The 64,969-nt window shown below is 60.5% G+C and overlaps 4 protein-coding genes across 5 annotated transcripts in view; 3 read left to right on the forward strand and 1 right to left on the reverse strand.

Moving 5' to 3' along the window:
* Positions 1-9,054, forward strand: part of PDIK1L (PDLIM1 interacting kinase 1 like) — a 9,503-nt gene extending 449 nt beyond the window's left edge. Inside the window, exons 2-4 of one of the 2 annotated variants that reach the window (XM_075908617.2) lie at positions 686-759; positions 2,199-2,500; positions 5,323-9,054. In XM_075908617.2, coding sequence (XP_075764732.1) covers positions 2,216-2,500; positions 5,323-6,063 — 1,026 coding nt within the window. In that variant the 5' untranslated portion in view covers positions 686-759; positions 2,199-2,215 and the 3' untranslated portion in view covers positions 6,064-9,054. The remainder of the gene's footprint in view (positions 1-685; positions 760-2,198; positions 2,501-5,322) is intronic. The other variant, XM_075908616.2, reaches the window with a different exon arrangement.
* A 15,334-nt stretch (positions 9,055-24,388) lies between these two features.
* Positions 24,389-32,790, forward strand: FAM110D (family with sequence similarity 110 member D). The gene is made up of 3 exons (XM_075908785.2): positions 24,389-24,487; positions 26,214-26,376; positions 30,918-32,790. The coding sequence occupies exon 3, from the start codon at positions 31,271-31,273 to the stop codon at positions 32,201-32,203; it is 933 nt and encodes a 310-aa protein (XP_075764900.2). The 5' UTR covers positions 24,389-24,487; positions 26,214-26,376; positions 30,918-31,270; the 3' UTR covers positions 32,204-32,790.
* A 3,699-nt stretch (positions 32,791-36,489) lies between these two features.
* C26H1orf232 (chromosome 26 C1orf232 homolog) lies at positions 36,490-46,565 on the reverse strand. The gene is made up of 4 exons (XM_089773406.1): positions 45,935-46,565; positions 41,653-41,739; positions 39,114-39,211; positions 36,490-38,642 (listed from the first exon to the last, which is right to left on the reverse strand). The coding sequence occupies exons 1-4, from the start codon at positions 46,070-46,072 to the stop codon at positions 38,369-38,371; spliced, it is 597 nt and encodes a 198-aa protein (XP_089629532.1). The 5' UTR covers positions 46,073-46,565; the 3' UTR covers positions 36,490-38,368.
* Positions 46,566-50,498: 3,933 nt separating this feature from the next.
* ZNF593 (zinc finger protein 593) lies at positions 50,499-52,822 on the forward strand. Its single transcript, XM_075908665.2, has 3 exons — positions 50,499-50,745; positions 51,504-51,566; positions 52,280-52,822. Exons 1-3 carry the CDS (start codon positions 50,549-50,551, stop codon positions 52,407-52,409), a joined length of 390 nt encoding a protein of 129 aa, XP_075764780.1. The 5' UTR covers positions 50,499-50,548; the 3' UTR covers positions 52,410-52,822.
* Positions 52,823-64,969: the final 12,147 nt, after the last annotated feature.

Consider the following 64,969-nt stretch of genomic DNA (forward strand, 5'->3'; position numbering starts at 1 on the left):
GGGATTTTCCTGATGCTCCCCCCTTGTCCCGGAGCTCATGGGGGGGGGGTGCAGTATAACGCGCCACTCTCCCCCCCCCCCCCCCCTATTTTTTCCAGGACTTGATTTAAATGTTGGGGCAGCCCATGGGCTGGAGACACCTCAGTAAAAGTCATTTAAGCCACCAGTCCCTCAGCACCCCCTTCCTTTAGGGGTCTGCTGCTCTGTGCCGAGAGCCCTCCTGGAGGAGCGGGGTAGAAACTGTGAAATGTGCCACTACAAAATATACAGGGGGAGCCTTCTACCCCCCCCAAAGCCAATCAATGTCCAGGCCCTGCTCCTATAGCCTAAAGAACCAGAACCATGGAACGGGCACGTTTTGGGGTTTCCTGTGTGGGTCAGTTTTCACCATCATTTCTGTTAACCTCACCGCTGATGGTTAACTGGGTTACTGCTTATTTAGGAATCTGACAGCGTGGGCTCAAGCGCATGGAAAGCTTATGCCCAAATAAATGGGTTAGTCTTTAAGGTGCGACAGGACTTCCTTGTGTTTGCTGAAACAGACTAACAGTTACCGCTCTTCACAGTCTGTCTTCTGGGATGTGAGGTTTGCTTAGATTAGATTATTGTATAGGCTCTGATGCCTTGTGAGAGGAGGGGCTTGTTGAATTTGGAAATCTCTTCCCCCCCCCCCCCAACTCTTTAGGACAATGGGGAAGGACAGGTGGCAGCCTTTTATTTACCTATAGACCTGCTTCTGTGTAAACTGATGTTTCAAAGGTAAATTGTGCTCCCTACTGTTTGAGCCTGCAATGACCATAGCTTTCTTTCACAACTACACTAATTGTATGTAGTTTTTTGACTATCCATACTTAATGCCTCTTTTGTGTGCGAGTGCCTTTGTTTTTGTATGTTCTTGTTAATTTACCTTAGCATTTAGTCTGCACTGTTCTCCATATGCTTATATCACAATATAGGAGCAGGTTGAATAAATATTACTATCTGAATCTCACGTTGTACTGGCATTTCTGTGGGGAATTTATATTTAAATGCATTCAGAATTGTAAACTCATATAAAAGATGTTGCTGCCACATCTCCATATATCTGCACTAATGGTGTCATGAGACGGATATCCATTATTTCTTTTATGGTGCACGCTTTGTAGGTACTTGAAAGTTGATTGATAGTTTTGCTTCAGCGAAGTAGTGTTTAGTGAATGGTTTCCTGTGGTAAATACAACTTGCCTGCGATACTAACTTCTAAAATCATTTTCATTCTAATACCCTGACTTGCTCGTTTTCTATTTAGTCCTTTGTTTTTTTGCAAGTCATTCCACTTGGCCAGTGATGATAGCCAAAGTTTATTTTCTGTCTATTTAGTGTTCCTTTCTGGCTTGGTTGCATTAGTGAGTAATGTTGTATTTTCTGGTATGTAACCTTGCAAAGAAGATCTTGGGTATGTTCCCATTTTTTAAAATATGAACATACTAGTTTTAGTCCTTCCTCCTTCCTTTCATAATGAAACTAGAATTTGAATGTAAACAATGTAGAATGTTTTTAAATATCTTGCCCAGTTTAAACTGACTGTTCAGATTGTATTTAATTTTTATAAATTAAAAACATTTTTTAAATACTCCTTTACCTTGGTACTAGAAAACCATTTAATAAACTACACCATAAAACATTTACCCATGCTGTCTGTGACTTTCCACTTAATGTAGTTTGAAACAGTGCGTAAGATCCACTAAGTATGTGCTTCTGCTAGTACCTTTACTGGAAAATGCTATAAAATGTGGGGAAAGGAAGCACTGTACTCCACTGATACTGAACAAAATGTTAAAGTAAAAGATGCTGTGAGATGTAACAGTTTTAGCCTGACCTAATGCAAGTGAAAGCTAGAAATGTTGTGGGCTTGAACTGTGAACATGTTATGATAAATGCTGGCTAACATTATATCACTAGCCTAAAGTGTAACACTTGAAAATCCTTCTTGGCGTTAATTGTGGCTTTACTGAACAAGTTTAATGCTTCTTCATATTGGTAACATCTGAAAATAATGGCTCATTACAATCTTATTTAAGTTTATTGAATGGAATCCTGATTTTAAGCACAGTGATTAGCCCAAATGATACTTAATTAACTGATTCAGAGAGGAAAAGCAGATCAGTCATTATTCATAGGATTTTTTGTCATGTGATGTTTTTTTCCCCCCTCCCCAGAACCCTTGGCCTTGAAGATGGTGAGTAGCCAGCCAAAGTACGATCTAATACGGGAGGTTGGACGTGGTAGTTACGGTGTGGTGTATGAAGCACTTGTCAGGAAGACCTCTGCACGGGTTGCAGTGAAAAAAATTCGGTGCCATGCTCCAGAGAATGTGGAACTAGCGTTACGTGAGTTCTGGGCACTTAGTAGTATCAAGAGCCAGCATCCAAATGTTATCCATCTGGAGGAGTGCATCTTGCAGAAAGATGGTATGGTACAGAAGATGTCACATGGTTCTAGTTCTTCCCTCTATTTACAGGTATGCGAAGGAGGATGGGAATAATTTTATGGGATCTGTAGCTGAACAGGAAAAGGGGGAAGATTTGGCCTGCTTCTTTCTTCATACAGTGTAAATGATGGTATGAGGTCTCTAGATGTTTGAATACCATCTGCTAAACAGAATTCCCTGGATTTTCGGATTCATAGACATGCAACTCTAGCAGACTTAATAAAGTCACACCAGTAAAATTATATAACACTGACAATTTAAGGAAATGAAAAATTTACACTGTTGCATGTTCTGGGCAAAAGTCTTTACATTGGCTCTGATCGATTTCTGATGTATTAAGCAGTGAGTAGTCCAAGGCTCCTGAACTCACAGCAGTGGCCAGGAGCTGCAGGAAACTCGTATTGGGGAATTCCCTGTAGCAGCCAGTGCCCCTGGTATTCACAGATTTCGCCATTTGCAGTGGTGCCAGGAATGTATCCACTGTGACTGGTGGGAGTTCTCTCTGTATACATGTCACTCTTTGCTGAGTGACTAGCACATCCAGTGAATACACAGCAAATTATTAGTGTGTGTGTGTGTGTGTGTGTGTGTGTGTGTGTGTCATGTGTTATCACTTTAAAGATCAATTGCTTTTAAAGATCAGAATCTGTATAGAGCTGATCAAATATGTAAAACACCCATTCCTGTTTTTAAATCCAGGACAGGTCCTTTTTATTAAATATTATAGTAGAGCTCAGTAGCGACTTAGGCCCCATCGTGCTCTACAAACGTAAGAAGGCCCTTCACAATTTAACAGTCTTTTTGTTGACCTTGATTCAGTCATTGGACAATGCTAGATATGACTGATGAATAAAATTGTGAAAGTGCTATGCCACTTGGTGCTATGCCAAATGGTGTTGACATTTAAATTAGGTGAGCTAAAGAAACTTTGTTTTGGTTTGATGAAAAAGGATGATCTACAGAGTACTGCTGGAGTTGATTGTCTGTTGCAACTAGACTTTCAAAGAGGCTTGGGTAACTTTATTATAGCATGTACAGTGATAAATGTCAAGATGGGAGCCGTCAGATCTCATGCTCTCTCCCCACCCAAAAAATAGAATACTACGGAATTAGCCAGATGCAGTACACAAATAGTGAAGGAAGCCTGCCTTATTATGAAGCATCAAGGGCAGATACTCTGGTATAAACGGAAGTCAATGAAACGGCCTGTTGAAACTAATTGAGGATCTATCTGTTGGTGTTGTGCCACCGTCAGAGGGAGTATGTTGAAGGACAAATAGTATTTGGCACCTTTGTTCAGACCATGAAGACTCAGTAGGGCTCTCTGGAAGGAAAAAAAAAAGTACTCTTATGACACATTGCTCTAGAAAAATTCCTCACCAATGACAGGGTGCATCACTTTCACTGTCCACAAGAAGTGGGTAAAACATGAAAATGAAGATTGAACAATATTATTTGTATTCCTTGATCAGTCTGATCAACCTTGCAACCTTATGAGCACAGCTATATTAACAATGCTTTCAAGCTGCCGTATGGCTTGCACTCACTTTTTTCAGAAGAACCACCTTGCTGTTAATTCAGAAAGTGTTCCCAGAAAGCTATATTAGAAACTGCTTTGATTTTTTTAAATTCTTTCAAAGTGTTCTTAGTCCAGTATATGGTGTATGTTAGCACAGATGGCTTGAAATACTTAATTTCTAGAATGTGCTGTTGATGGCTACCTCACCTAAGCTGAAGAAGCACATATACAGCTGTGTAACTAGAACAAAGCTGATTAGTTGTTTCATTTAGTTTTCATGTAAAGCAGTAACTGGAAATTGCACTCAAATATATTCCATGCATCTGGAAAAATAGCTAGTTAATGAGGTTACTTTAAGATAATCTCAACAAAAGTAGGGATGTAAGCAACTAATCGACTAGCCAATAAGCCTAGGCTTATCGGATAGTCGAGTCACTACTTGACTAGTTGCTGTTTGTCCCCTTGCTGCCTCTATATCAGATACAGCAAGGTGGGGGGGGAGCAGGAGCTGGTGCTGGGGGGAGCTGGTTTAAAAGCTGGTTTCCTTGAGCACTGTCTCCTTGGGGGGCAGGGGAAACAGAAGCATAGCAGGAGAAATGGTGCAAGTGGGGACTCAAGCAGTCCCTGCTCACGCTAGGTCCTGATTACTGCACCTCTGCCTTTTAAATGTAGTAAGAGCTCCATGGGCAGTTCTTCCTACATTTAAAAGGCAGAGGCGCAGCAGGAATAGCGAGCACCCCACCTGCCTTACCAACTAATCGAGTGGTTGATGGAAATTCCATCGACTATTTGGTTAGCTGATTAATCACAATTTAACATCCCTAAACAAGCAGGAACCCCTTTGTTTTTATTGCTGTTTAGCTATGTGTATTGATTGTTTTTCTGGGTTAATAGATAGTCATGCTAGAATTTATTCATGGTGATGGAGTGAAAAGTAAACATCAGAGTACCATTACATAATCTTTCATCAGCAGAGGACAAATAACTGACACTGCACTACTTGCTGCAACACTGTATTTTCATGAAAATGTAGTGGGTGAATCTAACTCTGTGGTTAGGACACTGCCCAGCTGAAACAGATGGGAAGGTGATGGCCACTTGAGTATCTTTCAAAATACTGTTATTTGCCCCATAGCCCTAAGTTCTTAATTGGCATTTGACCTTTGTCAGGCAGAGAATAAGTAGGATTGTTAACTAAATCAACATTTAAAAATTAATTTTCCTGTAACTTTTCACACTGTTAATTTCTTTTTTCTCTTTCAGTTCATAGTTCTTTGTTTCTATGAATTATGCTTTCTGAACAGGTATGTGAAATCTCTCTTCCTTGTTACAGCTTGTAGAGACCTCATTAAAAGGAGAAATAGCCTTTGATCCCAGAAGCGCCTATTACCTTTGGTTTGTGATGGATTTCTGTGATGGAGGAGATATGAATGAATACCTGCTGTCCCGAAAGCCCAGTCGCAAGACCAACACTAGTTTCATGCTTCAACTCAGCAGTGCCCTGGCTTTCCTTCACAAAAATCAGATTATTCATCGTGATCTCAAACCTGACAACATTCTGATCTCACAAAGCAGAGTGGATGCTAGTGACTTGGAACCCACTCTGAAAGTAGCTGATTTTGGGTTAAGTAAGGTATGTTCAGCTTTGGGACAAAACCCTGAAGAGCCTGTCAATGTAAATAAATGTTTCCTTTCAACAGCTTGTGGGACTGACTTCTACATGGCACCTGAAGTCTGGGAAGGCCATTACACTGCAAAAGCAGACATTTTTGCATTAGGGATTATAATCTGGGCAATGTTGGAAAGGATCACCTTCATAGACACTGAGACGAAGAAAGAACTTTTGGGGAGCTATGTGAAACAAGGCACAGAGATTGTGCCAGTTGGGGAGGCACTTCTAGAAAACCCCAAAATGGAACTTCTCATCCCTGTAAAGAAAAAATCGATGAATGCCCATATGAAGCAGCTGATTAAGGAGATGCTGGCTGCCAACCCACAAGACCGTCCTGATGCTTTTGAACTAGAACTCAGATTAGTCAAAATTGCCTTTAAAGACAGCAACTGGGACACGTGACCTCGAATACTCCTAGACCTCTCAACAGAATTGTTTCTATCTTTTAACAAAGGAGCAGCTTTTGTGTCCACGGAAACAAACCTGAACTGAGAATTTCGGACTTTAATTTCTAACAGCTGGATTTCTTTTGATTTTTCATAAATTAAACTTGAGTTGGCCTTTTTATTACAAATATGTACATTACCAAGGTGTTATACTTGTGTGGATGTAAAGACTGCCATTCTTTACATCTCAATTCATGAGTTGAGATGTTCTTGCTTTCCAGAAATATGTTATGGAGCATTGCAGACATTCCAGTTTCCTATCACGGTATTAGGAACTCACGTAGAAGAGGCTTGCATGCTGGTAATGCAAATCCTTGTGCTTTCTAAAGTAAATCTATGTGTATATATTTATGTATATGTGGGTGACTGAGCATGTGCGTGGGCATTCCGTACAGAGTGAGTGCCGCTTTTTTTGTTTAAATTATTTGGTGTGAATCTGGATGATTGGGATCTGTGAAGAAAACAACTGAAAAACATACTTCCCTCCCCACTCCCAGATTGTTTTTTATGTTTATATCCTGTACACTTAAACAAAAACATCTAAAACGTAGCTTTGTAGGCAAAAATGTAATGCAAAGGGATCAGAGGATTCAAAGGTGCTAAAGTGTTTCTAAGCTGAGCACTCATCTAGTAAGCTTGTAATTGGACTCCCTCAACTATGGATTTATGCAATCATGTGCCAGCTTGTTGGTTAGATCATTAATTATTCAATTTACCATTATTTAGGTAACCAAATATTATCTATTAGGCTACAGTTTCACAATAGCATGCCTGCACTTGTGCATCTATAATCCAGTAGCAGCTAGAGCACTTTCAGGATGGTTATTTTATGAAGTTGGTTTATGAAAACATAGATAACAAAATACTCTAAGACTCTTCTCAAACAATGTGTTTCTCTTGCCCTTTGTTACCCAGATCTGTTTAGTGCTGTGGTAATTAAGGGATGGTTATATTAAATGTTGAGCATTTTCATTTTCAAATGTAGGAGGGAACTCATAAAATCAGTGTGAATGAACTATCACCCCTTCAGTTGAACTTTTATTGTGGGAAAACTTTAACCAATCCTTGGATTGTTTTGCTACATATTAAATTGTTTTTAATTTTTTAAATTGATTTCATCTTTAGTCCTGGATGGTAAATTTCAAAGTTTTGAAATAGTACAAGGCATTTTGAAATAGTACAAGGCGTTTTATCTGTCACCACAAAAATGATTCATATGTTAATGGAGAACTTCACAAAGAGTCCATTCTGAAACAACTTTGCAGTAGTGTTCCGAACACTCTCTACCTCAGGTGCATGATCTTACTTGCTTACCCTTTAAGTTGATCATAACTGGGGGGATGAGACCTGAGACTAAATTTCCTCATACAAATGCCCTGTCTAATGAGTGAGTAAAATCTTAGTTTCATTGGGCTCTTAAACAATGATTTTACAAAACCAAGTTCATAAAACTTTCAAAATGAAAAATGCTTCTTGTTTGGGTTTGAACATTCCCCTGGAGTGTTTGCAATCCAAACACTGCACCCTAGTACTGCTATGGGAACCTCAGAAAGTGAAACTGACCATTCGGTGTTTATTGTCCCTATGAATGAAGAAAGTAAACACTTACCACATAAGAGAAATGTAGTTTGTCCTTCCTAAAACAACTGAACGGACCATATAATAGGGTTATTGGTCACTTTACTAGATTTGTAAGAGCTAACTCTCTTCTGTCCTCTCATGGTGTAGTGGATTAGCAGGCAACAAGGAACCCTGGATTTTATTTTGGACTTGTTTTGTCACCGTATGCAAGTTACTTGAGTTACTATGAGTACATTTCCATGTCTCAAAGGTGTATTGTGTGGCTTATTGATTCTAAAGTATTTGGAAATCCCTGGAGATGCTATAGAAGTGCAAGGTGGCAGTAGATTTCAGGAAAAGATGTACTGTTGTGTTGATGTTGGTGTATCATGTTGCGCCAGAACCTTGGCTGGTTTAAAAAAAAATTGCATACATTTTAAGGGTGCTTTTCTGACTTACACTGGCCGAAAATTGCCCCTGGTCATCTTGATGGTATAGTGATGTCACTGTCTTGCATTTGACTTTGTCTATAAAGATAAAGTTGGAGTTTAAACTATTAATATATGGAACTTATTGAAAGTCATCTGTTCATTTTGTCAATGTTTTGTGAGGTGAATCAGTACACCAAAAGCCCAGCTTGCCTTTGAAGATAAAACTGTGACACCGTACTGTACAAAGTAGTAATAGCATTCCAACTTTGAAAAGCTGATCCATTTTTGATGGTTATGCAAGGCAAAAGATCATTCCCTGCTACAACTACAAACTGAGACTTAAAAAATATCAGCATGCCAATGCAGGGATACTACTCTATCCACTAATATGTACCCTAACATGTTAGTTTGTCTTGGAGTAATATTTAGCACTTACCTTCTTTGTGAATCAAGTTAATACCCTTTGAAAGTCTTCAGAGGACAACAGTCAACCTGCTTCTTAACTTCAGTTGAGAAATTAATTTAAAGCAATAGTTAATAGCTCATATAGTAGAACTGTTGATTTCACAAAGCTTCTTTGCACTGATGGCCACTTTAAAGGCTGGGGGTCCCTATAAGACCCTCATATGGTGCTTAGCCTTGTGGTGGTGGTGAAGCTGTTTCATTGGTTAACACTGAATGATAGTTCTTGAGGTCTGTGATTTTGTTCGTCTGGGTCTTTTTTTTGGCTCTTTGTTGTAAAACCTTTGATAAATTGAACTATTGTAGCAGCTACAAAATAATTCACCAGCATGACACAAAGGTCAAGATATTCATCAGCACTTCAGAAAGAAAAAGCTTTCTAATCTTTCTTTAAAATTGTAAAATATATTTTATGAAGAATTTATAAAGGGAAAAAATTGTGTAATTTATTAAGTTCATGAATGTTTTGAAATAAAATCTGAATTGAAATGAAACTTTTGGAGACTCGAGAGAGTTTCTTCCTGGTCTGTGTTGGGCTATATATTTAATCATCACCGAAACTACTCACTACTTTGCATTTTCAGTCGCTTGCTAGCTGGGAAAGGGCTACTGAATGGTATCTGTTCCTTAGTATATCATTTTCTTAAATGAATTTAGTGCTTATGAAGAGTGCTAGACTGATGTCTTTTGAACCCTGGAGTGTCTTCTGTATTTAGGTTTGCAGAATTCTTTTTTATAGCTAACAGATAATATCAATGTTTAAAACACTTAACATTTTTGGTGGACTTTACGTTTTTCAGAGCTGTGGGAAATTACGGGGAGGTCAGACTATAGACATTGAGATTTAAAAAGCTAAAGCCTTAGAACTGTTAAAACACAAATGGTGGTGATCCTGTGTCAGAGTACTGTACCAAGTAAATAGCCTTCAATCAAAGGCTGGTAACTTCTCAAGCAGCATTTCTTTTTTTGCCTATCTGTTAATTTTTTACTGAAGAAAACGCTTTTTCGTGGGCTTATGTGTATATAATGAAATTGATGTCTACTGACCTGTACAAATTAAAAAGCTAATCCTTCCAACCCATCTCTCTTCTTGGAAGAATATTAGCAGTAGTAACAATACACATTTTCTTTTGGTTCCCCTCAGTGTGCCACAAATCTGGCAGCAGAGATTGAGACTGAAGATCAAGAGCTAATTTTCTTACCAATGGAAATGGGCCATGTCTGTTCAGTCTCTGCTTGAGGCTGTTCATGAAGGTCTGTCAGGACTACTCAACACGCAGCCCACGGGCCACATATGGCCTGCAGCCCATTTGTTCGCAGCCTACGGTATGGTTTGGGTTTACGCGAGGCTCAACACGCAGCCGAAACAAACTAGTCCATAGAATGGTCTTCTGTTGCGATGCATTTTAGTAGTTAAATTCCTGGACTGTCATTGCTCACTAAAAGTGCTGTCCTATTGGTGGAAATTGGGTAAATATGGAATTTTATTAATATCAGTAGAACTGACTTAAATGGGGCCTGCGTGTTGTGTAGTCTTGCCTTAATCTTTGTATTCATGCCTGTCAGTGTGAAAAGCTATTCACATATAGATTTGCATGTGAGTTGCGGCCCTCAGTGAGTGCTGTGAGTATCAGTGTGGCCAAAGTTGAGTAACCCTGGTCTCAGTTAAGGTGGTCTTGTGTACATGTTTTCTTAGCAGTAAGTGACGTGAGCTCACCACTACTGCTGAAGGCTGTAAATGTCAACAATTTTCAGTGCCTGCCACGCTGGGGTGTCTTTTTTGAATCTCTGAAAGACACACGCTCATTACCAATCCTGTTCGGCTTTGGAGCTTGTCCCTTTTGGGTCACTGACATATCTCCTTAAAAGGGGGGTTCTCAAACTGTGGGTCATAATGCCTTGGGGGGCAGTGCAGTTATTGCGTGGGGATTGCAAGTTGTCAGCCTCCACCCTCCAGCCCTGCTTCAGCTCCAGCTTCACAATAGTGTTAAATATGAAAGGGGTCACCAATGTACAAGTAACTTAAATAACGAATGGTCCTCTAGCACCTTAGACTAGCAAAACATGTCGATGGGATCATGAGCTTTTGTGGGCACAGCCCACTTTTCATCTGCCCACAACAGCTCATGATACCATCTACGTGTTTGGTTGGCGTGTGTGGTGCTTCAGGACTACTCGCTCTGAAGTGTTTTCAGTTACAGACCAGCACAGCTGCCCCTCTGACACTTTGAAAATAATATCCAAGTGGTGATTTTTTTTAAACTAAATTCTCATGCCACAAATGAAATACAATGTTAAAATTCCATAAATTCCAAATACATATTACAGGCTAATGTAGTTACAATTGAAATCAATGTGAGAGATGGAACTCTGGCCCAGCACTTAGATGCAAGGAAGGCCGCATTTTCCACAAGTTCACACGACTACTTCATGTGTGTCGGTCTCGTTTGCTCATGCTGTGCGCCTTGTCAGAGCGCTGCCTTTCCGTGCTGCGGTGCTGAGCTTTGCTTGCTTTTGGTTTGGCATTCTGTGTTCATTTAAATAATGCTTTTCTCCGCGTCCCAGCCAATTGGGGCACTTGTCTGAATTGCAGCGTAACGCTGGACGGTTCTCTTGTGGTTTAGATAAAATCCGGGCTGAGGAAACCGCGGAACCCGCCCCTTGGAACATTGCCCTCTTTAAGTGCTGCGCTTCCCCCCCCCCTTAACATTGACTGTTTGTTAGTACAAGGTCTGTTTGAGCTTGTGCAGTTGCCTAATGAGTGTGGGAGACTTGACTTTTGCACTGGGTTTTTTCTTCCCTTCCAAGTGTTGCTGTTCTTGGTTTTTATGCTTTCTACTGAAGAGAAGTAAGAGGGTAATGAACTTCTGCTTGAATCCAAAGAGCACTGCTTCAATGTAAACTAGCCAACACTGTTTAAACACAAACCATTTATTACTAGGGCTCCAAAGCTCGCAGGACAAGCTGCAAGGAGCATGCGGTTTCATTTCCTTTTCAGTCATGGGGTGAGCAGCTGATGCAAAGTGCTGCTGAGTCTGATAAGTACAGTCCCACCTGTAAAGTGGGGTTTCTTGGACTGGATATCACAAAATGCCTCAGTGTGAATATTTGTCGAAGAAATACATTAGAATATTCATACCCACCTCTTCCAAAGTCTCCCGGCCGTAGGTCTCCCAGTGCTTTATGGAGGAGATCAATATCTTTGTCCCCATTTTAGAGATGGGTAAATGGAGGTACAGAGGTGAAGTGACTTGTCCATGGTGGTCCAGCTGGCCAGTGGCAGAGACAGGAGTTAGAACATGGATCTCCAGAGTTGGTGCGTTAGACTGCACTGCCTCTGAATGGCTAGCAAGCGGCTGACTCTGTGTAAGGAAGATTCTCCATGACACTTATTGGTGCCAACCCTAACATTTATCCCGTTCAACTCACAGGTTCTGTTGGCTGTAACTTGGCACTTTCCAATGTCCCACTGAGTGATACGGAGCATGACCACCAGGTGGCACGTTAGCACCATGACTTTTGCCAGAGGCAGCCTGGGTTTGGAATTATCTCTGTTCAGGGCTGGTGCTGGTGATATCCAGCCCCGTTGCACTTTTGTCAGATAACGTCTGTTCCTTAGCTACTCCAAGGGAGGGATTTTTTTAACTGACTTTACAAAGGTGGAGCCTGTGGAGGCTGGCTGAGAACTCTCACGCTTTTGTTTTTGACGGAGAGTCCTGCCAACGGATTCTGTACAGCAGGGCAAGCTTTTCCCTAGGCCACTCCACTCCTGTCCCTCTGTGGCATGGAAAGACCCCTTCTGGGGGGCCAAGCTGGCCCATTCAGCCTCTGCTGTTTCTGCCAGGATGTTCCCCCTGGTGGTGGCTGACGGAAGTCGAAACGCTCGTGAGACCCATCCCAGTGAAGTGCCTGGCTGTGGAGTCCTAGCGGGGATTCTCCCTTGCTGCAGATTCAGCCCATTGCTACTTGAGGCCGTTTCCCTTTCCATGGGTTTTGGTGGCTCCTGGGTGCTTAACTCCCCTTACCCGCCCAGTGAGTGGGAATGCTGCCTCTCTGGCCACGGAGCGGAAACCGGCTGCGGGGGAAGAAGGGAGACGTATGTCAGCAGAAGCGCCACGGGGCCGTGTGTGCACTCACTGCCCAGGCAGCCTTGTCGCTGAAAGCTGGGCAGTGGAGCCTCACCCTTTGCAAGCAGGAAACTCGGCTGCTTTCCTCTATGACTCTCTGCCAGCTATTCCTGGTCCCCCAGTCTCTCTCTCCCACCCCCTTCCTCACCGTGTGGCTGAGAAGCTGTAGGTCACATCCGCGGATTAGAAACCTTGGGTCTCAAACCTGGAGGGCTGCCTGGATTCTTGTTTTCATTGAGAGACCGATCCAGCCCCTGCCCCATCTCTTCCCCCCCCCCCCCCCAATGCTCCAGGTGCATGCTGAGAGTCTTCTACCTAGACTGAACAGCTGAGACACCCCCACACCAGGCATAGAAACCTAGACTGACCCCACGCTGGGGGATCAGCTGATCGCACAGTGAAGGCCCTACTGCCAGCCAAGCTAAAGGGCTTTCACAGATTAAAACCAACAGCAGCAGCGGTGGGTGTTTTAGGTGCGGGAGGGCATTGCCTTCCCGAACTGCCAGCCTGGGGCCCGGAGTGAAGCCCCAGGACTTGGGGCGGCCATAGGACAGGGTTGGGGGATTGCGAGGGCAGGGTCTGTGTTAGGCAAACAAGATAGTTGCTGTGGTCCCCCCAGCGAAGTCGCGTGCGTCAACCCTGAGGCTCACTCGGCGCATGAGGCTCTCGAATGAAAACCAGGCTGAAGCAGCATCCTGGGCCACCAGGGCAGGGGCTCCTTTCCTGTTGGGTTATTTTATAATTCAGTGGCAAAACGAGAGAGTCGGCCCCACTCAGCCCCAGGGCGCTGGGCCACGGTGGTGGCTCTGTGGCCGGTTTTGTAAGCGAGTTTCAGGGGAGGTGAATCCAGTCGGATGAGTCTCGCGCACCCCAGCTGAAAGGAGACCGTCGTCTGGAAAGACTGAGAACCAACGGTGGTGGCACTTTTCTCCTGCTGTTGGACAATTACAGGCCTGCAGTTTGCCACAAGAGATGCAGCCCTGAAAGGTGGCCTCCCCCTGCCCCTTGTAGGAGGCTGCTCTGAACACAAACGACACGCGTGTGCTAGAAGGGTACATGCTGTAAAATGGCCCCGTGTTCCACCCCAATATAAGTGTGTCCTCTCCTGATCTCTAGGGCAAAACCTTCCACGCACTGTAAATGCCAGCTGTCTGGCGGGGCTAGAGACAGAAGGCAGCTTTTACTCCATGTATAAAATGTTAACTAAGACACGGGAAGGAAAGTCGTGTTCGTTTTCATCAATATAGCACCAGAGGACCCATCTGTGGGAACCTGAACAGAACTGGGAAATTGGAAAATTCTGTTGTCAAAGGCTGTTTTCCTGGGGAGCTGGGATGTATGTCCCTTTGGGTACGTCAGCCCTGTTATCTGACATGTGACTACAGCACTCGTCAGCCTACTCACACTGGCTCTTTTCTTCACCACATCCTCTGGCGAGGAGTTCCACAGGTTGACTGTGTGCTGGGTGAAGTAAAACTTCCTTTGGTTTGTTTTAAACCTGCTGCCTATTAACTATCCAGCCACCTGAGAGTCTCACAAGATCACCTGACTCCTAGAGCTGGAACTTTAAGGAAAACCCCAAAATAGCAGAAGCCACAGGATAAAACTGCAGGAGTTGGCAAGACCAAGCATTAGAGGATACTTTGGGATGGACTGTGGAGGTAGCTTGCTGCCCCTAGGTGACCTCTTGGGCAGGTTTTGCAACTGCTTACATGGAAACAGGGATTCCTTCACTCACGAGAGAAGCCAGCTCTGCAAGAAGGGAGGGGTCTGTCCCACAGTGCAAACCCGCAGCGCCTCCCCGCTGCGTAGGACAGGAACTGAAGAGGAACTTGGGATCCAGCTGAAACTGCAGGTGGAATTTGAGCTGAGCCCAGCGGACGTTTCCCAAAGTGCTGCAGGGACGTCAGCCAGAAGCCAGGGGCGTTGGGGCTTCTGAAAATGTTTCCCAGTGGCCTGGCTCCTTTCATTGATGTATCCCAGCTAAGGCCGCTCTCGTCCGTGGAGCGCAGCCGACTTCGCAGCCCCGAGTCTCTGCAGCCAGAGAGATGTGGGGTTGTCACATTACCGAATTGGAGGGAAGCAGCCAGATCGCTGCTGCACCCCTAGGTGGGGGTGCTGGCCCCAGAAATCTGTATGAAAGGGAGCCATGTGGGGTATTGAATGGGAGCTTGTTGTTTTCTGATCCTGTGTACACTGTTTATGTGAGTATATAATGTCTGTGTGTGTAGATCTGTAATCTGTGTGGAAACTGAAGATTTCCCTGCATGTGGTTAAGCATTGGGCAGGGCCAAGCCTGTGGAGCCTGTGGACATGCTAATTACCTGTGGAACAATGGTTCTCAATGGGCCAAAGACACACCCAAAGAATGGGGGCTGTCCTGAGAGCAGCCAGCAGGGAACACAGAGAGGCTGAGGACTAGGTGACCTGCTACATACTAGAAGAGGCCAGGAAGGAGTATAAAGAGGCCATGTGGTCGATGCCATTTTGTTCTCAGCTCAGCACTTCATCCCAGAGGCAGCACTGCAGGGATTGAAGAGCCCGGAAGACCTGTGAACCCATCCTGATCGCAGGATGTGCAATAAGAACTTTTAAACCAGCAGCTGCAACATCTCTGCTAGAGCCTGCATCGAGGACTGGGAGATTCGGTGCATGTAACGTACTGTACTTTAATAACCTCACTCTCATGCTTTTCTTTCTTGTGTTAATAAACCTTTAGATATAGATTCTAAAGGATTGGCCCAGCGTGATTTGTGGGTAAGATCCAGAGGGTAAATTGACCAGGGATCTGTGGCTGGTTTCTTGGAACCGGACAGGACTTGTTCGGGGTAGGTGGGATTGGGTGCTAGGACCCCCCACCTGTGTATGAGGCCCGGGGCCATCTGGGGCACGGATATTGCTGGGGTGTCTGAGGGGTTTTGCTCGGGAGGCTTCAGGCAGGTTGCTGAAGCGCTCTGTGAGACTGGTTTTTGGCCTGTGTGGAGAGGTCGCCAGTCGGGGGCTGTAAGGAGCCCCGGATTTGAGCAATTCGCCCTGAGCGGACGCACTCAGCTGTGCCCAGACACGGCCTGGTCCGTCACAGGGGTGCCAAGTTTTTTGGGGGGAAATTAAGGCCCCGAGCAAGCGGAGGAGGGTGATGGCCAAGCACCATAAGGCAGGCAGTGCTACGCAGGTGACTGCATTGACCCAAGGAATTGCTGGGTTTCTCCCTGGGAACGCCCCCTGCGTTGGTCCCCTCTGAACAGAGGGGGAGGACACATGGAGGCGGAGGTGCCTTTCATGAAGTGTCCCAGCCAAAGACAGCCCCGGCGCATCATGCCTGCGACACCTGAGCCACAGGAAAGCGGGGGGAGGAGAGAGGCGGTGAGCCCGAAACACTGCTTCTTGGGCCCGGGGAAAAGAGCTTCTAGTTCCGTGGGACTCAGCTGAGCTGTGCCGGGAGGCGGCGCTTAGGGGTTTACTTTAGACTCCGGTTCCCAGAGCTGCTCCTTCCTTTCCAGTCTGCCCAGAGAAGCCGAAGCCGGTGGGCCACATGCGCCCTCAGGAGCCTTGGCTGTTGCCCCTGGAGCGGAATGATGGTTCATCCAGCAGCACCCACGTGCTGGCTGCTGGGTTGTGACCGGGGCATGACCCAGCTCTGCTGTGTGCGTGCTGGGAGCCGCTGGGGACTGTGTGCGTGTGTTGTGCCGGGAAGGTGCTGGCTGCCATCAAAGGGCTGGTGAAAGGGCCTTAGCAGGAACAATCCCGCTGCTATTACTCACCTCTGTCTTTACCAGAAGAGCTGCTTGATTCCAGCACCAAGCAACCTGCCCGTAGTAAACATTGACTCATGGGGGGGGGAGCCGTGGCGCTAAAAATAAGCGAGAGGATGTTTTTCAGGCTGGCTGTTCTCGCCCAGCCCAGGAGCCGTGACTGGAGGGTTTGCGGGGGGATTCCTCTCCCGCCCCCCGCTCTGGGTGACTGCCCCCCCCCCCATTCTCCAAGCACCTGTTGGCCGGTGGATGCAAAGCTGAGAAGGACCAAGCGCGCGGGCCTGGCGCTCAGGGGTGAACGGGCTCGCTGGCTCCTCGCGTCTCGGCCCTAGGCACGGCCACGAGTGCTGGGACCAGCAGGGCCTGGCGCTGCCCTGCGCGCCGCCTGGGGGGGGGCACGCTTTGTCCTTGGTAAGCACCCCCCTCCCCCAGTCTGGAGGCCTATACACACACACGCTATACACACACACAGCCGCGCACACACTCAGCTGTGGACACACACACACGTGGGCCAGCTGAGACTCCCCGCAGTGGGGGTGGGGTGGGGGTAAATACCACACCTGAAGCCCAGAGCATTCAGCAGCCTGATCATTTTCCGAGGAGCCCTCGGCTCCTACCGCAGCCACGAGGAGCGTGGGGGCCCCACCCCTTTGACACTCCGCCCGCGTGGGGCTCCCGCGAGCCAGGCGCAGGGCCTGTGTGGCAGAGCAGAAGGAACAGGCCTGCGGCCTCCTGGCTCCTGCCTCCTGGGTTTGGCTCCTCCACGCAGGTGTCTGGGGCTGGAGACCCACTCATGTCAGGGGCTAGTATTAGCTTGGTCCACTCATGGCAGCACAGTCTAGCGGTTAGATCGGGGGGAGGGGGCTGAAAATCACAGCCACTCCTGCCACTGATTTCCCGATGGCCCTGGGCCAGGGCTGCTCCCCCAGGGGCCGGGTTCGGCTCCGTTCCTGCTGGTTTCCAATGCGACGTACCCCTTTGCTGAAAGGCACCAAGGCAGGGCAGTCGCCCTTGGTCTCCCGTTGCTGCCTGAGCAATTAGCAGGACCGTGCCTGCTGCATTTTCACAGCCCAGAAGGCGCCCGCCATCCTCACGGGTGGCGGCGATGGCAGGACAGGCAATGGCGCAGCTCAGCCGCTGCTGGTCACTGTCCACCCCGGGGCCCGGATCTCTGCCCCTCCCTGCGAGCTGCGGGGCTGCGGCCGTGCGGGCAGCAGCCTCGGTCGCTTCCCTGGCCGGGCTGCAAATGGATTTTCCCCCCCATTGCTACTCTCGTAGCTCAGGGGGGTCGCTGGGCTCGCGCAGTCTGGGGCAGCCGGCGTGAAACGTGTCCCCTTAGCATGCTAGGGCCCCGATTCAGCCTGGCTCCAGAGCATGTGGCATTCAGCAGCAGTGGGGCTAACCCTGTCCTTAAAGCCAGGCTCGTCTCTGGCTGAATCGGGGCCCGGTACGCCAGCAGGACCGTGTCGGGGTTGCCTGTGGCCGTGGGAGGGTGTCTGATCCCTGGCGCCGAGCGTTTGAACCATCTCCAGGCCTGTTAACGCCTTGTGCGGGTTGAGAACAAAGTGAGCATCGCTCTGCGGATGTACGAGCAGGGCTGGAACGAGCCGAGTTCTAGCACCTTCCCTCGGGCAGCTGCGCGCCAGGTGAGGACGGTCTCAGAAGATCCCCCTGCCCTCCCTCGCCAGACCGAGCTCTGCTCGCACCCCCGGCCTGGATTGGCAGGAAGGTCCCGCCAGCCCTAGCTCCGTTCTGCTGGCGTGGGGAGGGTTGGAGGCAGCCTGGCAAGGAAGCCTGAGCTAGCGGACGTGGGTCATAAGAACAAAAGAGCAGCCAGACGGGGTCAGAGCAAAGGTTTATCCAGCCCGGTGTCCTGTCTGCCCACGGCGGCCAGTGCCAGAGGGAGGGAACACAACAGGGAATCCTCACGGGATCCCTCCCGTCACCCATTTCTAGACAAACAGAGGCTCGGGACACCATGCCTGCCCAGCCCGGCTCAAGCCATCGATGGACCTAACCTGCAGGTATTTATCTAGATCTTTTTTGAACCCTGTTAAAGTTCTAGTCTTCACCACATCCTCTGGCGAGGAGTTCCACAGGTTGACAGTGCGCCGAGTGACAAACTTCCTTTTGTTTGTTTTAAACCTGCTGCCTGCTAATTTCATTTGGCGAGTTTTAGTTCTTGTGTTATGGGAACCAGTAAATAACTTTCCCTTATTCACTTGCTCCACCTCAGCCATGAATTTAAACCAAACCATGGGGCAGTGAGAGCGGAGCGCGAGGGTGATACGATGTGCCAGGGCGGGTCGTGGAAGTGACCAGGGAGCCTGAAACGCATGGCCGGTGCCGTGGCTGCTGGCGATTTGCACCGGAATGGCCCTGGGCCCTGGGCAGCCCCCGCTGATCTCACGCTCCCCGTCTGCGTCTGCACTGCAGCTACGCGCCTTGCCGGCATCGCCCTACGCGGGGGGGCAGCAAGCGAGCGTGTGTCACTGTCGGGACCCCCCTCCCAGCAGGGCGTTAGCTGTGTGGAGGGAGCCCTCTTCTGGCCCGCCTGCACGGGCAGTGGGGCGGAGTGGGCACAGCTCTGTCTCCGGGGCAGGTTTCTCACTCCTGTGCCCCCCGGAGCGGTGCCGCCGGGACGTGCAGCAAGGGGGAGCTCATGGTAACAGGCCGATGCGAGGGCCCTGGGCCCTCCCGGTGTTGCCTCCAGTCAGGCGGCAGCTGGGGCATGGGCTGGCCCTCGTTGCTGGCATGGGCTCCCTCCGGCAGTGTGGGCTGCTGCTGAGGCAGGAAGGAACTGACGCTGCCGGAGAAAGTTGTTTGCCGAGCTCCAGACTCCGGTTCTCCTGGGGCATAAACAAGCCAGGCTGGGCTGCAGCCCCGGCTGGATTTCCCTTCCCACCCTCCGTCGAGTCGCCTTTCCTCTTGGCGGCAGCATGTCCGTCGCTCGGCTGGCGTCACGCCCCGCCTGCCGGAGCCTGCTCTGCGCTGCGCTCCTAGGGGCACGGGGGTGGGGTAGGGAAACCCGCTCACGACTTTGGTTGGAGACCAGCCCTGGATGTCAGTGCAGCCCGACGGGGAGCTGAGCGTGCGGGCGGGTGGGCGTGGGGCACGGCGGGGGGACGCCGGCCTGCGGTGCCTCGAGGCTGGGTCTCGCTGGCGTCGGTAGGACTGGAGTGTGACAAGCAGCTGCGCCTGGGAGGGCGGGCGAGCTGGGGGGGGGGGTCTCTGTCCTTGGCCTCAGTGTCCAGTCGACTCAGAGGGGTCGTCCTGTTAGTCTGTAACTCAGAGAACAGCGAGGGGCCCTGCAGCGCCTGGGGGGCCTGTCTACACTAGCCCCTAGTTCGAACGAGGGAGGCTAATGGAGGCATTTAAATATCCCGGGCTTCATTTGCATCTTCCCGTCCGGGCGCCATTTTGAAATTTCACTAGTACACGCGGCAGGGTCCCGGTAGTTCGAATGAAAGCCCCTAATTGGAACTGCCTTAAAGGAGGAATAACAGCTCGTTCGAACTGGGGGCTAGTGTAGACGTGCCCTCCGCGACCAACCCGCGGTCAGAGGGGATCCTGCGCGTTCGTGGGCAAACCCACTTCCTCAGATGAATGGAGAAACGTCGGGTTAGTTCAGGGAGGGCAAAAGGGCCAGATCCCGCCCACCAAGCGGCTTGATCCCGCCCACAGGGGGCCTGCCGCTCCCCCCACCCCCAGGCCAATCAGAGCGCCGTGCCCTTGGCAGGGCGGGAGGAGACTTTGCATGCTTCCTCCCGCCCCCAAGCCCTGATTGGCCTGGGGGTGGGGGGTGGGAGGAGCACACAAAGTCTCCTCCCACTGCCAGGGGCAGGAGTACCTAGGGGGAACCACCAGCGGTTCTGAACAGCTGGCAGTACTCTCTCAGAGGGGTGGGGGCAAAGACGTCGCCCCCCCAGACCAATCAGGGTCTGTGGGTGGGGAAGCACAGAAGTGTCCAGGCCCGCCCCTTCGGCCAAGGCCCCGCCCCTTCCAGGAAACCCGGGGCCACTTTAGAAATGTCGGAAGTGGGGAGGGTGGCCAGGTGTCCGGTTTGAACTGGACAGTCAAGTATTTGAGCTTTCTGTCTGGGAAACAAATAGAGAAAATACCGGACATAGAAATCTTGGGTATTTTCTAATTAACTTAGTTTTAGTATCATGAGTATCAGGACGTAGTTGCTACTGCCTGGCCCGTCGACAGGCTCACGCTGTGAGAGTCGCACTGCGTGAGAGGAGGGAAGGGGTTAAGGCGCGGGGCAGGGTGGGCGGGAGGGGAGGGGTTAAGGCACGGGGCAGGGTGGGCGGGAGGGGAGGGGTTAAGGCGCGGGGCTGGGTGGGTGGGAGGGGAGGGGTTAAGGCGCGGGGCAGGGTGGGCGGGAGGGGAGGGGTTAAGGCGCGGGGCAGGGTGGGCGGGAGGGGAGGGGTTAAGGCGCGGGGCGGGCTGGGCGGGAGGGAAGGGAGTTGGGGTGGGCAGGAGGGAAGGGGTTAAGGCGCGGGGCGGGCTGGCCGGGAGGGAAGGGAGTTGGGGTGGGCAGGAGGGGAGGGGTTAAGGCGCGGAGCGGGCTGGGCGGGAGGGAAGGGAGTTGGGGTGGGCAGGAGGGAAGGGGTTAAGGCACAGGGCAGGGTGGGCAGGAGGGGAGGGGTTAAGGCGCGGGGCGGGCTGGGCGGGAGGGAAGGGAGTTGGGGTGGGCAGGAGGGAAGGGGTTAAGGCGCGGGGCAGGGTGGGCAGGAGGGGAGGGGTTAAGGCGCGGGGCGGGCTGGGCGGGAGGGAAGGGCTTAAGGCACGGGGCGGGCTGGGCGGGAGGGAAGGGAGTTGGGGTGGGCAGGAGGGAAGGGGTTAAGGCGCGGTGGGGGGTGGGTGGGAGGGAAGGGGTTAAGAGGTGGGGTGGGGTGGGCGGGAGAGAAGGGAGTTAGGGTGGGCGGGAGGGAAGGGGTTAAGGGGAGGGGTGGGGTGGGCGGGAGAGAAGGGAGTTGGGGTGGGCGGGAGGGAAGGGGTTAAGGCGCGGGGTGGGGTGGGCGGGAGGGAAGGGAGTTGGGGTAGGCGGGAGGGAAGGAGTTAAGGGGCGGGGTGGGGTGGCCGGGAGGGAAGGGGTTAAGGCATGGGATGGGGCGGGCTGGGTGGGAGGGAAGGGGTTAAGGGGAGGGCTGGGTGGGAGGGAAGGGAGTTGGGCTGGGCGGGAGGGAAGGGGTTAAGGGGCGGGTTGGGGTGGCCGGGAGGGAAGGGGTTAAGGGGCGGGTTGGAGTGGCCGGGAGGGAAGGGGTTAAGGTGCGGGACGGGGCGGACTGGGTGGGAGGGAAGGGAGTTGGGGTGGGCGGGAGGGAAGGGGTTAAGGCGCGGGGTGGGGTGGGTGGGAGGGAAGGGAGTTGGGGTAGGCGGGAGGGAAGGAGTTAAGGGGCGGGGTGGGGTGGCCGGGAGGGAAGGGGTTAAGGCATGGGATGGGGCGGGCTGGGTGGGAGGGAAGGGGTTAAGGGGAGGGCTGGGTGGGAGGGAAGGGAGTTGGGCTGGGCGGGAGGGAAGGGGTTAAGGGGCAGGGCTGGGCGGGAGGGAAGGGAGTTGGGGTGGGCGGGAGGGAAGGGGTTAAGGGGCAGGGCGGGCTGGGCGGGAGGGAAGGGGTTAAGGGGAGGGGTGGGCGGGAGGGAAGGGGTTAAGGGGCGGGGCGGGCTGGGCGGGAGGGAAGGGGTTAAGGGGCGGGGCAGGCTGGGCGGGAGGGAAGGGGTTAAGGGGAGGGGTGGGCGGGAGGGAAGGGAGTTGGGGTGGGCGGGAGGGAAGGGGTTAAGGGGCGGGGCGGGCTGGGCGGGAGGGAAGGGGTTAAGGGGCAGGGCGGGCTGGGTGGGAGGGAAGGGGTTAAGGGGAGAGGTGGGCGGGAGGGAAAGGGAGTTGGGGTGGGCGGGAGGGAAGGGGTTAAGGGGAGGGGTGGGCGGGAGGGAAGGGAGTTGGGGTGGGCGGGAGGGAAGGGGTTAAGGGGCGGGGCGGGGTGGGCGGGAGGGAAGGGGTTAAGGGGCGGGGCGGGGCGGGCTGGGCGGGAGGGAAGGGGTTAAGGGGCGGGGCGGGCTGGGCGGGAGGGAAGGGGTTAAGGGGAGGGGTGGGCGGGAGGGAAGGGAGTTGGGGTGGGCGGGAGGGAAGGGGTTAAGGGGTGGGGCGGGCTGGGCGGGAGGTAAGGGGTTAAGGGGCGGGGCGGGCTGGGCGGGAGGGAAGGGGTTAAGGGGCGGGGCGGGCTGGGCGGGAGGGAAGGGGTTAAGGGGCGTGGCGGGCTGGGCGGGAGGGAAGGGGTTAAGGGGCGGGCGGGCTGGGCGGGAGGGAAGGGGTTAAGGGGCGGGGCGGGCTGGGCGGGAGGGAAGGGGTTAAGGGGCGGGCGGGCTGGGCGGGAGGGAAGGGGTTAAGGGGCAGGGCGGGCTGGGCGGGAGGGAAGGGGTTAAGGGGCGGGGCGGGCTGGGCGGGAGGGAAGGGGTTAAGGGGCGGGCGGGCTGGGCGGAAGGGAAGGGGTTAAGGGGCGGGCGGGCTGGGCGGGAGGGAAGGGGTTAAGGGGCGGGGCGGGCTGGGTGGAAGGGAAGGGGTTAAGGGGAGGGGTGGGCGGGAGGGAAGGGGTTAAGGGGCGGGGCGGGCTGGGTGGGAGGGAAGGGGTTAAGGGGCGGGGCGGGCTGGGTGGGAGGGAAGGGGTTAAGGGGCGGGGCGGGGTGGGCGGGAGGGAAGGGGTTAAGGGGAGGGGCAGGGCGGGCTGGGCGGGAGGGAAGGGGTTAAGGGGCGGGGCGGGCTGGGCGGGAGGGAAGGGGTTAAGGGGCAGGGCGGGCTGGGCGGGAGGGAAGGGGTTAAGGGGCAGGGTGGGCTGGGCGGGAGGGAAGGGGTTAAGGGGCAGGGCGGGCTGGGCGGGAGGGAAGGGGTTAAGGGGAGGGGTGGGCGGGAGGGAAGGGAGTTGGGGTGGGCGGGAGGGAAGGGGTTAAGGGGCGGGGCGGGCTGGGCGGGAGGGAAGGGGTTAAGGGGCGGGGCGGGCTGGGCGGGAGGGAAGGGGTTAAGGGGCGGGGCGGGCTGGGCGGGAGGGAAGGGGTTAAGGGGCGGGCGGGCTGGGCGGGAGGGAAGGGGTTAAGGGGCGGGGCGGGCTGGGCGGGAGGGAAGGGGTTAAGGGGCGGGCGGGCTGGGCGGGAGGGAAGGGGTTAAGGGGCGGGGCGGGCTGGGCGGGAGGGAAGGGGTTAAGGGGCGGGGCGGGCTGGGCGGGAGGGAAGGGGTTAAGGGGCGGGGCGGGCTGGGCGGGAGGGAAGGGGTTAAGGGGCGGGCGGGCTGGGCGGGAGGGAAGGGGTTAAGGGGCGGGGCGGGCTGGGCGGGAGGGAAGGGGTTAAGGGGCGGGGCGGGCTGGGCGGGAGGGAAGGGGTTAAGGGGCGGGGCGGGCTGGGCGGAAGGGAAGGGGTTAAGGGGAGGGGTGGGCGGGAGGGAAGGGGTTAAGGGGCGGGCGGGCTGGGCGGGAGGGAAGGGGTTAAGGGGCGGGGCGGGCTGGGCGGGAGGGAAGGGGTTAAGGGGCGGGGCGGGCTGGGCGGGAGGGAAGGGGTTAAGGGGCGGGGCGGGCTGGGCGGGAGGGAAGGGGTTAAGGGGCGGGGCGGGCTGGGCGGGAGGGAAGGGGTTAAGGGGCGGGGCGGGCTGGGCGGGAGGGAAGGGGTTAAGGGGCGGGGCGGGCTGGGCGGGAGGGAAGGGGTTAAGGGGCGGGGCGGGCTGGGTGGAAGGGAAGGGGTTAAGGGGCGGGCGGGGTGGGCGGGAGGGAAGGGGTTAAGGGGCGGGCGGGCTGGGCGGGAGGGAAGGGGTTAAGGGGCGGGGCGGGCTGGGCGGGAGGGAAGGGGTTAAGGGGCGGGGCGGGCTGGGCGGGAGGGAAGGGGTTAAGGGGCGGGGCGGGCTGGGTGGAAGGGAAGGGGTTAAGGGGAGGGGTGGGCGGGAGGGAAGGGAGTTGGGGTGGGCGGGAGGGAAGGGGTTAAGGGGCGGGCGGGTGGCTCTCCCCTGACAGGGCAGGTCCAGCTCAGTGGCCTGGCGGCTCTTGGCAAGGCAGGACCAGCCGGGTAAGTGTCTGTGCCCTGGGCTGTGTCTGTCCAGGCTGCCTGCCCCCGCCCCTCTCAGCTCAGCAGCGCGGCGGTGGGGTGGACGGGAGGGAAGGGTCAAGGCGCGGCGGTGGGGTGGGCGGGAGGGAAGGGTCAAGGCGCGGCGGTGGGGTGGGCGGGAGGGAAGGGTCAAGGCGCGGCGGTGGGGTGGGCGGGAGGGAAGGGTCAAGGCGCGGCGTTGGGGTGGGCGGGAGGGAAGGGTCAAGGCGCGGCGTTGGGGTGTCCCGGGCCGGGCGGGGGAACGAGCTGGGCTGTTGCCCAGACCCCATGCAGCGAACTTGCTGGGCTTTGGCTCCAGCCCCCGGCAATGGGGCTCGGGCTTCTGGTTCCTGCCCCGGACCCTGCTCTGGTGCCAGCCCTGGGTGCTTGAGCAGGGCCAGGCTCTGGGGTCCCGTGCCTGGGGACAGGCCGGCCCTGCTGTGCGCTCCTCTGGGAGCCCGGGATGGGCAGCCCTGGCATGTGGGTGCTGCCCCCGACGTCCGGCTCTGGGCCCAGCAACTTTCCCCAGGGAGGCCAGTTCTGCCTGCTTGGGGGGCTGAGCTGGGCTGCCTGGGGTTTAGGGGCTCTCTCTGTGGGACATGTGTCGGGGACGGGGGGTGTCTCTGCGGGGCACGTGCCAGGGGGCGGGGGGTGTCTCTGTGGGGCACGTGCCAGGGGGCGGGGGGTGTCTCTGCGGGGCACGTGCCGGGGGGCGGGGGTGTCTCTGCGGGACACGGGGCGGGGGGCGGGGGTGTCTCTGCGGGACACGGGGCGGGGGGCGGAGGTGTCTCTGCGGGACACGTGCCGGGGGGCGGGGGGTGTCTCTGCGGGACACGGGGCGGGGGGCGGGGGGGTGTCTCTGCGGGACACGTGCCGGGGGGCGGGGGGTGTCTCTGCGGGACACGGGGCGGGGGGCGGGGGGTGTCTCTGCGGGACACGTGCCGGGGGGCGGGGGTGTCTCTGCGGGGCACGTGCCGGGGGGCGGGGGGTGTCTCTGCGGGGCACGTGCCGGGGGGCGGGGGGGTGTCTCTGCGGGACACGGGGCGGGGGGCGGGGGGTGTCTCTGCGGGACACGTGCCGGGGGGCGGGGGGGTGTCTCTGCGGGGCACGTGCCGGGGGGCGGGGGGTGTCTCTGCGGGACACGGGGCGGGGGGCGGGGGGTGTCTCTGCGGGACACGGGGCGGGGGGCGGGGGTGTCTCTGTGGGACACGTGCCGAGGGGCGGGGGTGTCTCTGCGGGACACGGGGCGGGGGGCGGGGGGTGTCTCTGCGGGGCACGTGCCGGGGGGCGGGGGGTGTCTGCCCTGGAACTGCTTATTTCTGGCACCATGTTTGGGAGGCGAGTTCAGCTCCGGGGGCTTTTCACAGCCAGGCTGCTGCTGGCTCGTTTGCCTCGCCTGGCCCGGCCCGGGGGAGCTCAGCTCCCAGGCGGAGAAACGCTGGTTCAGGCTCAGGGCTGGGTCCGACCCAGAGGGGAAATCCCCGGCAGCAGCCCCCCTTGGTGAGCAGCCGGTGGGGATCCCCAGGGCCTGGTGCTACCACAAGGGAGCGTCTCAGCCCTGGCTGCTGGGCGCTGCTGTCCCAGCGTAGGGGCCTGTGGGTCTGGGTGACTCCCCCCCCCCCCCCCCCAAGTCTCTTGTCTCGGGGCTGGATTCAAGGTGCAGCGCTCCAGGCCAGATTTTCAAGAGCTCGTCTCCTGTTCATGGCAGGTTCATCACCAAGCCGAGCTCGCTGGCCTCTGGTATCCGGACCCACCCTCGCTCCGAACTGCCTCTCTGCCCGGGCAGTGCCCCTGGCGCAGCGTCCTTCCTCTCCCACCCTGGAGTGCTGTTCCTGTGTGCTGTTCGAGACCGGCTGTGCTCCACCCCAGAGGTGGGTGCAGTGAGCCTTACCGCTCTTTACCAGGTGGATGGTTGTGCGGATTAATGTGCATAACATGCTTTAAGGAGCCAAAGGTGCTGTAGCCAAGCAAAACGTTGCAGTCATGGTAGGAACAAGTGTGTTCTGACTCGGAGCAGCGTCTGTCTAGAGTACACAGGGGAGAGCTGGTAGAACATTTTCCTGACAAAATATGCAGTTGTGCTGAAATAAAATATCCCGTAGGGAAACCCCCTGGACTATTTATTTGCATTGCGAGAGCATAGCAGAGGCGAGTGCACGAGGGGCTGTACGTAGAACAGAGACAGTCCCCATCTGCAACATGTGACAGTCTAAAAGACAATCTCTACACCGGCATGTTCTGTCGACAAAACCCTCCAAGCGTCCCCATTGCGCAGAAGCCCAGAGACAGCAACAGGCGCAGGCAGGGCAGGGTGGCAGGAGGGAACCAAACTTGCTGATGTTTTGGACTTTTTTTTAAGCTGGGAAAGGCGAAAGGAAAGGGTTGAGCGACTGTTGTGTTTAGATAGAACAGACCGTTTCCTCTCCCCGTTTCTCAACTTTCCAACTTTCTGCTTCATGAAAATTCTCACCGTTTGGACGCCTCCGTCTCCTTCGGGAGGGAAGCAGAGGTGGCATGGGAGGCTTTTTTCCCCCGAAGGCTGGAAATTCCCCTTTCCTGGTGGTTTAACCACAGTGTCGGAGCTGGGCCATTCGCTCCCCGCTGATGTGATCCCTGCCCTGAGAACTGGAGCTGAAATTCCCGCACTCGGCACGGATCAGGGCCGGGAACCTTTTCACCAGCAGTGCCCTGGGGAAGGCGGCGGGGAATCTGTGCCCTTGTATCACTCTGACCTGGGAACTGCCAGCCTCTCCGTGGGTGCCATGGTCTCCCCCGAGGCGTGGGGTGGGATGAAAGGGCAGGGCAGGGCGTGGCGCTCAGCTGGTGGAGGGTGGGGTGCTGAGTTCAGCATCTCGGGGGACACGGATCCCTTCCTAACCCCACAGAATCAGACTCCAGCTGCTGCCCCGGGCCAGCCCAGACTCCAGCTTCTTGTCTCAGGGTCTCTGTGAGTTTGGTTCCAGGGGGCCTGGCTCTGCCGTCGACTCCCTGCGAGATCTCGGGCAACTTGCTTAACTGCTCCCCCGCACAATGGGACCGAGGCCGACGCGCCTCGGGGGGGCCCGTTTGTCGTGTGCGCAGAGATCCGGAGCTGAGCTGGGCCGGGCGCCCGCCTGACAAGGTAGCGGGGTGTCCCGGGACCCCTGGCTGGAGGGGAGCCGGGGGAGTGGGTGCAGCTCAGAGCACAGACCAGCTTTTCTCCAGCAATGGGCCCAGCCTGGCGTCTGCCTTGGGCTGCCACTCGTAGGGTGGGCAGGCTGGTTAACCCTCCGCTCCCTCCCAGGGACTCTCCAGAGCCATTTGTGCTAAAGGAAACCAGCTGCCTGGGGCATTTGCAGCGTCTGCGTCTGCTCCAGGCCCCCGGCATCAGCTTCAGCACCAGACTTACTGCCCTGCGCCTTCGGCTCAGACCTGGCTGCGTCCTCGTCCTGCCCCGCGGGGAGGGTCCCGCAGGCCGTGGCCAGTGAAAGCTCCAGGAATGAGCCATGGAGCAAAGCCAGGGCAGATTTTGCCCTTCGCCAGTCTGGCCGCAGGCTTGTTCCATGCGGATGGAGGGGGCTGGGGGCTGAGCCTCCAATCAGCAGTGGTGTTGGGACTGGCCCACTGCTCTAAATAGACAATGCAAATGGGGAAACTGAGGCACAAGGGAGTGACTTGCCTAAGGTCACCCAGCAGGTGAGAGCTGGGAGTAGAACCCATGCCCCTTGATGCAGTACTGTAACCACTGGGCCATGCTACCTCCCTGGGGACGCCAGCCCCACCAGCCACTGTGGAGTCACCGCGCCAGTTGGCTGAGCCTTGGAGGGGCTAAAAACAGCCCTTCTGGTTTCCTTTCCGAAGGGAGCCCGTCCCCGCCCGGGCCGAGACGCTGCCATTAGTCCCGGCCGCACGGGAAGGCGAGTGGAGCCAGAAACGCCCTTGTGGCTTTTCCACCTCCTGCTTCTGGTTCCTCCCCCCGGCTCCGCTGCTGCTCCGGGAGGTGGCGCTGGCCGGGCCGGGGTGCTGGGAAGCCTGGGGGGGTCTGCGGCTTTTGCTGCTGGGTGGTCCTTGTTCTGTGCCCCTTGGGGCAGGGAGGGGAGGCGGCTGGTTCCTCTTGGAAGCTCTGCAATAACCCAGCCAGCGTGTCAGGCCGAGCGTTCTCCCCTTCCTGCAGGCTCCGGCCCCGCGAGCAGCCTGCGGCCCCCCAGGCACAGGCCCCGCTCCTGCCCCTGCCCCTGCCCCTGCCCCCTGTGTGCGTGAGAGCCGGCCAGGCAGCTGGGAGCAGGGCGGCCGTGCCACTGGGCCACAAGCCCTCGTGCCGCTGGGAGCGTGGGGGCAGCCAGCAGAGGGAGCGGGAACCTCGCGCCCATCCGCAAAATCCCCGCGCCCGACGTGCGCCCCCCGAGCCCCGCGCCCGACTCGCTCCCCCTGAGCCCCGCGCCCGACTCGCTCCCCCGCGCCCGACTCGCTCCCCCTGAGCCCCGCGCCCGACTCGCTCCCCCCGCGCCCGACTCGCTCCCCCCCCCGAGCCCCACGCCCGACTCGCTCCCCCCGCGCCCGACTCGCTCCCCCCGAGCCCCGCGCCCGACTCGCTCCCCCCGCGCCCGACTCGCTCCCCCGAGCCCCACGCCCGACTCGCTCCCCCGCACCCCACGCCCGACTCGCTCCCCCGCACCCCGCGCCCAACTCGCTCCCCCTGAGCCCCGCGCCCGACTCGCTCCCCCGCACCCCGCGCCCAACTCGCTCCCCCTGAGCCCCGCGCCCGACTCGCTCCCCCGCGCCCGACTCGCTCCCCCGCACCCCACGGCCGACTCGCTCCCCCGCACCCCGCGCCCGACTCGCTCCCCCGCACCCCGCGCCCGACTCGCTCCCCCGCACCCCGCGCCCAACTCGCTCCCCCTGAGCCCCGCGCCCAACTCGCTCCCCCTGAGCCCCGCGCCCGACTCGCTCCCCCGCACCCCGCGCCCAACTCGCTCCCCCTGCGCCCCTGCCCCGCGCCCGACTCGCTCCCCCGCGCCCGACTCGCTCCCCCCGAGCCCCGCGCCCGACTCGCTCCCCCGAGCCCCGCGCCCGACTCGCTCCCCCTGAGCCCCACACTCGACTCGCTCCCTCGAACCCCGCGCCCGACTCGCTCCCCCGCACCCCGCGCCCGACTCGCTCCCTCGAACCCCGCGCCCGACTCGCTCCCCCGCACCCCGCGCCCGACTTGTGCCCCCCAAACCTCGTGCCATCTGCAGCGCTCACTCTAGAGCTGGCACCAACCTCCCTGAAACTGCAGCCTCCACCCTCCCGGGTGCCCCCTCCTGCCACGCAGCATCTGTGCCCCCCGCCCTCTCGCCGGTGGCTCCCTTGCAGCGTGGCGGGTGCGGGGCTCGGGTCGAGGGCAGCATTCCCCTCCTTTCCCGTCCCCTCCTCGGGGCTGTCCGGGTGCCCGGCTCCGGGGGAGGCTCACACCAGAGCCCTCATCTAGTCCCAACACGTGGGGTGCCCCAAGCCCCCGCTGTGGGGGAGGTGTGGCCTGAAGAGATTAACCCCCCCCACCCGCCACAGACTCGTGTCTCCCTCCCAGCCACTCCACTGGGCTGCCCCTCACCTGCTGTGGGGCCTGGTCCCATGGGCCTGGCTTTGTTCTGGCTGCGGGGCCTGGACTCTGCCTCCTCCCAGCCCTGAGGGCATCCGGGCACGGGCGGAGTGGGGCCGGGGGGGCTGTAGCCGAGGCCACGTTACACTAGCAGGGTGGGGCGCAGGGAGGGGAGGGGGCCGGCGGGTGGGAAGCAGGGCTGGGGTGGGAGGTGGGGTGCAGCAGGGCTGGCCGGGGAAATCGGTAGGAGGAGGGGCAGAGACCCAGCCAGCGGGAAGCAGGGCTGGTTGGGGCAGTGGGGCTGGCCAGGGGAGACCTGCCGGGAGGGCAGTGGGGGAGAGAAGCGGCCGGCGGGAGCGGGACTGACCCGGGTGCACACAGATCCTGGGGCGCTGCCCGTCCCGGTGAGGCTCTACCGAGTCCGGCCCCAGGGATTCCATCCCGCCCCCCTGCCCTCCCCACAGAGTTGCGCTCTGCCTGGCTGGTAGACACACTGGTGCAGTGTGAGCGTATGGACCAGCCAGGCAGTTCGTACCGAGGCACCGATACTCCTAACAACAAGAACCTGACCTAATTAGCCAATCCCCGACATTTCACCGGGCTGGTGGTTTCTTAATTTGTTTCCCGGACAGAACCCGCAAATACCGGACTGTCTGGCTCCAAACCGGACACCTGGCACCCTAGATGCTGCCTGTTCGAAATGCTCCTTCTCTGGGAGCTGGGGGGGGGTTGGGTTTATCCCTGTCCCCTCCCCCCAACCTGGGGACGGGTGGGTGGCTGCTGCCCGTTGTCCCGCAGGGTGGTGGCCACTGCCACGTTCCCATCACTAACCCTTCCCTCCTCTCCTTGCAGGGGGAGCCGGGCCGAGCCGGGCGCACCTTCCCCGCGGCCCCGGAGGGCGGCCCCTGTGGTGGGCACAGAGCCGGGAGCTGAGCCCCTCTGGCTGTCCCGTCTGGATACCGGCTCCGGCGTCAGGGCGCAGAGCCACGGCCGTGTCCCGGGGCCGGCGGAGCACACGCAAGAACCCATTGGACAGCCTGGGCCTGTCAGGGCGTCCGTGCCAGCGTCCCCCGCGGGGCTTCCCCTGGCCGGCGGCTCGGCCCCGTCCCTGAGGCTGAGTGGCGGCCGAGGAGGCCTGTGTCCCCCGGAGCGGCCCCTTGCCCGCCGGGCTGCTCAGGCGGGGCCCAGTGTCTCTCTGCAGGCAGATGGAGGTGGGGGGCGGGGGCCGCACCCCCAGTGCCGTGGAGAGGCTGGAAGCCGACAAGGCCAAGTACGTGAAAACCCAGCGGGTGATCAACAGCCGGCAGGAGCCGGTGCTGAGCAGCGGCCCCCCGCAGCCGTCCCCTCGTGGCTGGAGGCGCCTGACGCTCCAGCAGTGCCACGAGATGTGTCAGGGCTCGGAGCGGGGCCGCGACAGCCCCCCGCCTGCCCCCCAGCCCCCCGTGCCGCGCCGGGGCAGCAGCAAGCGCCTGCTGAGGCCCGACTCGCTCATCATCTACCGGCAGAAACGGGACTGTGCGGCCCTGCCCGAGGAGACCGCCCAGGGCCACGGCCTGGTCCGGCGCCTCTTCCAGGGCCCCGGGAGAGACAAACACCCCGACTCCCCCGCCGCCAGGGGCCCTGCAGACAGGCAGCGGGGCCCGGAGGGAGACCAGCCCCCCAGGGCCTGGCTGCCGGGGGAGAAGGAGGCTGCTGGGATGCAGAGCCGGGGGGGCCGCCCCGTCAGCATGAGCACCAGCCCCACGGAGCCGCCCCCCCCGGGCAGCCAGGCCCAGCAGCCCAGCCCCCCGAGGGAGGCCAAGCGGGAGCTGAGCCGGGGCTGCTCCCTGCCCCTCTCGGAGAAGGAGCGCTTTTTCAGCTACTGCGGCCTGGACCGGGAGCTGGTGGAGGGGCTGGGCAGGGAGGGGTTCGGGCCGGCCCGCTGGGACGCGGGGGCCCCCGTGCTGCGGGGCAGCGTGGGCTGGGCTAGCTCGGAGCGCAGCGGGACGGCCCCTTCCAGCGGCGGCGAAGCGGGGCCCGAGGAGCCGGGCCCACGGCTCTGCGCCAGCGTCTCCATCGTCGAGCGCAACGCCCGGGTCATCCGCTGGCTCTATGGCTGCCAGAGAGCCGGGGCCGCGGCTCGCGAGTCCACGGTCTGACGGGCAGCCCTGGCCTGGCCTCCAGCGACCTCCTGGCTCCAGGCCCGGGGCAGGATCCCCTCTCCAGGGCGGGGGGCCGGAGGAGCCCGGGCACCCACGGGGCAGATCCTTCAGCCCTGGGGAGAAACAGGCCCCCTCGGGCTCCTCCCACTGCCTGTGTGTGCAGTTCCCGGGGCTGCCAATAGGGGGCCTGCAGTGTAGACGGGGGGGGGCGGGTGCTTCCCCCCCCTCCCTGCATGGCCTAACCCTGCAGAGTGAGAGTGCAGGGAACACCTCTGAGGCCAGCACGCTCAGCGGAGCCTTCCTCCCGGGGGAGGTCGGGCGGGGGGTCGATGCGGCGGGGCCGGGGCGGGGGTTGGGCTGCACCCTGCAAGTGGGGCTCCGGCTCTACCCAGCAGCGCCGTGGGCAGCCGTGGCACCTGGCTGGCCTGGCCCCGGGCCCCCCACGCCGCGTCTGTGCCACGAGAAATTGTTTCCTTGTGGCTGGTTCTGCAAAGTCGTGAATAAAGCTGCAGTTAAAACCCTGCCGTGGGTGATCCCTGCCCGGCGAGGGGCCCCGCAGGCGAGGACCCACTGGCCTTTCTCTGGACTCTGTCCCCCTCCCCCGGGGGGGCGGCGGGGCGGGGGCTCGGCGTCATTGCGAGAGCCGAGCAGGAGGTTGGACGGGGAGGTGCCTGGCCGATGTTCCCTCTAACGTTTTCCATCCATGTGTGGAATCATTTTTGTGGTGTGCACCAAGGCATGTGTGGATGTGCACCACCAACAAACACTGCAGCCGGCTGCGGGCACTCTGCCAATCAGCTGAGTGGCACCTGAATCTCTCTTGCGGGGGGCCAAGCGCTCAGCGTACAGGGAACATGCGACCCCCCCCCACACACACACTAGCAGAGTACAGCAAGATCTGCTTGCTCGGGGCTGGTGGGCCAGCTCCCTCCAGGGGCCTGCAGGGAGCTACCAGCAGGCTCTGCCCCCCGACACCCCCTTCCTGAAACACCCACCCTGCCCCGCTTCCCTCTCCCAGCCTGGGCAGCTGAACAGGCACCCCACCTGTGCCCCAGGGATGAATTCCTCCTCTTTCCCGGAGTCCCAGGCCCCCTGATCTGGGCCTCCCCCTCCGGGGACAGGGAGTCTCTGGTGCCTGCCGGCTCAGGAGCTCAGCTGTGATGGATGGTTCCTTTCCTCTTGGCCTTCAGCGTGCAGGGGGAGAGGAATCGGGTTCTCTCAGTGCAGCGCTGAGCCCGCCGACTGTTCGTGTCATGTCTCTCCCTGCCTCGGGGGGGGCCATGCCTGCAGGACAGATCCCCTCCCCCGGGCTGGCTCCCGCCGTGGCAGGGCCTGTCATGCTGCCGAGCAAAGGCTAACGGGCGAGAGGGGCTCTCGTGGGCCATGCAGAGGGAGGGCTGTCGAGAGCAGAGTTCCCTGTAAACCGTACACCTGGCGGCCGCCCAGGAGAGATTCAGCTGCCACCCGGCCGATTAGCAGAGCGCCCACAGCCGGCAGCGTGTTTGGACGGGTGGTGCACATGTGCACATGCCGATGCAGCCAGCTGAAGTTGTTTAGCCCTGCAAGATAATTAACTGTTGATATGGAAATACAGCTCGTGCTGGGCTGGGGAAGGAATCCGGGGTGTGGTCGTGTAAATCCAATTCAGCCAGGGCTGACGGAGGAGCGGGTGTTAGAATGGAATGTGCTGTATTGGAACTAATTTGGGCTGTTGTGGCATCACAATCCATGCTACCCCTAAATGTGGGAACTGTCAAATATGACCCAAGTGCTTGCAGGAGAGACACCATCACTGCAAGGGGTCTCAGAGAACAAGCCTCCCCCGTCCAGAGTTGAGTGAACAGAGTGGGGGGAAAGGGCTTGAGCCAGCCTGCTTCATGTTGGCCAGGTGTGAGCGGTAAGACTGGTTCAGCCTGCCTTTTTCCTTTCCCCTAAAGTAGACTCCAGCGGGAACCTTTTCCCAGCCTAGGTAGTGGCTAAGGAGTTGAAATCACTAAATGCTGAAGTCACTGGTTTGGCCGGAGGCAGAGCCATTGTGAGCAGCTGGTGGGAGCAGTGGCAGGTGGTCAGCAGGGCGGCTGGCGGGAACGTCTGGTGGAGCAAGCGGACCACAGGAGCAGCTCAAAGGTGGCATGGCCTCAGGCACAATGAGTGGAGTCCTCAGGATGAGGTGTCTGGGTCTGCGCTGAGTGGACAGAGCTGTAAGTGGGGCCTTTGGAGTGGGGTACGGAGAAAGTTTGGGTAGGTGAATGGAACCCTGGCACTGTTGGACTGGTGAGCCCGAGAGGCAACAGACATTGCTCAGTCCCTCGGAGCTGGGACGGTTACTCGGGGGGGGGGGGGGGGGGGCTATGGACTCTGTTCGTGGTAGTTCCCCAAGCTAACGCCATGTGACCTCTCTCCCTCTTTCATTCAAAGTTTCTTTTCCACGCTCAGGCTATGTCTACACGGCAGGCTTTTTGCACAAGAACGGCTGTTCTTGTGCAAAAACTTGCGGAGGGTCTACACTGCACGCGTGTTCTTGCACCAGTAAAGCGTCGGAAGAGAGGGCTTCTTGTGCAAGAGTTATTCCTCTCCCCATGAGGAATAAGCCCGCTTGCACAAGAGCTCTTGCACAAGAGGGCAGTGTGGATGGTCAACAGAAACCCCTATGGCTAAAATGGCCATCAGAGCTTTCTTGCACGAGACAGCATCCACACTGCCATGGACACTCTTGTGCAAAAGCACATGGCCATGTGGACGCACTCTTACACAAGAACTTTTACACAGAACTGTTGTGCAAAAGAGTTCTTGCGCAAGAAGCCTGCGGTGTAGACGGAGCCTCAGACTCTGTGCGTGCGCGCGGGGAAGGCGCCCAGGGGTGTGTGAATTTCCCAGGCTACGGGGTGGGGGCTCGAGCCGGTTCTGTGCGAGATGGATGAAAAGGAGACCCCTTGAAATTGAGCCCAGCCCTGGCTGCTGCTGGTCCTACCTGGCAGAAGTGTTACACTTGGTGCATGTCACAAAATGTATTCCGCACATGGATGGGACAATGTAGTGGGAACGCTGGTGGCGAGACAGGCTGGCTCCTTCGCAGAGCCAGGGAAAGGGACAGGAGCCAAGATGGAGCCCGAGGCCAAGCCAACGCGACCGTCACCCCAGTCTGCCCTGGCCCCAGGGCTCCCCGCTCCGCACAGCCTTTCTCCCTGGCCAGGGAAGCACAAGCTGGAGGGGAGAGGCCGTGTCCTTGGGCACGTGTGAGCTCTGCAGCCTGGCTCCCCGCGTCTGGGGTGTGTGGGGGAAGGGGCCTGCCCCCATTTCTGCCGGGCCTTGCATGCGCCGAACCCCCGGACAGGCACCGGGGCCTTTCCGTCATGCTCCCCCCACCCCGTCCGCGGTGGCGGATCCGCTGTGGCTGCAGGGAGCGGCGCAGGGCTCTGGGCGGAGACGCGGGAAAGGAACCGAATCCGCCATCAGGCTCCCTGGGCAGCGGAGCAGAGAGCGAGGGAGCTGGGCGGCCGAGGGGCTGGCAGGGGATCGGCTCGCTGCGCGGGTCTCTCTGGGGGTAGCTGCTGGGGGGCGGGGGGGGGGCGCAGGGGGGGGGGGGAGAAGGAGCCTCAGGGTGCCAGTCCCCAGCTGAGTGGGCGGCTCTTGTCTCAGTGCTGAGATGGGCGGGTCTGTGCTGTCCGTGCACGGCCCCGCGGGATCCCCAGGCTGTGCAGCCCCGGGCGCGGTGACTGACGGGGCCCGGGGCCCCTCTGGCTCTGCCAGGCTGCACGGAGCTTCTGTTGAAGCCGTGTTGCCCCATGGAGCAGAGCTGATGGGCGCTGGCCTCGGGGGCCCTGCGGGGCGGACATAGCCACCGCCCCACGGACAGCACAGCCACGAGGACCCTCTGGGCCCGGCCGTCTGGGCTCCCAGGCCGTGTGTGTCACTGGCCTGTGGGGCAGAGCGAGGACCCTCTGGGCCCGGCCGTCTGGGCTCCCAGGCCGTGTGTGTCACTGGCCCGCAGGGCAGAGCGAGGACCCTCTGGGCCCGGCCGTCTGGGCTCCCAGGCCGTGTGTGTCACTGGCCCATGCGGCAGAGCGAGGACCCTCTGGGCCCGGCCGTCTGGGCTCCCAGGCCGTGTGTGTCACTGGCCCGTGGGGCAGAGCGAGGACTGTCTGGGCCCGGCCGTCTGGGCTCCCAGGCCGTGTGTGTCACTGGCCCGCGGGGCAGAGCGAGGACCGTCTGGGCCCGGCCGTCTGGGCGCCCAGGCCGTGTGTGTCACTGGCCCACGGGGCAGAGCGAGGAGCCGTGTGGCCCAGCTGTTCCGATCTGCCCCTGAGGCTGGGATGTGCTGCCAACACCGGGAGAGGCAGGAATCGCAGCGCCTGAGAGCTCCCTAGTGGCAAAGCTGCGGCTGGCCCGGCCCTCGCCAGACTCGGGGCTCCGGAGCGAGGAACGAGGACGGGGTCCAGGCCGTGCCGCACCCGCGGGTGTGAAAAAGGGGCGGAGGGCCAGGCTCACGTCTCTACTTTATACACAGCTACTGCGACAAAGATCCGCGGAAACACGGCAAGTGCCCGTCGATATTCGCAAGCCGAGCAGCAGGAAAGCGCCTCCCTCGCGCACGCTGCAAGTGCCCCGGCCTGTCACAGGGCAGCCCCCGTCGGGGTGCGATCAGGGGTCTGGGCAGCAGAGCCAGGGCCGGCAGGGAAGCCTGGCGGGGCGTGTTCCCTGCGCCTGGGTGACCCAGGCCCACTAGAGTCTGTGGTTCGGTCACTGGGGGTGTGGCACGACCGTCTAACTCCAGCCCGGCTCCAGCAGGAGGGGGAGTGCCTAGCGCCCCTCAGCCGAGCTCTGACCCAGAGGGCACTCCAGGAAGGGCCCGCTCCGTATCCAGCCCAAAGAACCTGCCCGGGAGCCCCGCTGCCATGGATACGTCCGTGGTTACGGAAGCCACCATGGCCAAGCGTTTTAACGCCCCATTAAGCTTTGCGTCCCCATTTTCAGGGTATCCCACCGCACACACCAGTAGGCGGGGGCTGCCTTTCTGAGCAGCGTGCTTTGCTTTCAGCCAAACGGGCCCTGCTGAGTTTTCAAATGAGGCGCAAAGAGACTACGGGGCATCACCCAATTCAAGCCAATAGCAGAGTGGGGCTGAAACTCTGGCATCCCAATTCCCTGCTCTAACCACTAGGCTGTGAGCATGTTGTACAACGTGGGCAGGGAATGCGTAGGCCTGGTGTGACGTAGCTGGGGCTGCCTACTCTAGTGGTCCTAGGCCCACTCTGGTCGGGCGTTCACTGGTCGCTAGGCTTGGGCTGAGTGACCCCTACTGGCCTCTGTCTGTAAGCACGGCCCAGCGGGGCTCACCCTGAGGCCCTCATGTCACCTAGACAATGGCCCAACCGGTTCTCACCCGACCAGGGAAGGGGTTGGAACAAGGGAAGGGTGTGGCTTGGGGAGGGGGGAACATGGAGGAAGCAGACTATCCAGCGTAGGGGGTTCAGGGGCCTGTGACCCCTCCCCCCAAGGCCACGAGGCTGTTGGCCTGTCCTCTCGCGCCTGCATCCGTCCTGTGCTGGGCTGGATCTCGGAGCAGCACCAAACCCGCTCTGCGCTACTGGCTGGCGGGGTCCCCTCTGGCTGCGGACGGGGGTGCAGGGCCGGGGGGTCCCCGACGCGCCCTCACACCCGGGAGCGGCCCCAGACTCTCGCCCTGCCCCCGCACACACAGGGCGCCCGGGGAGCCACGCCCGGAAGGGTTCCCCCGCGCTCTGCTGCCCCGCAGGGAGCTCGCCCGGCCCACGCAAGGAGCCCCGCGCCGGGGACCAGCCGCGTCAGGCGCTTTCCTGCTCCCCGGGGTCCCCCTGAGACAAGCCCCCCCGGGCTCTGCACCGCCCGAGGTGAGGGGAGCAAGGTGCCCGGCAGGCTAACCCTGCAGGGCCCTCCTGCTGCGCCCCGGGGCCGGCTCCCCCCTGCCCAGCCACGTGCTCAGGCCCATGGAGCTTGGAGCCGCGCTGGGGCCCCGTGGGACCAGGGAACAGACACTGAGCAGCCCAGCCCCCGGCCCGGAGGGGGGGTGCTGCAGGTGTTCTGGGGCGAGGGGGCAGCGGCCGGAAGGGTCCATCACCGGGGATCCCCCCCTCGAGCGGGCCAGGGCCTCCTGCTGGGGCCGGCGGGGACGCTTCCTCCGCGCTAGTTACTCTTGGGGGCATTTCTGCTCCGGATCTCCGCCAGCTTGCTGGCCAGGAAGCCCCACTTGAAGGCTCCCTCCTCTGGCTCCCGGAGGTCACTGGAGTAGGGGGGCTCCTCTCCCGGGGGGTCCCCGCTGAGCTGGGCCGCGGGCCCGGGCGGGGCCGTCCTCTGGTCCAGCGCGGAGGCCTGCTGCCAGCGGGCGGCGAACACGTCCCAGAGCCCAGCCGGGGTCTTCTCCGCAGCGGGCGGCTCCGCAGCCTTCGGGGCCAGGGGGCTGGAGGCGAGAGGGGGTGAAGGATCCTGGAGAGGGCTCCGGAGGCGGCGCGCTGCGGGGGAGGGAGCCGGCACCGGCGGGAAGGTTCGGGGAGGGGCCGAGTGGCAGGGAGCCCTGGTGTCCCGCAGGCCGCCGGCGAGCGCACGGGACTGTCCCCGAGTGAGAGTCCCCGACTCCGGGCTTCCCTGCCCCAGCCGCGACTGGCCGGGACTGGCGGGAAGGGTTCGGGGGGCCCCCTGCAGCCCTGTGAGCGATGAGGGGAGCAGCTGGCTGTGGGGTGCGGGGGGCAGGCTGCATGGGGGCACTGGTACGGGGCCAGTGGGGACCCCAGGGACAGGGCTGCGTTTTGGCCTTAGACGAGGACGTCCCTGGCTGGCCACAGAGCCAGGCTCAGCCCCGCGCCGCCCCTCCTCCTGGCCCCAGGCCTGGGGCAGAGTCTCGCCCCACCCCGCCCGCGAGCGCCAGGCTTACTGGTCCGCGCAGGGCTCGGGGCTCAGCAGCTGGTGCTCGTCCTCCCGGCTGAAGAGAGACGACATGGTCCGCCAGCCTCTGGCGCCAGCCCCCTGCACCTGCCGAGCCGAGGGGGAGCCACTGGTCAGTGGCGCTGCCCGGGCCCGGCCGGGCTCACCTGCACCCCAGGAACTTATTTCCTCCGCCGCCGCCGCCTCTCCCCCTACACAACCCCCCCCCCCTGTCACTCAGCATCCCCCCCCGAACGAGCAGCGCGTCTCCCCGCCAGCCAGGCCTCTCCCCCTACACAACCCCCCCCCGTCACTCAGCATCCCCCCCCGAACGAGCAGCGTGTCTCCACGCCAGCCAGGCCTCTCCCCCTACACAACCCCCCCCCCCCCGTCACTCAGCATCCCCCCCCGAACGAGCAGCGTGTCTCCACGCCAGCCAGGCCTCTCCCCCTACACAACCCCCCCCCGTCACTCAGCATCCCCCCCCCCCCGAACGAGCAGCGCGTCTCCACGCCAGCCAGGCCTCTCCCCCTACACAACCCCCCCCCCCGTCACTCAGCATCCCCCCCCCAAACGAGCAGCGTTCCACGCCAGCCAGGCCTCTCCCCCTACACAACCCCCCCCCCCGTCACTCAGCATCCCCCCCCGAACGAGCAGCGTTCCACGCCAGCCAGGCCTCTCCCCCTACACAACCCCCCCCCCGTCACTCAGCATCCCCCCCCGAACGAGCAGCGTTCCACGCCAGCCAGGCCTCTCCCCCTACACAACCCCCCCCCGTCACTCAGCATCCCCCCCCGAACGAGCAGCGTTCCACGCCAGCCAGGCCTCTCCCCCCTGCTCCGCCCGGGCACCACCACGGCCCCTTCTGCTCCGGGTCCCCTTCGAGCGACTCCCTGGCCCTTGTGCGGGGGAGGGCCCGGGGACAAGGCGCCCGCGGGGGGGGGGGATGCCTTAGCCCTTCGTCCTGCTTAGCCTGGATCTAGGCTCGGCAGGGCAGGCACCGTGTGTTTGTACAGCACCTGGCGCCACGGGGCCCGGCTCCAAGGCTGGGCTGCCGGGAGCTAGAATGAGAGCACAGCCCCCCGCCTGCGTGCACCCGGCCCCACACTCACCCTGCCTGTCCCCCATCCACCCGCCCCGGGCACCGGCCTCCGCCGCAGCTAGGAGCCTGTTAGTGCGGGGATGGCCTGGCGCCCGGTTCTGCCCGCAGGGTGGCAAAGGAGGGACGGTCTCAGCTCAGGCCAGGCTGGCTGGGCCCGGGAGGAGGAGGGAAGGTGCAGCCAGCGTGCGGCCCGTCAAGGGTTGAACCCAGCCCAGGGGGAGGGCTGGGGCTGTGGAGGCAGCCGGGGCAGGTAGCAGCCAGCGGGGGCCCAGGGGGCTGGCTAAATAAGGGCTCCTGGAGGGGAGGAAAGTCTCCGAGTCGCTCTCGCTCCAGCTGGGGAGCAGGTGGGACCCGGCTGCCAGGGAAGCTGGGGGCCTCCTGACCCAGAGCCGGGCTGGCGGGGCTGGGGGCTCTGGCCAGGTGGTTCCCAGGCTGTAGGGCCTGACGCAAGGCAGGAGGGGGCACCAGGGTGGGGAGCAGCCATGGCAGGATGCACTTTGCCCCCGGGGCAGGGGCTGGCTGGCGACCTGGCCGTGGGTCACTGAGGCTAGGGGGGCATAGGGGTTGGGGTTCCTTGAGGGGGGGCCTGGGCAGGGCAGTACCCAGAGGGGAGGGGGCCGCGGTCAGGGAGGGACATGGTCCTAGCACAGGTGGCAGAGCAGTGACAGGTGCTGCAGGCGAGGCCCCCCAGAAGGGGGCGCTCCAGGGCCGAGTGCTGCTACTTCCCGAGTGGCCAGCAGGAGGCGCCGTGGCAGAGTCCCGCCGTGGTACACGGGGCCCCGGATGCCCGTAGGCAGCTGGGCACAGGCCCCCAGCTGGAGCGCGATCCCGGCTCGCCGAGGCTCTGCAGGGAGGCAGCCCCCAGGCCGGGGCGCCAGGGCCTCCAGCAGCCAGGCTCAGTGCCCCGGGGGGCCTGGGCAACCAAGCGGCTGCAGATCGGTCTCCCTTCCTCTGCCCTGGCCCCGGGCTTCGCCGCCTGCCTTCGGGGGCCCGTGCACGGCGAGCAGGCTGGCGAGGCCAAACCAGACACGTGCATCACAGACCCTGCGGCGGGGAGCCTGCGGGTAGGCCAGAGGCTGGCGGCTCCTTTAGCAGCCTGGCGGGACCCCCCCAGCGTGTTATTGGGGCTCACTCCTGCCTTCTGCTGCTTGGCCGCTGTCGGCCGCATGGAGTTTCCGCTGTGAAACCCCAGCCGCGAGCAGCCTCGGCCCGTGGGACCCGCCGGGGGGCAAGGTGCCCCGAGACCCCCATGCCCAGACTGCTCTCCTCCCGGCCCCCTTGCCCACAGGGGCTGAGATCACCAGCTGCCCCGCTACCCTCCTTCAGCGGCCCCGAGGGGCGACAGAGGTGGGTAGAGCCCCATGTTCCACCCGCAGAGACTCCGGGCCAGCTGGGCAGGGGCAGGTCCAGGGGCCCGGGGCTGAGAGTCTCCAGTCGCAGGCCTTACCCTGCGTGCCAGCTGGGAGATGGGGTTCGACCCCTCCTCCAGCAGAGCCGGGGCGTCCGTGGTTTCCACCAGCTCGGGGTTCTCCCTCTGGAACAAACTCACCGCATCAGCCGGGGGTGGGAGCGCATGGCGAGGGGGGTGGGAGCACGTGTGGAGGGGGGGTGGGAGCGCATGGCGAGGGGGGTGGGAGCACGTGTGGAGGGGGGGTGGGAGCGCATGGCGAGGGGGTGGTGGGAGCACGTGGGGAGGGGGGTGGAGCACATGGCAAGGGGGGGGGGGTGGGGAGCACGTGGGGAGGGGGGGGGTGGAGCACATGGCGAGGGGGTGGTGGGAGCACCTGGGGGGGGGGGGAGGGGGGGTGGGAGCGCATGGCGAGGGGGTGGTGGGAGCACGTGGCGGGAGCAGACAAGGGTGGGAGCACGTGGGGAGGGGGGGTGGGAGCAGACATGGGTGGGAGCGCGTGGCGGGGGGTGCTGGGAGCATGTGGTGAGGGGTGGCGGGAGCAGACAAGGGTGGGAGCGCGTGGCGGGGGTGGCGGGAGCACGTGACGGGCGGGGGCAGTGGGAGCCTGTGACGCGGGGCGGGAGCTAAAAGCCCTGGCGCCTGGCAATAGTCCCTCGTTTCCCTGCTCAGCTCTGGCGTCGCGCCCCTCCCCGGCCGAGCTCCGCAAGGCGGCGTCCCCAGGGCCGGGGCTGCCCCAGCGCTGCCCGCGAGGTCGCAGGACTCTGCACTGGAGGGCACAAGCCCCATCTCCGCCCCCCACCCTGGGACTCTCCACAGGGCTCTGCCCTGCCTGGCGGGTTGGTGCCGGAGACGCAGCCCGGCCGGGGCACAAACACTGGGCGCCAGGGAGGGGCCGGTGCCCTCAGAGCCGCCAGCGGCGGCAGCAGCGGAGGGAGCAGCAGCAGGTGCCGCGGGGCTGCGGTGGCCGGGAGTTTGGCCGGGCTCTGAACAGTGACTCCGCCATTCTGGGAATCGATGAATAAACCCAACGTGGCTTGGGAGAGGCTGGAGCTGGGCTGGGGCACAGGAACCCAGTGGGGTGGAAGTGGGGCTGGGCGGGGATCCGGGGATGAGGGTACCGGGGGTGGAGCCAGGAGCTGGGCAGGGATCCGGCGGTGCAGGGTATCGGGGGGTGGAAGTGGAGCTGGGTGGGGATCTGGGGGTACAGGGTACTGGGGGTGGAAGTGGGGCTGTGCGGGGATCCGGGGGTGCAGGGTACCAGAGGGGAGGAGCCGGGAGCTGGGCAGGGATCCGGGGGTGCAGGGTACCAGCGGGGAGGAGCCGGGAGCTGGGCAGGGATCCGGGGGTGCAGGGTACCAGCGGGGAGGAGCGGGGAGCTGGGCAGGGATCCGGGGATGCAGGGTACCAGCGGGGTGGAGCCGGGAGCTGGGCAGGGATCCAGGGGTGCAGGGTACCAGCGGGGAGGAGCCGGGAGCTGGGCAGGGATCCGGGGGTGCAGGGTACCAGCGGGGTGGAGCCGGGAGCTGGGCAGGGATCCGGGGGTGCAGGGTACCAGCGGGGAGAAGCCGGGAGCTGGGCAGGGATCCGGGGGTGCAGGGTACCAGCGGAGAGGAGCCGGGAGCTGGGCAGGGATCCGTGGGTGCAGGGTACCAGAGGGGTGGAGTCGGGAGCTGGGCAGGGATCCGGGGGTGCAGGGTACCAGCGGGGAGGAGCCGGGAGCTGGGCAGGGATCCGGGGGTGCAGGGTACCAGCGGGGAGGAGCCGGGAGCTGGGCAGGGATCCGGGGGTGCAGGGTACCAGCGGGGTGGAGTCGGGAGCTGGGCAGGGATCCGGGGGTGCAGGGTACCAGCGGGGAGGAGCCGGGAGCTGGGCAGGGATCCGGGGGTGCAGGGTACCAGCGGGAAGGAGCCGGGAGCTGAGCAGGGATCCGGGGGTGCAGGGTACCAGCGGGAAGGAGCCGGGAGCTGAGCAGGGATCCGGGAGTGCAGGGTACCAGCGGGGAGGAGCCGGGAGCTGAGCAGGGATCCGGGGGTGCAGGGTACCAGCGGGAAGGAGCCGGGAGCTGAGCAGGGATCCGGGGGTGCAGGGTACCAGCGGGGAGGAGCCGGGAGCTGGGCAGGGATCCGGGGGTGCAGGATACCAGCGGGGTGGAGCCGGGAGCTGAGCAGGGATCCGGGGGTGCAGGATACCAGCGGGGTGGAGCCGGGAGCTGGGCAGGGATCCGGGGGTGCAGGGTACCAGCGGGGAGGAGCCGGGAGCTGGGCAGGGATCCGGGGGTGCAGGGTACCAGCGGGGTGGAGTCGGGAGCTGGGCAGGGATCCGGGGGTGCAGGGTACCAGCGGGGAGGAGCCGGGAGCTGGGCAGGGATCCGGGGGTGCAGGGTACCAGCGGGGAGGAGCCGGGAGCTGGGCAGGGATCCGGGGGTGCAGGGTACCAGCGGGGTGGAGCCGGGAGCTGGGCAGGGATCCGGGGGTGCAGGGTACCAGCGGGGTGGAGTCGGGAGCTGGGCAGGGATCCGGGGGTGCAGGGTACCAGCGGGGAGGAGCCGGGAGCTGGGCAGGGATCCGGGGGTGCAGGGTACCAGCGGGGTGGAGCCGGGAGCTGGGCAGGGATCCGGGGGTGCAGGGTACCAGCGGGGAGGAGCCGGGAGCTGGGCAGGGATCCGGGGGTGCAGGGTACCAGCGGGGAGGAGCCGGGAGCTGGGCAGGGATCCGGGGGTGCAGGGTACCAGCGGGGAGGAGTCGGGAGCTGGGCAGGGATCCGGGGGGGCAGGGTACCAGCGGGGTGGAGTCGGGAGCTGGGCAGGGATCCGGGGGTGCAGGGTACCAGCGGGGAGGAGCCGGGAGCTGGGCAGGGATCCGGGGGGGCAGGGTACCAGCGAGGAGGAGCTGGGAGCTGGGCAGGGATCCGGGGGTGCAGGGTACCAGCGGGGAGGAGCCGGGAGCTGGGCAGGGATCCGGGGGTGCAGGGTACCAGCGGGGAGGAGCCGGGAGCTGGGCGGGGATCCGGGGGTGCAGGGTACCAGCGGGGAGGAGCCGGGAGCTGGGCAGGGATCCGGGGGTGCAGGGTACCAGCGGGGAGGAGCCGGGAGCTGGGCAGGGATCCGGGGGTGCAGGGTACCAGCGGGGTGGAGCCGGGAGCTGGGCAGGGATCCGGGGGTGCAGGGTACCAGCGGGGTGGAGCCGGGAGCTGGGCAGGGATCCGGGGGTGCAGGGTACCAGCGGGGAGGAGCCGGGAGCTGGGCAGGGATCCGGGGGTGCAGGGTACCAGCGGGGAGGAACCGGGAGCTGGGCAGGGATCCGGGGGTGCAGGGTACCAGCGGGGAGGAGCCGGGAGCTGGGCAGGGATCCGGAGGTGCAGGGTACCAGCGGGGAGGAGCCGGGAGCTGGGCAGGGATCCGGGGGTGCAGGGTACCAGCGGGGAGGAGCCGGGAGCTGGGCAGGGATCCGGGGGTGCAGGGTACCAGCGGGGAGGAGCCGGGAGCTGGGCAGGGATCCGGGGGTGCAGGGTACCAGCGGGGTGGAGCCGGGAGCTGGGCAGGGATCCGGGGGTGCAGGGTACCAGCGGGGTGGAGCCGGGAGCTGGGCAGGGATCCGGGGGTGCAGGGTACCAGCGGGGAGGAGCCGGGAGCTGAGCAGGGATCCGGGGGTGCAGGATACCAGCGGGGTGGAGCCGGGAGCTGGGCAGGGATCCGGGGGTGCAGGGTACCAGCGGGGAGGAGCCGGGAGCTGGGCAGGGATCCGGGGGTGCAGGGTACCAGCGGGGAGGAGCCGGGAGCTGGGCAGGGATCCGGGGGTGCAGGGTACCAGCGGGGAGGAGCCGGGAGCTGGGCAGGGATCCGGGGGTGCAGGGTACCAGCGGGGAGGAGCCGGGAGCTGGGCAGGGATCCGGGGGTGCAGGGTACCAGCGGGGAGGAGCCGGGAGCTGGGCAGGGATCCGGGGGTGCAGGGTACCAGCGGGATGGAGCCGGGAGCTGAGCAGGGATCCGGGGGTGCAGGGTACCAGCGGGGAGGAGCCGGGAGCTGAGCAGGGATCCGGGGGTGCAGGGTACCAGCGGGGAGGAGCCGGGAGCTGGGCAGGGATCCGGGGGGGCAGGGTACCAGCGGGGAGGAGCTGGGAGCTGGGCAGGGATCCGGGGGGGCAGGGTACCAGCGGGGAGGAGCCGGGAGCTGGGCAGGGATCCGGGGGTGCAGGGTACCAGCGGGGAGGAGCCGGGAGCTGGGCAGGGATCCGGGGGTGCAGGGTACCAGCGGGGTGGAGCTGGGAGCTGGGCAGGGATCCGGGGGTGCAGGGAAGAACTGCCGGGGACCCCCCGTGCCTGCCCCGTAGCCAGTGACAGAGGAAGGGGCCCCTGCTCGGGCCTGCCTACCTCCTCTTGTAACTGCTCCTCCTGCCCCTCCGTGCCCAGACTCTGCAGCACTTTGGCCTTGTAGCCCTTCCAGAGTCCCTGCGTCATGGCGGTGGCGGGAGGCTGGTCCCGCAGCCCAGGGGCAGCTCGGTTCCTGCAGCCGCTGGCTCAGCCCCTGTGCCCCGCGCCGGGGCGGGGGGCCATTCCACGGCACAGCCGCTGCGCCCAGGGCTCTGCCGGCTGTGAGCTGGGCGGGAGGCTGGAAGGGGCCAACCGGCCCCCGGCCCAGGTGAGAGCTGCCCGGGATCTGGTGTCTTCATTAAAATTGCAGCGGCCTCCGGTGACAGGCAGCTCAGGCTACAAAGGGGAACCTGATCCGGGACAGGCCCGAATGGCAGCGGGCTCCGGGCCGGTGGGCCTGAGAAAGGGGCTGCCCCCTGCTCTGCCCCGGGAAAGGCCCCCAGCCCCTCTGACTTGTTCCCTCCTGGGCCCCAGCGACCTTCTCCATCCCTCTGCCAGAGGCCAGCTGGGCCCTTTGGAGCAAGGCTCTGTCCCTCGCCCGCTCTCTGCCCCCGCCCGTCCAGCCTCCGGCCCCCAAGGGTCGGTGCCTGCTCAGCCCCCTCCTCCCGGCGTGGCTCCTCCCAGCGTGGCCGAGCTCTAGCGTTACACCCCATTGTTCGGGGCTGGTAACCGATCCCTCCGAGCGGGACAGTCTCTCAGCAACCCGCTGAAAATAGCATCCGGCCGCTAAATTATTGCTTAGGAGCCGCCAGCTCTGCACGCCCATCCCCTCGCGCCCAGAGTCGAGTTTCCGCCCCGCGACCGAGCTGCCTGGCGCTGGGGCTCTGCACCAGCAAACGGGAGCGGAGATCGCGCCGCGAGGGCGGAGGAGAGTGCGAGGGGCGTGGGCTGTTTGCCGGCCACGCCTGGGCCAAGGGACACCTGGGGTCAGGAGGCCACTGGCGTTCCAGCGTGGAGAGCCCCTGATGGCCAGTATGGGGGTGTCTCGTGTCCTGCCGCCCTGTGTGAGCCGCGCCGTGCTCACGACGGAGGCTGGTCTGCTTGTGCAATGCAGCTCCGGGCACTAGTGATTCCTAGGCAGAGGGGTAATGTGATCGCAGGTGGCCGCTGCGACTGGCAGGTGTATCCCAAATGCCTAGCTCTGGGGTTGCTGCCTCCACGCCAGCCAGACACTCCCCTTAATTGTGCTGGGCACCCCCCGGCTCGGTGCAGCAATCGCCTGGCCCGTGCACCTGGCTGGTCCAGAGGTCACCCGGTGCTCCAGACATGCTCTTCATTTGTGCCATTGACCTGTTGACCCTCCCTCTGCTCGGGCAGGGGCAGCACAGCCCGCTGGGGCGCCAGCTTCTTGGTCGGTATCAGATGCTCCCTGGGCCGCAGACGCAGAGGGCTGCACGCTGGGTTGCAGACGCTGTAGGGGAACTGACGCATCCAATAAACCCTGTTGCCTACGAAAATCAAGGCCCACAACTGCCTTTCTGGGTCGGTTATTTCCTGCCACACGCCTTAAACTCACCAGACAAACCCCAGTGATGACTGGTCAGTAACGGTAGTTCGAATGAGAAAGCCTAATTCAAACTACCTACTCCGTGCCACGTGTAGCCCTGGGCACGGAGTCCGAACTAGCGGGGATTTAAAAATGACGGCGCCCGGCTTCATTTGCAACTTCGATTGACTACATTAACCACCCTAGTTCGAACTAGGGTGGTGGTGTAGACATACCCTTGATTAGCTTTTGCCCTAGGATATGATGTAAATATTCTTCCATGTGAACTCAGATTTCCCACCGCCGCCTTAGAACTGGCCCTCTGCTGGCAGATGTCATTATGAACCAACAGGCCTTCGTAATCAGCAGAAAGCTTTTGGACTGTGTTGTGGCGATGACTTGAACTAAAGGAAGTCGAGAAGCGTAGTCACATGGACATTACATTAGCATATTCACTGCTGAGCTTTGCACACAGTGCGGTTTGGTGGATTACACAGTGATAGGAAATCAAATTGGGGTTCAGATCTTGCAGGCCTTTCACAAACACTCTGTGAGCAGCTATCTTGGCAGGAGTGCCATCTGTTGTAATTGACACAATCTGAGTCACAGATCAAGATCTTCGTTAAACAAAACAGCTTTAACAGAATTAAACAGACTTTCACCTGTCATGAGCCAGTTATGTGGTATAAGGGATGACACATCCTCCACACATTTCTCTGCATAAAAAATAATGGACTTCAAGCGCTACCTGTGTTGTACTTAAAAGTACGGCATGGGATCTTTTCAGGGGGAAAAGGCAAAATGCCACATTTATTAGAAATACACACATATAGCAGTCAACACTTATCATATGCATATGATATATTACACTCACACACACACACCCTCTTGTTGTTGTTACTAATAGTTGCTCCCCCTAACTGCATTAGCCAGGTGAGCTAGGTGGGGGCAGGGTGGAGCCGGGCTTTTGCCAATCTGGATTGATGCTCCCATGTTGACAGGACGAAAACCCGGCGTCCCCCTGCAAGATGCCTTAGAGATGTATAGTGTCTCCCTCTCCTGCAGATCTCCACCAGCTAGTCTTCACATGCAGATGCATCGTCTGTGAGAGTCATCATATGCAGATGCAGTCAGACATCTGTGGCTCCCTCTTCTGTGCTGCCACATTCTCCTTCAAAGCGGGAGCTTCCCAAAGCAGGCCCTTGCTGCTGACTCCCAAGGCCTCCATAGGTCCAGTCTTCTTTCAATGAGCCCACTTCACAGGTCCCATTGTTCTTCTCATTGTTCTTGGATCTGGTTTCCACCCCTCTCCAACCTTTGCAAGTGCCCAGAGATGCTTGGCTTTCATGCCTTATCCATTCACACCTTATTACAGGGCAATCACTTAAGCAAAAGAGGGTACAACATGGCGCCCACGCGGCTCCCGCTCCAGGTGTGCGGAGCATGTGCACTGCTGCCCCCGGGGGCCCGGCACATGCACGGCCCCCGCCTCAGGCACGTGGCCACAAAGAGGTTAGGGACCACTGATTCTACAAGGTTTCTATGTAAAAAGACTTCATACGAAGTTTCTATGGTCTATATGAAAGTTTATAAAAAGACTTAATGCAACAAAGCTAAAGACTTATTACAATGCTAAAAGGACTTGATACAAAGTTAAAATACAAATTTCAACGAGAAAATGATTAATACAGAGATTAATGAGGTGTAGCTAACACCTGTGCCATATCCTCTATACTACAAAATCCATCTGTTGCCATGGGAAATGTTCCCATTTTCAGTTTCTCACACAACCGCTTGAAAATATTTGGTGCCACCATCTCTGTGTGCCTCCAGGCCGTTGTGTCTGAGCGTGGCCTGAAGGTGTTAATAATGTCTTTCTTCTCCACTAAAAGGGTTTCAGGTTTTGCAGTGCTTAATAATCTGGAGCAAAATACAGGACTATGTAGCACTTTAAAGACTAACAAGATGGTTTATTAGGTGATGAGCTTTCGTGGGCCAGACCCACTTCCTCAGATCAAATAGTGGAAGAAAATTGTCACAACCATATATACCAAAGGATACAATTTAAAAAAATGAACACATATGAAAAGGACAAATCACATTTCAGAACAGAAGGGGGATGCAGGGAGGGGGGAAGGAAGGAAGGTAAGTAATAATCTGGGAGAGATAGTTCAGCGGTTTGAGTGCTGGTTTACTAAACCCAGGCTTGTGAGCTCAATCCTTGAGGGAGCATCTAGGGCAAATCTGTCAGGGATGGTGCTTGGTCCTGCTGTGAGAGCAGGGGACTGGACTCAATGATCTCGCAAGGTCCCTCCCAGTTCTATGGGCTAGGTGTATAACAGCCACATTGGGAACAAGTGTCTCTTGTTTGGCCATCCCCCCCCCCCCCCCCCCAGGAGCTCCAGGTGTCTTTCCCTGACCACAAACAGACTTTGCAATAATATTTGTGCTCTGAAACGACACCAAGCGGCCTTGTCTGATCTCCAAGGGGAGCCGGGTGGGGGTCTGTGTCACAGTCCACGGGCTTCCTTCTGGGGGGCCGTTTGACGCCCCCACTTCCCACCACCCGCCGGCTCTCAACCAGTTAAAACAGAGGGGTGGGGCCCATGGGGCTGTGGCTGGGGTGGGCCTGGGGGGCTGCCATTGGCCACGCCCCTTTGCATGGCGGGTGGGTTAATACACAAGGGCCAGAGGTGGGACAACCTTGGTGCCTCCTGCAGTCCCCTCGGGCCGGCCAGGGAGAATGGGGGGCGGGGAGGGGGCGGGCCCCCTGCACCTCCAGGGGATGGTCTCCTCCAGGGGGCCTGCTGAGGGGCGGGGCAGACAGCAGCCAATCAGAGGAGGTTCCCCCATGACAGACAGGACTTAGATAGGCACCTCCCCCAGGAGGGAGGGAAGTTACAGGCGCAAGGACCCAGGGGATCCACTGCAGGGAGCCCAGGGAGGCGTGGCCCAGCCTCGCCCCGCCCCCGCCCCCGCCCCCGCCCTCCCAGCGCTCCGCTCCTCGCAGGCGGGCGCTCGGCGATGAGGTCACAACCGGCGCCGGCCGGAAGCGGAAGTAGGGAGGCGGGCTCGCCATGGCGCCGGGACGCTCGCGCCACACGGGCTCGCACGCGGCGCGCTCCCTGGCCCGCCAGTGGAAAGCGAAGCGGCGGCGCCGGGACCTGGACCAGATCCACGGGGACCTGCGGCCCGAGCGGGCGGCCCGGCTGCTGCGCCAGGAGCCCGACCCCGACCTGCCCGGCAGCGCGCAGCACTACTGCCTGCACTGCGCGTGCGTGGGGGCCCCGCGGGGGCGGGGCTGGGGGGTTCTGGGGGGGACCCCGCGGGGGGGCGGGGCTGAAGGAGACCCCGCGGGGGGCGGGGCTGGGGGGCCTCTGGGGGAGAGCCCGCGGGGGGGGGCGGGGCTCTGGGGGCGCTCTGGGGGGGACCCCGGGGGGGCGGGGTGGGGGGCTCTGGGGGGGGGGGGGATCTCTGGGGGAGACTCCGCGGGGGGATCCTCTGTGGGGGGGCTGGGGGGACCCCGTTGGGGGCGGGGCTGGGGGGGCAGGGGGGCTGCTCCAGCCCATCTGGGCCACCGTGGGTTACCTGGTAACTGGTGAGCATCCCCCCCCCCCCCCGGTCGGTACTTGCCAGTTCACCTTTAGCCTCCCTAGTGAGCCCCTTTCATTAGGACCGGCCTGCGCCGGGCCCCTTCCGATGGAAACGATGTTTGGTCCGGAATGACATTCGGCATCTCGAGCCTTCAGTTCTCCTCAGTCTGAGGCTCTGTCCGCACTTGCCCTTGAGCCACAAAACTTCCCCCTCCCCCGTCCCCCATGAACACCAGAGTTTTGCCCTGGCAAGTGCTCTCCTGCCCAAATGAAACCCACTTGTTCGGGTGGGGGTGCGTGTACTTTGTTGGCAAAAGTACTGATAATGAGCGTTCGCACCCGCTGGCCTAGCGCCACGGCTGTGTCGGCAGTTCCTCACTTGACTCTTGCACGGGAAGGGCAGGATTGTTTTCTGAGGGTTTTTTTTTCTTCCCGACAGGCGATACTTTGTAGATTTGAATAGCATGAAGGAGCATTTCAAATCTAAAGTTCACAAAAGAAGGTAATGTGTGTTCTGTTACGAGGGTGTGTTTTTCTTGGAAACCTGTTAGCATGAGGTAAAATCTGATTTGGGGTTCTTATGAATAAGAAATTCCCCCACACTTTTCCCTTCGAAAAGTTACATGAAAAAAATCTATTTGCCCACCTCTTCTCCCCACCCTACCAGTCTTTGTGGCTTCTCGAGTCAAGTTAATTTAACTTTGCTGGTGGCGGAAATGTCTGTCGAGTCTGGCGGGTGGGGGGGGGGGGAGACGACAAACTACTACCCCCCAGGCCACATCCAGCCAGTCCAACCCTTCAGTCTGGCCCTAAGCTCCCATGGGGGAGCCGGGTTGGAATGGCCTTGTCGGGAGGAGCCAGCCCAACTCCCAGTTCTGGGGTGGGATTTGGACTGGGGGCTGGGCTACACCTGGCTATTTGGGGAGATACCGTCTTCCCCCAGCCTTCCCTACTCTTCATAGAACTTCTGCACCCCAGTGTGTGCCCACCCCTGGTTTAGTCACAGAACCGGTGGTGCCCCAGTGATAACTTTACCGCTGCTGTTTTTCAATCCTGCTGTGAAATTTGAGCACCTGAGGTTTAGTTTGGGTGAACTCCAGCAATGTCATGTGTGGCGTTAACGGGTTTGGGATGGTTCTAAGCGCTCAGCTCGCGGGGAGACCATCACAGATCACAGCCCATGTGCTTCTCTTGGGTTTCTTCCTCTTCTTTTAGGCTGAAGCAGCTGAGTGAGGAGCCTTACACCCAGGAGGAAGCAGAGAGAGCAGCTGGCATGGGCTCCTACATTCCCCCAAAGAAGATAGAAGTACAGACTCAACCACTGGAGGTGGAGGAATCTGGCTAAATGGGGAGGCTTTGAGACTGTCCTCTGGTTAGAAAGTGGCCTTGACTTCACCACTTCACCTTGTGGCAGGTTCTTTTCTGAGTTCGGCAGGTGTCTCCACAAACACCCCTCCACCCTGCCACCAGCATAACTAACTCAGCTGTTCTCGTTAATCCTTCAGCAAGGGGTCGTGCGCTGACCGGTGGAAACCTTGGGCCCCTTGTGTTTGGTAGATAGCTCTTCGGCAGCATGGGCATACAGTGCAGCCAGAGGCCCAGGGAGGAGAGGAGCCCTGTCCTGCTGTGCTAATGAGCTGATGGCTCCAATCTTCTCTCCATGTGCGCTGGTATTTCGAGCAGTGGATGCTGCTCTTGGTTCCGCGCGCGACCCCTGTAATTACTTATCGTAATAAACGGGCGGCAGCTGCTGAATGAGCTGTAGAATGTTCCTTGCCACTTTGATCCAGGCGGGGCTGTAGGGACACGGTGGGAAAACGAGCTGAATCAGCAAAAGCGGCCCTTTCGCCATCTCGCTACCTGGGCTGGGGCTGATCCCTCCAGCTTTCGCTTTCGCTCTTGTTCTGGCGCTTTGATTTCAAGTGTCCGAGCCTTGCTTGTGTGGCGCCAGGAACCGGGTCTGTGAAGATCCCTGCCAGGCTCCCTCTATATTCATATTTATCCATGTGTTTCCCTTGGCAGCTCTTCTGGCATCTCCAGCAGTTTTCTTCCTGTCCTCTTCGTGTGTCTCGTTAACTCTTCCCTGCTAGGGGAGCTTGACTCCAGCTCCTTCCCTTCCTTCTGTCAAGGGGAGTCTGCTGAGAGCGTGCCCCAGCCCAGCTGATCGCAGCCCCATCACATGGTAGGGGTGAGCACAAATTGCATATGACACGGGTGCCCTCTGCTTGCGGGAGGTCAGCCAGCCAGGGAGCGGTTTCCACTGAGATCAGGTGCCTAAGAGGGACACGCTGCTCGCCCAGAGGGGGGGAGAGTCCGCACTCACCACTTTGCGAGTGGGGGGCACTAAGGAGCGGAGCCCAGGTATAGGGTGGTCACATGTGTCTGCTGCTTCCCCTGCTACTCGGAGAGCTCTGGCCTGGGACCTGCCAAGCTGCTGCGCAGGGTAGTCGGCTCCTTGGCCGGAGTGTCAGGGCTGCAGGGGGTGCTCGCTAGAACGCCCGTAGCCCACGTTGGCATCGTCTCTGCCTCTGCAGGGTGCACTGTGGGGAACGCCACTGCCTCCTGCAAACCCTGCAAAGCAAGTTCCGCTACCGCTGGCCGCTGCAGTGCCTCGGTGGAGATTAATGCCTTCCGTCCTCTCTGGGAGCCCATCCCTTCCCCGCCCTCCCCCCCCCATTTGTAATGGTTCCAGGGCCCGGCAGTCCACGGCAGCTGGGACAAAAGGGGGAGACAAGGCAGGTCTCTTCCTGGGAAGGGATTTATTTGGCACAGAGCAGGGAGGGTGAGAGGGCTGATCAAAATCTAGAAATGTCTCGTGTTGACATCTGACCTTCCCTCTTAGCAGCTTCAATGTAGTAGGTGGCCGTAGCTGTGGAATCGAGAGGTGATGGGTTTGGAGATTAGGGTACTGAAGTGTGCCTGTCCCTAGTGGGGAGTGCGCCTGTCCCCGGTAGGGTGGTGAGGAGTGTGCCTGGGGGGTGTAGCTGGGGAGTGTGCCTGGGGGGTGTAGCTGGGGAGTGTGCCTGGGGGGTGTAGCTGGGGAGTGTGCCTGTCCCCGGTAGGGTGGTGAGGAGTGTGCCTGGGGGTGTAGCTGGGGAGTGTGCCTGTCCCCGGTAGGGTGGTGGGGAGTGTGTCCGGGGGGTGTAGCTGGGGAGTGTGTCCGTCCCCGGTAGGGTGGTGGGGAGTGTGTCCGGGGGGTGTAGCTGGGGAGTGTGTCCGGGGGGTGTAGCTGGGGAGTGTGTCCGGGGGGTGTAGCTGGGGAGTGTGCCTGTCCCGGGTAGGGTGGTGGGGAGTGTGTCCGGGGGGTGTAGCTGGGGAGTGTGCCTGTCCCGGGTAGGGTGGTGGGGAGTGTGCCTGTCCCGGGTAGGGTGGTGGGGAGTGTGCCTGTCCCGGGTAGGGTGGTGGGGAGCTCCTCTCCTGACAGCGTTCTCATGCAGTTACTGCAAGGAAGCAGTAAACATTGGCCAGTCTGGGCTTCCTGAAAATCCGCCTTAATCTGCAGCTGAAAAGCCTGAGCGAGCCCCCAGGCAGCGGGTGGTGCGCACGGTTACGTAAGCGCAATTGACAGTGGCCTTGCTCCGGCTTGTTTTGCTCTCCTGCGCCGGGCGGGGGAGGAGAGGGCGGTGAAAGGACTCGGCCAGCCGTGTGTAAGAGTCTCTCTGGCTGTCGGAGCGGCGCATTCCGCCTGTCAGCCCATCGCGCTGGTTTCACGAGGGATGCGCCGCGCGCCCAGCGAGGTGGAAATCGCTGCCTGGGAAACTCCTTGGAAATCTCACGAGCCAGGGCAGCTAGTGAACTGCCGAGGTGGCTTCTACCCTGGTCTGGGGGGGCCCTTTGAGCCTTTCGGCGCCAGTGCCGGCGGCTCCTACGCTATATGCCTCTGTCCGACCTGTGGGAATGGGTCTCGCTTCGGTGCAAAGGGGGAGTCCTCCCGCCGAGGTTTGGTATCTGCCCACCAGGTGCAAGTAGGATCCCTGCCCCTCTGCCATGGATTCCGGCAGAGCTGCAGGGAGATGGACCAGCGAGAGCCTAAGGCCTAGGGACTATCTGTGGCCCCTGGGTTGCCTGGAGCTGGCCCCCGAGGCGTAGGGCCCCCCAGTCTTTGGGGAACCCGCGCTGGCACCTTGCTGCGTGCCCTTGGCCCCTGGCGGATTTTTCTGTGCGTCAGTAGCCCCGACCCAAAAAAGGTTTCCCGGCCCTGACTTAGCAGCTTGGATACAGGTAGCAGAAGGGTGGAGCATGGGCAGGCGCCGGGGAGGTCGGCAGGCAGGGCAGGACTTTCCAGTTAAAATCCATTAGCCCAAACTGGTGTAACCCCTGAGACGCTCCCGGGGGGGGGGGGGGCTGTTTGCTTCACTGCCCACGCAGGGTCCCTGTGAGCAGCGGAGAGGCTCGGCCGAGGGAGCCAGGCCAGAGTGGGCCAAGCAATCCCTTACAAGCCGGCACAAAGCAAACGTGGGAGACGCTTCTAGCCGCCCTCGGGCCGGGGATCCAGCAGAGCCCGGGATCATCTGGGAGTCCCCAGCTGCGCCTGGGCTCCACGGCAGCTGCCCCTTTGAAATGCGCAGAGGTGGTGTTTTAAAGGGGCAGCCACCGCACAGCTGATCCGCAGGGGGATATCAGCCAGTCAAAAGACTAGCCCATAAGCAAATGCTTATCTGATAGACGACACACCCAGGCGGGGCGGACCCTAGCCTGAGAGCACAGGGCTGGAGCACAACGCTGCTGGTACCTAGGGGTGCTCCGTGGGCCGCAGAGGATGCCAGAGTTCAAGACCCGGTCCCCCCTCAGCAGGTGGACCCTCCTGTGCTCTGGAACCTCCACCCATGTGGCTGAGCCTCACTTCTCGCGGGGGGTTTTAAGCGGGTGGGTCATTTGGCGGACACTGTAGTAGGACAGACTGAGCCCCAGGATGGCCAGGGAGAGCGCCAGGTGGTTCAGCAGGCGGTCTTTGGGCTCAGACTCCAGCCCCCCAGCCAGCTGCATCTAGAGAGGAGAAAAGGCAGCTCCTGAGAACCGCGGAGGCACAGGAGCCCGGCCGGCCAGGGGGTGCAGACCGAGGGGAGAGGGACTCGTCCTCCAAGTGCTGAGAGGATCAAGGGAGCCCTGGATCCCATCACCCCCTGGGGGGTGGCAGAAGTCTGGCCAGAGATCTGCACCTGGAGAAATGGCTGGAGTTAGAGCCGCACCAGCTGTCCCTTCCTGCTAGTGCCACTTGTGGAAACCTTGGGCGCTTCTCCCGGCCTGGCTCCCTGGGCTCAGGCTGCAGGAGCAGAGCGGGGGCAGGGCATGGCGTGGTGGCCTGAGAGCCGGGCTGAGGTGCACAACGCCTGGGACCCACACGTCCGATCCCAGCAGGCTCAGCTCAACGCAGGGCAGCTTGCACCCCCGGCCTGCGTGGGGCTCGGGTTCGGGGTGTGGCCACGAGACGCTTTGTTAGCGCTGCCCAGGCGCAGGGTTCTGGGGGTTTCTTTCTGTCGCTGTTACTAAAGCAGCCCGCATGGGAAGCCAGGCCCCGGGACTGAGGCTGAGAGCCGGGCGCTCCCTCTGCGTCCCACCCCAGCCCTGCGACGGTGCAGCCGGCCCCCTCTGTCCAGGGAGACTCTTGGCTAAGCGAGCGTGTGGCCCCCGCGCTAGCCCAGGGCTGAGCTGAAGGCAGGTGAGCGGGTGGCACCCAGCGGGTCCTGGCTGTTCTGCAGGGACGTTCCCGCTCCCCGGGCTCTGCTCGCAAGAGGGGCGAGTTGCTCCAATGTCCCAGGTTGGAATTTCTGCTCTCGGCTGTGGGCTGGCTTTGGGCTCCCCCCTGCCCCCAAAGAGGCTCCAGGGATCCTAAGCACAAGGGCTGGAGGGCGCAATGGGAAGAGCAGCTACGGATCCTGCACAGGCCGGGGGGTGCTCAGTAGGGTACAAAATTGGCAGCTGCCGAAATGAGTCGGGGGCATCTGCACTCGGACACCCGCGGATTTGCAGGGCTCTGGCAGTGGGAGCTGATTCTGGGCTTGGTGTCTAAGGCACCGTGACCGACGGGAGGGGAGAAGCAAAGGGAGGGATCGACCCCGTCTGAGCCGCAGGCCCCAAGGGGCCGCTCTGCTCACTGGGCTGAGGGTTCGGGCCCTGGAGCGGGATCCCAGGAAGGGAAGTGGGGACGGGGGAACCAGCATTGGTAAAGGATCCAGGGCTGGCTGGGCTCCCTGGCGACCCCACAGCCCTGCCAGACGGGGGCTGTACCTGCAGCAGGCGGAAGTACCCCGGGGTTAGGTGCCTCAGGCGGAGGATCATCGCTCCCAGGAGGACGAGGGGGTGGCAGGTGCCGCCTTCGGCTGGAAGTCAGGCTGCTTCCCGCGGCTGCCTCCGGCTGTGGGTGGACGGGCAGAGCTGGAGAGCAGGACCCGGGGTGGCAGAGGAGAGTCTGCCCCCAGATTAACCGCTGGAGACGGGTTCTTGGGTGGGGAACCAGCCGGCCCTTCGCCATCCCCCTCCCCTGCCTGCTGCAAACCCAGCCCAGCCCCGGCAGAGCGCTCCGTGGGCAGGCCCGGGGCAGAGCCCTGCAGGTCACGTCCCCCCGCTGGGATTCATCCCCCGCTGCAGCGAAGGGCCTTTTCCCAGGAGGGGGCGAGGGGACCATGTCCCCCCCGCTCTCTGATGGGCGTCCCGATCTAAATTCCCCTTCCTCCCTGGATCCCAGCCTCCCCCCCGCGAAGCAATTTCCTCAGTGCGGTGGGGGTGGGTTTAATTGTCGATCGCTTACCTGGGCTGGGCTCCGGTCCCTGAGCGCCAGGCAGCAGGACTGCTGGGCAGCTGTGCGATGGAGCTTTAAATATCCCCCCCCCCCCGCCCCGCTCTCCGCCCTGCTGATGATCCCAATCCCAGCCAGCCCCGGGAGCAGCTGTCACAAGAGATCAGGACTCGATGCTCCGCCGAGCGCGTGCGAGAGATGCTGGGGGGCCGGGCAGGGAAGCGTCTCGTGCTGGGGGCGTCCGTCTGGGCCCCCCGAGGTGGCCGGCAGGAGGGAAGCAGAGTCGCTCCGGGGCCTCGCTTGGAGGGTGGAAACATCTGACACGTGCCAAGGGGGTGCCGGCCGGGGGGCCAGCCGCAATGTGGGGCAGGAGCCGACGCGGGGCCGGGGGAGCGCCCGGCTGGGGTGTGATGTGGCGGGGCTGGGGGAGCCCGGAGTGGAAACCTGCCGGGGCGCCGGCGTTGGGATGGGACGGGTCCAGCCAGGCCCGAAGTCGTGGAGACCTCCCAGGCTGAACCCCCCTGCCCCAACCCCCGGCTGCTTCCAATCAGGCTCCACGCGGAGAACAGCCCCAGCGATACCTGGGGTCCTAGTCACGCCAGCGGCCGCCTTAATCCGGCCAGCGCGGGAAACCCAGCGGCAGATGCTGCTAATCCGGCCGGGGAGGAGGGCAGGCCCTGGCCGCAGGACAGGAGGGGCTGGGCCGGCTGGCGGCAGGCGGAGAGGCCCATCTCCCCTGAAGGTGAGGGGGCAGGTCGGCTGGGAGCGGCATGTCCACGACTGGGTGAGCTTGGGGAATGGGGAGGGGAGAGGGGAGTCAGCGTTTGGCCGGGGGGGGGGGGAGGCAGCTGAAGACTGAATTCCGCCTCCATCCCATGGCAGCTGGGCCCTCCCAACGGGGGGAGGCTTCCTCTGGGTGGGCCTCCCTGCTCTGCACCCCTCCCCCACCCCCACAGCCACCAGGCACCTACGGGCGACACCCTGTCACGAGGGGCTGTCTTGGGGTTGTCTGGCCTGGGACTAGGCTGAGAGGTGCTGAGGCACATAGAGATCTGGCCCCACGGGACTAAGAGCAGCAGTTCTAAAGCCTCTGGGGTCGGGGCCCTTTGCTGTTGCTTGTCCTAGCTGAGCCGAGAGGCCGCGAGCAGATCGGGCAGCTTTGTGCTGCCACCCGGAGGCACAGCCCATCCTGTGGGGAAGTTTGCTGCTGAAATAGACAAAGGGCAGACGGGAGGGCTGCGAGGCCCGTTTGACAGGCGGGACCCAAAGCTCGGAGGGATGAGGTGACCAGGGACGTGCAGGGGAGTCGGTAGCAGAGCTGAGACCCCAAATCCCGCCTGTGCCACCTCCCTTCTGTTCTGGGGAACACTAGCCAGGAGGAACCCCTGGCCCAGGGGGCATTTATAGTGATTTCACCCTCCCCCCTTCCATGCCCAACTACAAACACCCCCCCGCCACGGCTGCCAAGTGCCCCAAGCGCCCATGCTCTGCCCTGCAGGGGGCTGGGAGGTGCTGCCAGGCACCTGGGTGGAGCGAAGATGCTGCCGGGTCAGTGCTGCCGGGCCTGCCCCCCTAGAACCGGCACTCGGCTCCAGGAGCCTGTCCACTCCTTCGAGGAGCCGGGTGGCTCTTCCAGCTTGGAGCCAGGGAGCGACTGGAGCGGCCACAGCCTGGTCCCGCAGAGCCTTTGGGGGGCCGGCTGAGGTGAGGAGGGTCCACCCACCTGGGGCAGGCTCTCCAGGGTCAGGTGCATCTCCGCTGGGCGGGCTGACTGGCCCCTCTCAGCAGGGCAGCCGCATCTTCCGGAGGGAACGGGTGCAACTCCGCCTGCCTCGGTTGGACTCCTGGGCCGGCCTGCACGGGGCAGCGGGGCTGCTACCGGGACCCCCAGCCGCGTATGGCAGAGATCTGGAGCCCTAGCCCAGGCACCCAGCAGAGTGAGCGCGTGGGGGCTGGGCCCGCGGGGGGAGGGGAGCTCAGGGGAGCCACGTGAGTCTGTATCTTAAAAAACCTAAGAACCGCAGAATGGTCCGAGAGACGGAATCCACAGACCCTGCCAGGAGCCCTCGAGGGCACAGCCCACGTCCTCCCAGGAGAGGGCAAGGGCACAGAACCCCCAGCATTTCAAGCCGAAAAAGAGGGGAGGGGGAGGGGGAACTTCCCCCACCCATTAAAGTGTCCGTGCTGAAGGAGGGCAGCAGAGGGGGCTGGAAGTGGCCCTGCGTGGCCGTTGCTGTCAGCTGGCTGTGGAAGAGAAGGGCCCGCCCCGTTCACGTCTTCGTGCAAGCCCTGGCTGGAGGTGTCCAGCTGGCACGGGAAGGCCAGTCCCGCCGCCTCTCGGGCCCCTTGCTTCCCGAAGTGACTTGGCGCTAGACTGGGCAGCGTTTAAACCCCTTCCCGTTCTGCTTTGGGGGTTCTGCGCCTCTTGCCCCGCGCGGCTGGGCCCACGAACGCTCATGACACGCCCTGGATGTAGAGTGGTGGGGGAGGGAGTAACATGGGGGCAGGGGCGGCGCTGGAGACCCGAGGGGAGGATGTTGCAGCCATTCCCTAGGGATGGCCACTGGCTGGCCTAACATGAATGAAGCCCATCAAAGGTGGCAAGCGTTACCCCCATTTCACACACAGGGAAACTGAGGCACGGAGCGGGTGAGTGATTTTCCCAAGGCCGAAGAGGAGCTCATTGGCAGAGGGAGTCGAGCGCCTGGCTTGCCTCTTTCCCGGGTGGAGATCCTGCCTCGGAGGGGGCTGGAGAAGAAAGATCCCAGTGAGCAAGGGGCTGGGCGGGGCGAGGAGCTGCCGAGGAGGGGCCGGGGGGTGCACAGCGTACAGGGTAATACACCAGCCCTCCAAGCTGGGGCTGCAGCCAGGAGGGAAGCCTCAGGGTCACTGCTCAGCTCCCTAGCGCAGGGGAGACCTCGCCCCTTCAGTGGGAAACGCCCCTGCAACTGGGAGACCTGGACGCCAGGGGGCAGCCCCCAGAACTCCGAGAGGGAGACGGGGTTGGACGTTTTGCTTTGCCCCGCGCTGTCAGACTTTGCTGGGTCTGCAAAGCCCTTTCCAAGCAGGTCCCGGCGTTTCCTCACGACGCCGTGGGGGGCGGGCAAGGATCATGATCCCTGACACATCGATGGGGAAACTGAGGCACGGAGTGGTGATTTGGCCAGATTCATATTGGTGCTAGGAACAGAATCCAGGTGTCCTGACTGCCCAGTCCTAGCACCCTAACCACTAAACCAGGCTGCCTCCCTTTTCTTGCTTCGGGGGGTAGTGGAGTTAGTCTGTACAGGTAAACTGAAAAAACAACAAATAGTCTGGTAGCACTTTATAGACTCACAACACATGTCGATGGGATTGGGGGCTTTCGTGAGCACGGCCCACTTCTTCAGATAGCCGGAGTGTTGGATGTCTAGGACCAAAATAAATAGGGGAGATGGGGGGAGGGTGGAAGAAGGGAAAATTGGGAGGGGGGGACAAGAAAAGGCAGAGGGTAAAAAATATATCAAGGGACAGCCTAGTCTATGAGTAACTAAAGACTAGGAGCTTCGGGGTAGCCGAGTCTGTTACAGGAAAAAACCAACAAATGATCTGGTAGCACTTTATAGACTCACAAAGCATGTCGATGGGATCGGGGGCTTTCGTGGGCGCGGCCCACCTCTCCAGATAATCAGAGTTACGAGTAGGGGATATGAACACGTGAAATAAATAGGAGAAGGGAGGGGGAGATGCTCTGTCTCCCACCCCCCTTCTTGTTTACTGGAGAATGAGTGATAGGCCGAAGCAGATACAAATCCAAGTCAGTAGATAGATTGCTAAGGCAGTAAGGGGCAGGCGGGGCAGGGGGAGAGACAGAGCATCTTCCTCTATCCCCTTTCCCTCCTCTCTCCTATTTATTTCGAGTTTTCATACCCCCTACTCAGAACTCCGGCCATCTGAAGAGGTGGGCCGCGCCCTTGAAAGCTCCGTGATCCCATCCACGTGTTTTGTGAGTCTATAAAGTGCTACCAGACCACGTGTTGTTTTTACTGGCTAGTCAAAGGGGGCAGCCAAGCACCGTCAATTAGCAAACAACAAAGAGTCAGGAAACAGGTCAAGATGAAACATCCTGGATGGTGTCCTGAGATTCTTCAAAGCCAAAGCCCCAGGTAGGCAGGTAACCGAACCAGCCAGTATCTTTGTTTCCTCCAGAGGGGTGAGAATGGATCTTGCCAATGAGCTGAAGCTCCAGTCCTGCCCTGTGTATTTGGCTCCTGCAATTGGTTTGTAAGAAAACAGCCACTTGAAGATCTGTTAACGCTTGCGGGGGGGGGGGGGATTACAGTGCCCCCCCCCCCCGCAGGCTTTGGTATGTTCCCTTTACTGATATCTGATTTGTGCCCATTAATACTTTCCCGTAGGGACTGTCCAGTTTGTCCCTTTTCTTGGTGTTTTTTGCTCTTTGACACCCTTATACCTTAAAATGCTCCAGGCTCCGGAGCCTCCCAGTGGCTCCCTGGTGCTCCGGCCGGGGCGGGGAATACCAGGCAGCAGCCTGAATTTGTTTCCTTTGGGATCAAGGGTGCGGTCTGGAAGTGGGAGCAGAGTCTGCGAGCCAGGGCACGAGCAGCTGCACGGGGGAATCCGGAACGGGCGTTCTCGTCTGACTGGGGGCGGGCCGTCCTCCGGATTGTCCAGCCCAAGCCTGCTCCTCTCCCCGGAGCCCCCCCCCCCCCCTGCAGCTCTGGGTCCGAGGAGGAATTTCCTGGGGCTCGTGTCCATTGAGCGATACGTTTCTTTAGGGCCGGGAAGATCTGGGCCTAAGTTCTCTGAAGTGGCCTCTGATTTTGGATGCCCGACAACGTGAGACGTGTTCCCATCGCCTTGTGCAGCCTGGCTCGCAGCAGCGAGGGTGGGCGGGCTGGGCGCGGCCCTGGGAGGGGAAATAGAACCTGTTGCCTGCTGGCTGGCTCTTGGGAGAAGGGGACATCAGGAGCCGGGTTCCCTGGAAGCTGAGCGTGTGGGCGGCCACCCAGGAAAGAGTCAGATACCGCCCGGCTGATTAGCAGAGCGCCCACAGCCAGCAGCCTGTGTGTCTACTGGTGGTGCACGTCTGCACATGCCTTGGTGCATGTCGCAACATTTATTCCACACATGGACACAATTCGAGGGCACAGTGGTCAGGAGTGACTCCAGCAGAGGCTGGGGCCTGGATGACGGCCCTGAGCAGGTGTGGACGAGGCAGATCCGCATGAGGAAATGCTTTATCGCAGCTGACTGTAGTGCAGGGGCGGGGGGGGGGGGCACTGGGAAGAGCAGGGGGTAGCTCCGCCCAGGTAGGGAAGGGGAAGCCAGTTGCAGGGGGGCTGTAGTGCAGGCAGGAGGTGACAGCAGCTTCCCGGGCGCAGGACTGTGCGGATGGGGCAGGTCTGGGCCCCTTTTGCAACGCACCGGCAAAGGCCACGAGCTCCCAGGGAGCCGACCCTGGAGCGGCGCGTGGGCTGGCTCGTTGGGAGAACGAGTAGAACGAGTAAAACGCGCCCCTGGTGCAGACGTGCAGCATCGGGGCGACGTGGGCTTGGGCTGGCGCGGCCCTGGGAGCGTTTGCCGGGCCCGGCTCCTCGGGGGCCATGCCCCGGGCTGCAGGGGGTCCTCTACCAGACCGCCGAGGCTCCCCTGGGAATTGCCTGTTTGTTTGCTTCCCTTCCAGGGATCCCGGAGAGCAGGGCCGCGCCGGCCGCCGTAACCCGGAAGCTGCATGCGCCACTTGGGTGCCAGCCCCACTCACCAGGCTCCACAACGCTGGGGAGTCTGAGCACAGACCAAGGGCAGTTTTTCTGGAAACCTCAACAGCTCCAGAGGCTCCGGGCTGGGGGGGGCGGTGCAACGCTGCGGGTGCTGCTCAGCCATTCCTGGCGTTGTTAGCGAGCGGGGAGCCGGGTGGGTCCAGCTGCCAGGGGTCGGCTGAACCCAGAATCCGGCCGTCCCCCGGGACATACCGAGGAAGGGTTGTGAAGCTTTGCTCTCGTTCCAAGATAAGTGGCACCGATCAGACACCCCTTTTGTTCCTGGTCAGTTACCAACCCCCCCACCAAACACTAACCCAGGCAGAGTTTGCCCCCAAAGAGGGGGAAATGCCAGTGACTCCATGAACTTGACTCTTGCTATTGATGGCACGTGGAGGAAACTCAGCTCTGATGGGGATGAGCCGCAGTAGCAAGGCCTAAGGTAAACAAGCCGTCACTGGGACTGACTCATGTCCAGGAACTGTCTGTTAGCAACACAACACCCCCTGAAGCGCAGTAACGCAGCAGGATCTGAACACGGGGCCGCTGGCTCTGCTGGGGGCTGCTCTGGGCACTGCTCACCCTGGGATGTGTCCTCCTGATCTTGACTAACTGGAGAAATGGGCTGAAATAAACAGGAAGGAAATTCAACCAGGACAAATGCAAAGTCCCCTGCTTGGGAAGGAATAGCCAAGGGCACAGACACAAAATGGGAACCGACTGTCAAGGAGGAAGGGCTCCAGAAGCGGGTCCGGAGAGTACAGTGAATCGCAAACGAAATCGGAGTCCGCAGCGTAAGAACGAAAACCTCCTGGGCTGGATTAGCGGGAGTGTTATCGGCAAGATAGCAGACGTCGTTCTTCCGCTCTGCTCAGCGCCTCAGCCAGGGTGCAGCACCCAGTTCTGGGCGCTCCACTGAGAGAACAAATTGGAGACAGTCCAGAGAAGAGGGGAAAAAATCAAGGTCTAAAAAGCCCGTTCTCGATGAAAACCTGAAAACTTTGTTCAGTCTCTGTTCTGAAATGCGATTTGTCCTTTTCATATGTGTTCCATTTTTTAATTGTATCCTTTGGTATCTATGGTTGTGACTATTTTCTTCCACTATTTGATCTGAGGACGTGGGTCTGGCCCACGAAAGCTCATCACCTAATAGACCATCTTGTTAGTCTTTAAAGTGCTACATTGTCCTGCATTTTGCTTCAGCTGCACCAGACTAACCCGGCTCCATTTCTATCACTATTGGAGATGAGAAGACTGAGTGGGGCAGGGGCAGCCGCCATGGATGTAAAGGATTGTTATAAAGAGCAGGGTGCTTACGTTTTTCTCCTTATTCACTGAGGGCTGGACAAGATGCCAGGGGCTCAAATTACAGCAAGGACATTAGGAAAAGCCAGTTGTTAAGCAGGG

Source organism: Pelodiscus sinensis, chromosome 26, assembly GCF_052426305.1.
Source record: "Pelodiscus sinensis isolate ZL-2025 chromosome 26, ASM5242630v1, whole genome shotgun sequence".
NCBI lineage: Eukaryota > Metazoa > Chordata > Testudines > Trionychidae > Pelodiscus > Pelodiscus sinensis.

What these genes read in the sequence shown, in the direction of transcription:
- FAM110D (XM_075908785.2), top strand. Translation starts at nt 31,271, where the DNA reads ATGGAGGTGGGGGGCGGGGGCCGCACCCCCAGTGCCGTGGAGAGGCTG.
- C26H1orf232 (XM_089773406.1), bottom strand. Translation starts at nt 46,072, where the DNA reads ATGACGCAGGGACTCTGGAAGGGCTACAAGGCCAAAGTGCTGCAGAGT. An exon ending in TGTCACTGGCTACGGGGCAG is followed by an intron (nt 41,740 to 45,934) that starts GCACGGGGGGTC and finishes AGTTTGTTCCAG; the next exon opens with AGGGAGAACCCCGAGCTGGT. An exon ending in CCCGAGCCCTGCGCGGACCA is followed by an intron (nt 38,643 to 39,113) that starts GTAAGCCTGGCG and finishes TCTCGCCTCCAG; the next exon opens with CCCCCTGGCCCCGAAGGCTG.
- ZNF593 (XM_075908665.2), top strand. Translation starts at nt 50,549, where the DNA reads ATGGCGCCGGGACGCTCGCGCCACACGGGCTCGCACGCGGCGCGCTCC. An exon ending in CACTACTGCCTGCACTGCGC is followed by an intron (nt 50,746 to 51,503) that starts GTGCGTGGGGGC and finishes TCTTCCCGACAG; the next exon opens with GCGATACTTTGTAGATTTGA. An exon ending in TCTAAAGTTCACAAAAGAAG is followed by an intron (nt 51,567 to 52,279) that starts GTAATGTGTGTT and finishes CTCTTCTTTTAG; the next exon opens with GCTGAAGCAGCTGAGTGAGG.